This window comes from Mytilus trossulus, chromosome 6 (assembly GCF_036588685.1).
Source record: "Mytilus trossulus isolate FHL-02 chromosome 6, PNRI_Mtr1.1.1.hap1, whole genome shotgun sequence".
Classification (NCBI taxonomy): Eukaryota; Metazoa; Mollusca; class Bivalvia; order Mytilida; family Mytilidae; genus Mytilus; species Mytilus trossulus.
The window spans coordinates 36,929,175-36,981,859 of NC_086378.1; the positions used below are offsets into that span (position 1 = coordinate 36,929,175).

The window sequence follows — 52,685 nt, forward strand, 5'->3', positions numbered from 1 at the left end:
TTTACCTAAAGACATGTACCCCAGTGGTTGTAAACACTCATCATAGTACCAGACTTATAATTCAGTAAACACCAATTATAAAGTTTACAAACACATAAACAAGGAAGCATGGTCCATACCTATCTAAAAAGGTATGAATAGGCAACAAAGGAGGGGCGAAAGATACCAGAGCTACATTCAAACTAATAAATCGGAAATAAACTGATAACGCAATGGCTAAAACAAACAGACACATCATTTTAACAAGACAGTACATGGAAAACTAAAGACTAAGCAACACGAACCTAATCAAAACCTTGGAGTGATCTCAGGTGTACCGGAAGGGTGAGCAGATTCTGCTCCATATCTGTCGTGCAACAATGGACAAATCAATAACTAGTATTCAAGATAATTATGATAAGTTTGGTGATCTAAAGGACAATAATGTTATTGTACATATGCTCTTACTTCAGTGCAGTATTGTGGTAATAACAGGAATTATAACAAACTTTCTTAATAAAATTAACGGTACAAATTTTCTTGCATCAGATGCGCATTTCGATAATACATGTCTCTTTAGTGATGCTCGTAGTATCTTAAATTGTCTGTAAATATTCAGAAAAAAAGAAGTTTGAACTCTTTCACTTAGATGGATTTGGTTATCATTCTATGTTCATTTTGATCATAAACTCTTCAACTGATTCGGTTCATTCGGTTGTTAAACATTCCTGGCTTTCAAAATATGACTGAGCGTTCCTAATGAAGGTAGACCCAGAAAAGTTCCATGAATTCATGAAGTTTGTACAGTGTGTTTTTTTCAGTTTTCTAGTTGATTTTAGTATCGATACGACATCACCGATCATATTCTTTTCATGCATGGGGATTGATTCTTAAAATTGGAGTTTTTCCTTATTATGTCGTTCTTCAATCTAATAGTGCTATGGAGCTGGTATATGTGATGAGTTAAAATATGTTTACAGCTTCTTGTTGAGTTCTTTCTTTACCAATTTTTCTCTTCATTTTGAAAAAAATAATACTGTTTTTCATATTCTGGTCTATAATATTGAGTAATCTTCTATTCATGATCTGCTTACCCTTCCGGAGCACCTGAGACCACCCTAGGTTCCAGTGAGGTTCGTGTTGTTCCGTCTTTACTTTTCCATACTGCTTCTTGTGTACTATTATTTGTCTGTTTGCCTTTTTCATTTTTAGCCATGGCGTTGTCAGTTTGTTTTCGATTTATGAGTTAAACTGTTCCCCTGGTATCTTTCGCCCCTCTTCTCTAATAAATCTACGATAACTTATTATCGTCAAAATATAGAAAACATGTAAAAATATAATACATAAAATGGATGAAAGCCATCTAGTGCATTGTATATGTTATACCTTATGTTGCTTCATCCAGGTATGATAGTATATAAAAAAAAGTATATCAAAATATCGCACTTCAAGGTAAATTAAAAAAGGACGCCTGTTAAAACTGAAAATTATACTTTATCAAAGAGGGACAGTCAAACTCATAGATTGAAAATAAACTGACAACTACCGTTCCGTTAGAAAACAACTGTAATAATCTTGGTGCCGAAGTTTTTCGAAAACCTGATTTTATAGCTAGCTTAAACTTCAACTTGTATGATAGTTATCAAATGTACCAGACTTATAATTGTATACGCCGGACGAGCGTTTCGTCTTCAAAAGACTCACCAGTGACGCTTCTATCAAAATAGTTGTAAGGGCAAACAAGTTCAAAGTTGAAGAGTATTTAGACCCAAAATTGCAAAAAACTTGTGCCAAATACGACTAAGGTAATCTATGCCCGGGATAAGAAAATCATTATATTTCTAAAAATTCATACAAGAAACGAGTCTTATGGCTTAACTAATTTATAAACGTGGTATCTTTGATGAGTAACCGTATACTAACTTAATAAAATATATGTCAATTTCCATACCATTTTTACAGTTAAACGCTATATTCTATTTTTAAGTTGTAAAACTAAACATCTCAATTCACTACTGTACGTAATGTCTCCTATCGCTCATTAAGTATACAAAAGTTTAATAGTGCTTTCGACTGTTCAGCTGTGTCTTCTGAGTATGAAGAAGATACAATTGAGTATAAATTTTACATATAGAGTGGGTGTCATTTTATTACTTGATGATTTGGACACATTGTCAATTAATGATAATTAACTAATGATTTAATTTTGAAGACTCTTTAGTCAACTAACCAAAACTTTAATTGAATTGTCCGCTAATAAATTGATAAGATATTAAACAAAAGCTCTACCTCCGTAAGGCAAAGTTGACATTGAATGAATTTGGTTATTCTTTTATGCCCCTTTTCTCATATAGTGCTTCACACGTGGTAACATATCATTGTCTTTCAATCAATTGTGTATAAGTGTTACTGAAAAAGTGTCATCTAGAAAATACTTCAATCGAAATAAAATAAAGAGGTTTTTTTCTATCACTGAGTCCATACCACTACTGGTGTACTGTAAGACCTCGACGATATCATAGACTCATTTGTCTGTGCTACGGTACGGACTTGCTAGGCATAATAAATATTTGAAGGAGTTTGTTGTTTTAAACATATTTTGCTGATTTAATTTTTAACGCATAAAGGTGTTTAAACATCCTGACCTTCAATTTTTTAATGTTCCTTACCAATCTTAATCATAAGAGCGCGTCGGGAGCGATGGCTTTAAAAAGGTGTTTTAATAATTTTTAATCACTTTTAAAACATTTTTTTTTGTTCATACATTTCTGTTCCTAAATTAATATATCTCTAACGGAAGTATGTATATCGATGTTTTTCTTTTAATTTTTGCTGCGGATAGAAAATATGCAAAGAACAATGATATGGATAATAGGAACATATACTGTCACCATAACCAAGTATGATATTGTATCTTTTATCAATTAACGCACTAGTTCTCTATTCGTTTGAAGTAATACTTCTATCATTGGCCATCAGACAGTAATCCGAGACAATACGACGTTCAAATAGTGAGCTGGATGTCTTGGCCGGGTAGTCAATAAATGTTTCATCAGTTCAATCATTTCGGTCAAATGGACACATTGAGGCTATATAAAAAATGAAAACAACACTTTATTAGTTTCATACTTCCGTAGCTTTCATAAATGTTCTTTGATCGATATCTCGTACGAATTAACTCCGATACTAAGTTACTCGATGGTCGATCGAGAGGATGGACGGTACATGAAAATTTGAACTTCCATTGGAAAATGACTGAACGTTTTTATAAAATCCACCCTTAGAACAACAAACAAATGAATCTCTCGTAGTCTTTTTTATGAATTTACTTTACTTCAATTTAGAAAAAGCATAAAATTTCGACACATTCAATCAATCCCAGTTGACCGTTTGTTGATAAAAATAAAGATGCATAACCAAAGATGGTTGTGCAAGCTAATACAAATCGATCTGATAGTTTGAAATAAGGTTATTTCATAGATAATATCACCTTTAAATACAGATTTCACATTAGATTTTATCAATAAAAATACTAGAAAAATATCTCATATCTAGATCCAAAGACAGATAACTGGAATTAAGCTTATCGCAGCGTAATATAATTTTACAGAACAACGTAGATATTGCAATTTGTTCCTAGTGTCTCTCCTCAATATATGCCCCTATTAGACTGAACGTGGACTCATCTATTGGTTTTTTTCTAATTCTTCATTTTGGCCATCTAGTAACCTGACATGGAAAGATTATTCAACTATGACCAATAACTTGAGCTCTAGAACTCAAATAATGACACAACAATTTCAGTCACTAACAATTAATTTCAAAAAGAAATTTTCAAACTGTCTGGAAAGAGAATCAAGCTTGCTTGAATTAGAATTAAATAAGACGAAGAACAATCAGTTGACAAATACTAAGAGAAAAAAATATGATTGAACAGCACCGACCAATCGAAAACCCAGTGTTAATAAGGCAACATAAGTATACTGATGTTTAAATTGACAAATCAAGAAAAGAAACACAAACACAGAAAAAAGAATGACCCCCAAAAATGAGCGGAACTGGTTTTGTGTACAGTGTAAACTTCTCCTGATATATACGCACCATCCGTCAAGCGAATTTACACTCAATCAAAATGTCACAATCGGTTTTAGGACACCAACGGTTAAGGTTTATGTACCCTTCTGTAGCCATTTTTGTACGAACTTTTCAAACTTCAATTGTATCAAAACTACAGATATAACGAATAATAGAGATAGACCATTTTGTACATATTCTAAGGGGAAACTTGATGCAAAGCATTATTTTTTACTGTTCCATCGCATTTAATAGAAAAAGACTCTTTAGTCAACTAACCAAAACTTTAATTGAATTGTCCGCTAATCTTTATCACCTTGCACTGAAATGACTTGACTGTGTTTTCTATAGCAGTTTATGTAAATTTATGACCAGTGAAGCAGTCTGGTTTTATAATACAAATTGCAATTGTGTCAGAGTTTGAATGAAGTACAATATGTGGAGAGTCACTTACAGTCAACTCAATGTAGTATAGAATTCAACCCATACGTAACGCAAATAAACAATATAAACATGTTTTACTGACTAAACGTAAAAAAAATCAAATGATTATATTACTATCAATAAAGAAAAATATACGTGATAATATTGGTACAATATATGTATCGGATGTTTCAAGAGGTGTCCACCAATAAAGTAAGTAATAATTATAATCTGTTATCGCACTACATTATATTAACGTGCATATACTTGCATATATTTGCATAGCTCAGTGATATTTTGTTTGATTACTATGTCTGTCAGAGTTTTATTCTTTATATTTCTTTCTTTTGTTTTTGCTTATGCAAGGGATTGTGAAGACACCGAATTAAATAGGCACTACTGTAAAGCATCATGTGATTTAATAAGTAAGTAAATGTTAAAAAAAAGTCAACAATCAATTGTTTTGGATTTGATCCAAAATCTTACATATACTTTGATGAAACTACGAAATGATATTTTTTTTATACTAGAGTATACATACAGAATAGGTATTACAATTTAACATTAAATTGAGCTTTCACGCTTAACGATTGTCTGTAGTATTAAGAGCGACATATTTGCTTAGGTAAAAAAATAAAAATTTCGTTCACTTATGACCGTTGTTTTGCCTGTTAGTCTCGTCCAATCGTTATGCAATAGAGATGCCTATTATTTATATATGATTTATTTAAATAATTTGAGACGACGATTTTTTAAGCAAAATGGAAACAATTTTTCTTGCGTCCGTAGCGTTTTTCTGTTTACCTACATCAGGAACGCCACACAAAGCCAAATAGTTGAAACCCAATGACGTATTGTTATGCGTTTACTTTTCTACATTGGTTAGAGGTATAGGGGGAGGGTTGAGATCTCACAAACATGTTTAACCCCGCCGCATTTTTGCGCCTGTCCCAAGTCAGGAGCCTCTGGCCTTTGTTAGTCTTGTATTATTTTAATTTTAGTTTCTTGTGTACAATTTGGGAATTAGTATGGCGTTCATTATCACTGGACTAGTATATATTTGTTTAGGGGCCAGCTGAAGGACGCCTCCGGGTGCGGGAATTTCTCGCTACATTGAAGACCTGTTGGTGACCTTCTGCTGTTGTTTCTTATTTGGTCGGGTTGTTGTCTCTTTGACACATTCCCCATTTTCATTCTCAATTTTATGAGAACCGATACATTTGAAGAGCTATATGTGAAACTATTTTGGTTTCTGAATATTTTCCAAATTTATAATTGGACAATTTTATAAGGCTTTGATATAAATCGTGCCAGGACCGAAGTACCGACTTCTGAGGTGAATATACCCTTGGGGACTGATAGTACACCAGCAACGGTATTGGCGCACTGTTTTAAAATGAAAACAACTCCTTACAAGTTGCATGCATCCGAAGCGCTTTTTTAGATTTGACTTCACCATAAACACTCAAAGCCGACAGTTTGAAAGCCAATTATGTATGTATTACAAAAAAAGCTAACAAACCATAACGGATAAAGTGATAGTCAAATCCATCTAAGGTCTTTTTTTTCCTGATGGAGTTTAAACCTTAGTCTCTTAAGAGTTAAGAGCTATGAGATCATATATAATAGTACAATTTGTACTGAGATGTTTTTTTAAACCATGTCAGTACCGTGTAATGATCCCTAAACAACTGAATAAAACATTGTCATAGTGTTGACACGTAGTCATATTAAAATCAATGGTGAAACCATTTTTGTGACATTGATATCATTTTCATTTCCTTTCACTTTTTGTATGTATCTGTTAAAAGGTACATAACAGACTTATTGAAATCGGCCAATATCTTTTGTTAATCATTAAAAAGAAGATATTATATTTCATTTAACAGATAAAGTAGAGGAAGAATATGCGGCCTTCACGGCCATAACAACAAATGGAGATGCTTTACCGAATGGTCCGATAATTTACGACAAGGTTGTCACGAATGTCGGAGAAGCATACAGTGCTAGGTCCGGTATTTTCCGTGCTCCAGTTTCGGGTGTGTACAGCTTTACCTTTAGTTGATGGGATTTCATAGTAACACTGTGTATATGTCTCTTTATAAGAATAATGCTGAGATTACCAGGCTGTACACAAACGGAGGAGGCAGACACGAAGTTGCATCGAATACTGTTTACCTTAGTCCCGAGAAAGGAGATGAAGTTTATACAAAAGGAACAGAAGGAAAGAAGTTGATGGCATCTGAACCGTATAATCTGTTTTCAGGTGTTTTGATAAAGATCGGAAACTTTTAATTGAACTAAATACATTAAACTGTTAAACAAATTTCTTTTTTGCAAGTAATATTATTAAATAGAACAAAAGCACCAAGATATAAAGGTTGTACAATGCCCGATGATTTGTTTATTGTGATATTTTTCACATCAAGATATTTCAAGATTTAAAAGAATGCAGTTAAAGGGAATTCAATTGGTCGTATTTATTCTGATTCATGTGAGATTTTTGTCAATTTTAACGACGTTTATCATTAAATTTAAGAAGTTAAGAATATGGATAATTTTTGGAAATATCGTAGAACAAACTGGATTTTTAATCACAAAATGTAATAATATTTTATAAAAATGAGCAACACGACAGGTGTAGCTAGTTGAGTTGTGTGCCAACCGCACTCGAGCTAATCCTTTTTTTTTTAGTTTGTATTTCGCTACTGCTTTCTGTTTTATGTGTATTGATTTGTAAACTGTTGCTTGCCTTTTTTTAATTTTCGATTTGACCATAAAATAGTCTGGCTATTTTTCATACATTTATAACACGGAACTCAGAGCATGCAGTGTTGCCACGATGTTTCAGATGTAGGGATTGGAGTCACGCCGAAGGTAGAGCAAAAACTTTCTAACACAAATTTTCTGTTTTAACATGGTTTGGCTAAATTTGAGACGAACTCGAAGTATTTATAAATCTTTGGTGTAAGTCTTTCATTACCAGAGGTTATCTGATGGAGAAAATCTGCAAGATATAATATTAACTTTATAACAACCCAGAAACAGGTAAGCACGTATATACCAATAATATATAGAAAGTTTATACAGATTGCATAGCGAAATTTACGTTTGTTGACTCTCTCTGCGAATTTGAATTCCCCCTTCGCACTTGCGTATTGTGAATTCCCAATTTTTACGAGAATTCATGCTGAGGTAACTGCATACAGAAAACATGTCGGCAAATTATAGACTGGAAGCAAACAAATAAAAAGTAGATTTCTCCTAAATTTGGACAAAACAAAGATTTTTTTTCAGAAAAAAGTTTATGTTTATAAGTTTTATAATAAAAACTAAACATTAAGTAATAAAAACAGATGCAACAACTTGAAGTTCCATATGAATTTAAAACCAATTACAGTTATCTCCATTATAATGACACATACTGTGGATTCATTATTATTCGTTTTTATTTTAAATACGTGATAATTACACAATAAACCTCCCTTTAATATGAGGAATAATGGCAGCTTTTTAACACTTACATTCAGACACTAATATGAAATATTCATATCGTTGAGATTTGCAGGATAGGTCTTTTAAAAATGTTAATTAATCTAGTTAAGTCATCATGGTCAATTCATGGTGTTATGCTAAAGAATGAAATAACACTAAATAAATTGCGTTAGTCCGGAGCATTCACATTCGTTTGTTAATATTTTTGTATGTATACACTACAATGATAAGTTAACAATGAATAAGTCTCATGTGATTTGCATATTAGGGAATACGTTGATATAATTGGTTGAGATGACTTCCGGTAGTTGTTCTTGATTTTATTTATTTTTCGATAGAAGACGTTGACTGAACTTCTTTTCGTAACTAATGCAAACAAAATGGCGGGGATAATGACAATCCGGATCGACGTCTAAAACAAAAATTATTTTCATTTCGCGTTAATCTTTGAATTAATTAATAAACAAAAAACAATCAGGATGTAGGACGGCAAACGGAAATTTAGACTGCGATTTGGAAATGACTGGACGTGAATACGTTCTAGTCATCCAAAACGACTATAAAGATGTTTTGGTTCAGCTTTTATTTTATTACCATTTGGAAGAAACATAATAATAAGACTTTAGGGAAAATGGAAACACTAGACTTTTACACATTCAATAAATACCAGTAAGTCGTTCGTTGACCCGATACAGATTTGAAAGAACAATGTTGTACATATTGTATAAGCTCAACATATTAATAAGAAGACCTGATAGGTTCAGATAAGGTTCTGTTTCAAATCAATATTTTTAGATATCATAATAAATAAGTTATATCTATTTTAGATTCATGTTTGGTATATAGGAACAGTATCAAACTGGATTCAAAGAGAGACAACTGAAATCGAGCTTCACGGTGTTCAGTTTAAATAGTAAATATAATTCACTGAACAACGTAAAATATTGTAATTTATCCGAATATGTCTCAAAATATGCCTTTAGCAGACCGAACGTTGATTTGTATGTCGTTTTGTCAAATTTCAGACATTTGCATGAAAAGGTAGTTCTCCACTTTGGTCGTCTGGATACCTGACTTGGTAAAGGTTATTCAACAATGAGCTCTATTACTCGTAATATATTATGACACAATTTCAGTGAACATTATTTTTTTTCTCAAACCGTTTTAAAAGAGCATTAAACGTGATTCAGAATGCGGATTATTAAATGGACGAAAAACAAAAGTTTCATGATTGAAAACAACGTACCTATCGAAAAACTGATGTAAATAAGGCGACATAAATTTACTGATATTTAAATATCATAAATCGATTCAAAAAGACAAATCAAAAGAAGAAACATAAACCCCGGAAATCACATGAACTTGAGCCAAACCGGGTTTGGTTGACAGTTTTAAAAGCGTATCCTGCTATACATGCATCTCCCGCCATGCGAATTTAAACTTAATCAAATGACACAATCGGTTATAGGGCACAATCGGTTAAATTGTAGATCACAACTACACTGATATCTATAGATCTTAGACCGAGAAAACAAGTTGCAAATGAGTTAAGACACCAAAACATCGTACCTATCGACCAATTGGTGTCGGTGACATCTTGTGTTGTGTTGATTTTGGTCGGTCTTCCTCATACTCTGAGTACAAGGAGTGTATGTAAAGAACACAGTCCCGTTAGAGTGTGAATCTACGAGAGCGTATCGTGAATTATAAAACTGCATACGATAGAGTAAATGGTATGGGACTTCTGAGACACTGGAAGATGCAAATTGTTAAGTTGAAATGAAAATGTTTTTTTATAGATTTAATAGAAAATTAATAATTTCCAGTTCTATTTTTACATTTGTTTTAGCAGTTTAAAATACCTACGTTTCAACTTTCGAATGAATCCTTCAAATATGTACGAATATGAATAAAAAATATTTAGCAAACCTTTTATTACATTAATGAAGTGCATTTTAAATCTTATAAGTAAGTATGCTTTTTTTTATCACCATGCACTGGAATGACTTGATTTGTGGTTTTCTTTAGCCGTTGGTGTAAATTTGTGACCTGTGAAGCAGTCTGATTTAATGAAACAAATTGTAATTGGGTCAGAACTGTATGAGTTGGAGAGCAAGTGACAGTAGTAACGAATCAAATCAGCTGAACTGTTACGACACATTGTAAATAAACAATATAAAAAAATCATTAAAAAACATCTTTCTTTTAATGCGTGTCAGACGACATGCCTCTCATCAAACTAACATTTAAATCATTAATATATATTACTTTCCATGAAAACAAATACATGTGATGACACATTTACGGAATGTCCAAAGAAGTTTGCACCAATCAAATCATTCAGAGTGACAATCTGTTACCACATATGCATAATATAAACGTGCATTAACTTGGGTATATTTTCATAGCTCAGTGAAATTTGTTTGAACACAATGTATGTCAAATTTCTATTTTCGATCTTGATTTCCTTTAGTTTTTTTCAAGCTAGGGTTTGTGAAGTCACCAAGTTAAATGGCTGCTGCTGTGAAGTATCAAGAAATTTAAACGGTAAGTAAATAGTTCTAGTATGGCAAAACATTATTGTTTTATAGTAATTCGTACATATATTCACGTTTCAAAAAGCAGAATGATAGTTTCGCTATCAACGTTTTAGATGGATTTTTTTTATAGTGACAACCGTCTTGGAAAACTTTAATAAAAACGTGGACTTTGATGAAATAGAATTTCATAATATTTCTTCTGAAACTATTAAAGATGGACTTTAACTATAATAAGCCTATCATAATGAATATAGCGAAGTTTAAGAATGATACAATGTTCGTCTATTGAACAAAACCAAAAGGGAAAATTGGCCGGAAACATGGTATGAGTTCCAGGGAGATATTTTTTTTATTGCAAAGCAATACAAATGTCGCATTTATCTCGATCAGCAAACATATTCAACCTCTTTTTGTCTTTTCCAAAATCCTACCCTGTCCTCACTGAGAAGTGTTTTTTCTTTAAGTAATGAATGTATTACTGTTGTCTTCTTCGTAGCAACCAGTATCCCCTATCTCTTCATCTTTGAAAAAACGTTAAAATGAAATGCAGTCATTATGTTGAAATAAGGGTTTTCATGAACCTATAATTTAACAATTTAGTGACAACAGATAATTTGACCAAGTTTTCTAATTCATGGTTTTTTCCGACCAAACTTTTCATGAAAACGTTTGATTTTGATCAACTTCATGGCTTGAGTAGTGGCAAATATAGATGAAAATAAGTTGAACTTGAGTTATGTCATATACAGAGGGCAGGGATGGGGTAATTGAAAATGTAATAGTAATTTAAGTGTAATGCATTACAATTTTTCATGTAATTGAATGTAAAGTGTAATTGAGCATTTTTTTAATTACATGTAATGGTAATTTAATTAATAACATTGAAAAAAGCATGTAACGCTCATTACTTTTGAATTACATTTCAATTACATATACTTTTATGGTGTTAAAGATAAGGATTTGTGTTTAATAATATAAATTGTAAAATAATACTTGTTTTTCAAATATTGATATCACATACTTTTTAATATATGAAGTCTATAATTTATACTAAAGTTACAATGTTTATTAATATTCATTTGAGCTACAGATGTTTTTTTTTTAATAATTATCATTTAATTATAAGTTTAAAAAAATGTGAGAACCATATGCTAGTGTTCAGTTTTTAAGAAAAATCTTTTAACTAAATAGATTGATAAGTTAATCACCTTGTTAAACAAAAAAAAGTGTCAGTGTGAAAAATCTTTCTTAGACAGTTCATTTAGAATTTAAAATCACTGCACACAATCATTTTGTCAAACTAGTATACACAAAAGGATCATAGAAATAAAAATTAACAGCTGTAAAAACAAACAGCAATTAATCAGATTAAAATGTTCAGGGGCAATGCCACTGTTACATGTATTTTTATCTAATTAGCAATAGTTAAACATTAAACATACATTATTTGTACTAAAACTTATTTTCAATATTGTCACTTCACACTTTTTGATATGTTTAATGTAAAAAAAATATTTATGATTTATGTATAATATGTTTATCTATATTATGTTTATGTTTTAAAAATGACTTTATTTCTGAGATGTCAAAATACCCCTTGATGTATTGGCAAGTTAATAGGAACCAATTCCCCCGCCTTTCAATATGATGATCTTCTGATCGTAGAATTTCCATGTTCTGATAAAGCAATATCTGCCACATTAGCTCCTGTCGAAAAGCTATTTATAATATATGTCAAAGTGTTCAGACCTGAGAGATTCTGACTAAATGACAAAACATTAACATAGTTAATGATTATCAAATGCAACTCTTAAACTATGCTTACATGAATATTTTACACATACATTATTTATACATGTATAACATTGTTAAAAAATACCATGACGAAATGTAATGTGTAATTTAATTAATTACTTTAGTAAAGTAATTGTAATTTAATTAATTACATTTCAAAAAAACTGTAATGTGTAATTGATGTAATTGATAATTTTTGCAATGTAATGTGTAATTTAACTAATTACATTCCAATGTAATTGACCCAAAGTCTGACATTGTTAAAAAATACCATGACGAAATGTAATGTGTAATTTAATTAATTACTTTAGTAAAGTAATTGTAATTTAATTAATTACATTTCAAAAACACTGTAATGTGTAATTGATGTAATTGAAAATTTTTGCAATGTAATGTAATTTAACTAATTACATTCCAATGTAATTGACCCAAAGTGTCCAATACGAATACAAAACATTGAATTAAGTTCATTTGTGTTTATAATAACTGATCGGTGATAATTTTTATTAAGTCTACTGGTATGCTTACCTGTTGATTAAAAAAAATGTTATACATATTTATTTAATTCATGAAAAAAAAAGCGTACACACAAAAGATCTACCTCTTTTCAACTCCTATAAAAAGAAATCAAAAATCGAAGTGGTAACTTAACATAAAACTTTGAGTGTTTTTTACCAACAGTAACCAGAACTAATGTGGTGTGTGTCATGTGCTGACATGAACTATGACTGATATGGTCAATATCTGTAAATTTACAGTTTATAAATATCTTTCGAATCCCTAATGTTATGCCATCTAACAAAGAAGACAGCTTTAACCGAGATTTTTTAAACATTTGCAATACAATATTCGTTAATTTCGTACATGAATTGTCCTCACAGCTGAGTTTAGATTTCAGCTCTTTCGATGAACCTTGTATATTTGAAACACGCTTGTGTTATTAAAAATGCCTAAACGATTTTTCAAATCTTAACCGGAATTTCTCATTTTCAGATAAACCTCAGGACGAATTTGTGGCTTTCACGGCACTAACAACTAATAAAAATGCATTGACAAATGACCCAATAAAATATGATAATATTGTTACGAATATTGGGAAAGCGTACAGTTCTACTTCTGGTATATTCCGTGCACCAATCACCGGAATCTACAGCATTTCGTTTAGCTTAATGGGATACCATACTGACGCAATTTATGCAAACCTTTATCATAATGGCAAGGAGATAATCAGGCTATACACAAGAGGTGGTAACAGACACGAAGTCACATCACACACAGTTTTCCTCAAACTAGTTAAAGGTGATGAGGTCTGGGTACAGGGAACTGCTGGAAAGAAGTTATGGGCTTCTGAGCCGTACAACCAGTTTTCAGGGGCATTGATAAGGAGTGGAGACTTCGCGAGCTAAGATGCATGTATATTTGAAATGACTGACATTGCTCTTTGATTTTAATAAATATTTTTTTTGTTCGTATTTATGTGTTCTTGCTTATTTACATTTGCTAGTAGATGTAATGAAAAGATTGATATATCACAGTTCATGTTTAATCCCGATAACAATTCCTAGCCAGGAGCCTAATGCCTTATTCATATATAAAAAAGGAGATGTGGTATGATTGCCAATGAGACAACTCTCCACAATAGACTATGACACAGAAACTAACAACTTTATGTCACCGTACGGCCTTCATCAATGAACAAAGCCAATAACGCATAGTCAGCTATAAAAGGCCCGGAAATGACAATGTAAAACAATTTTAAGGAGAAAACTAACGGCCTTATTTATTTTCAAAAATGAACGAAAAACAAATATGTAACTCATAAACAAACGACAACTACTGAATTACAGGCTCATGACTTAGGACAGGCACAAACATACATAATGTGGCGGGGTTGAACATGTTACCGATCCTCCACCTAACCTGGGACAGTGGTATAACAGTACAACATAAGACTATAAAAATCAGTTGAAAAAGGCTTAGCTCATCAGATGGACAAAAATACGACGTGGTCGGATATTTATACATCCCAACAACAAAAATACACTAGGAACAGATCTGAGATTTATTTTCATCAAGTGTGAAAATTATTTTGTAAATAAACTTTCTTTACATTAAAATTAATCCTACATGTTAGCCCTTTTTAACAATATCTCAACTTAAACAATAGACAAAAAAGAAAGTACAACTGAAGGCTAACAACATGCATTGTTACCTGAAGAATAAGACATAGCGAATGCGTATCATGATTTTTGCGTGCTTAAAGACTCAATGAATACCTTTGTTTTGTGTTTCAAAATGGATTAAAACGGTGAAAGTGTATTCTTAATGCAAAAAACGAAGAATGTGAAGTTGTTTTTGTGATAGTGTTGTTTCAAACTGGCAGATTTTATACATATTATATTTCAAAATCAAGTTCCCCCCTTCTAGTTTGTAGTTTCTTCTTGGGTTTTATTTCTCACCAGATGAAAGAACATCTGAAGACAGGTTCACGTTGAACCATTTCGAGTGCACGAAGTCGATCTTATTTCAAATATACAATTAATATGAACAACTTAAGAGATTACAACGTGCAATCATTCTTAAAAAAATGTTGTTCATCGGAGACTGTTATTGTTTACCAAAACGGTTCCGCCTGAATATCCCTCCCCTTTCTGTTTATTTTATTTTTATGCAAGGTCGTTGTTTCGCTGTTTTTTTCGTATATTTATGTATTGGTGTCCATGGTTTATTTTTAATGTTACCGAAATATAATTTTATCTCTCAATTCTTTTTGCAAAAAAAATCTCTTTCTTGTTTTCTTTTATAACATTAAACGATCAAAACAAACAAAGTGCTAATCAGACACACGATTGATTTTTTTTTAAAATGATAACATTTGGTAACGTCTGCCTTTATTCTGCTTCCCATATTCATCGTCGTTCATAAGCTAAGTGTTGCATTGTATTTCTATTCAAGCGATAATATCACACTTGAAAAAAACAACAATTAGTAATTCAACACCGAACCCTAAAAAATATCAAAACTATTGTACTCCCCTAGTTCATGAAGCAAGTTCTAGTTTTGCACTTTGGAAAAAGGGGGGATTTAGGTTGTTAATGGTCCCTGTATTGCGGCATGATCTATCAAACGTTAAAAGCATCACTTTATTTAGGTTTTTAGTATTTTACTTGTAGCTGAAATTGATGTTAGAAAGACTAAGAGCAACACCAAAGGTCAGTTGTGGTAACCAAAGACGGACGAGGATAAATCTTTTGAAAAAAAATACACAAACGCAACAAAAACAAGACTTGCAACGACCAGTATCAAACAATTGAATTCGTGTTAAAGGACGCAACCCAAAACAAGTGAAAAATACCTGTGATATAAGTATTGGTAATGTTAGAATCAATTTGAAGAGATTTTTCTCTCAATAAACCGTTTTAATGAGTGACAAAATTATTGCATTGAAAGGTGACTTTTATAAAATGTTTTTTGGCTTATTGTCTTTTGTCCTTTTTGTATTTTTTTCCATGATGAAAACAACTGGCGAAATTGAGTTTTTTCAGTGATTGGACTGTTAGAATCAGTTAATGTTAGAATCAGTTACAATATCTTTAAGAAAGAGAAGGGCTATTATTAAGGAAATTTTGGACAATTAAAGGTAGCATAATGGTTTTTTAAATGATAGTCCAATCACTGAAAAAGAAAGGGTACAACAATAGAATGACGTCACAACAAGATTTTTAACTCTGAACGATGAGAACTAATCTTTTGTATGCACAATAAAGCTAGACTTGTACTACATTTTTTTTTATTTTGAAAGTGTATTGCCGTTCCTTCATTATACATTTTCAATATAAAAACTAATGAACTGACTGGCTTAAAGAGATATGGTCAACTCTGACTTCTCCTTTCATGTAATTTAACCAATGCTAAAGAGGTGCGTTTGAAAATAGTTTCTTTAAAGAAGGATGTTTCGGAGGTAAGTGTGACGTCAATTTCACTTTATTAGTAACAACTTTTATATTATTTATGTGTGTGTTTCTTTGTGAAAAGTCAAATCACAAAAATACTGAACTCAGAGAAAAATCTAATCAGAAAGTCCATAATCACATGGCAAAATTAAATGACAAAACCCATCAAAAGCGAATGGACAAAAACTGTCATATTCCTGACTTGGTACAGGCATTTTCAAATGTAGAAAATGGTGGATTAAACCTGGTTTTATAGCGCTAAACCTGGTAACATTGTAATAAGTGTTTGCGTTGTATTTCTGTCACGCAGTGTTGTCATTTTAACGCTATTTTTTTTTATATTGCCATATAGAATTAAAAACAAAAAAAATACAAACAACAGTACACAAACTTAATATAGAAAACTCAAATCTGAATAAAACGAACACCACCACAATCTAGAGTTGTCTCAGGTACTCGGTGATCAGTCTAATACGATAGGTATAATTTTGAGAAAAAAGGGGACGTAATGTTGTTATGAAACAGATACCGGTATTCCATAACAACCTACCATCTCGTGGTGGTGTCTGTAAATAAAGGCAACAGTAGTAAACCGCTGTTCAAATCTCGTAAATCTATGGACAAAAAACAAAATTTGGGTAACAAACTAAAACTGAGGGAAACGCATTAAATATAATAGGAGAACAACGACACAACATTAAAATGTAACACACACAGAAACGGACTAAGCATAAGACAAAATCCGATGAGAATAACAAATATTTTCGCGGGTGTAAAATTTCGCGATTTTCATTAAACAAGGTATACGAAATATTTTAGCGGTTATTATTTTGGCGGATGAAAACTTTTATTAATACCTTTGCATGTACACCTTTAATTTGGCGGAAATTATTTTGGCGATTTTCTTTTATCCGCGAAAATAAGCGAAAATGTACACCCCGCGAAAATAACCCGCTATACGGTATAACATCAAAACCAAATACATGAATTTGAGATAGAAACGTACCGTGACACGTCTTATAGTAATGTGAATTCACACTCAAATATAAGAGAAAACAAACGACACAACGGAAACATAACGTTAAAATGTCACACACACAGATACGAACTATGGTATAACAATGGCCATTTTCCTGGCTTGGTACAGGACATTTTTAAAGATAAAAATCGTGGGTTGAACCTGGTTTTATGGCATGCCAAACCTCGTACTTTAATGACAATGTTAAATATAACATTGAAATGACAATACAATATTACAGGACTACAATACAAAAATAGGAGAACGTATTGGACAAAGAAACACATGATTAGTAGATAACAAAAGGCATCAGGTTTAAAATTCAATACGCCAAAAACTCGCCTCGTCCACACAAGACTCACCAGTGACACCCAGATATAAAAGATCGAAAGTGAAAAAAAGCACTGAAGATCAAAAGTTGAAAAAGGTTGTGTCAAATACGGCTATGTGTTTATGCTTGGGATAAGAACATCCTTATTATAATATTTGTAATTGTAATATTTACGAAGGGATGCCTTCATCTTAAACACGTTTAACCCTTGGTTCATTGTGAACAGCATCCATCTATAAAGAAAATCATAATAGGAAAAACAAGCCCAAAAATATCAATGGGAGATATATGCTCCATTTCCAGACACTGCTATACTTCGTAATATGAAAAATAAGACGGCAAAGTAAAAATATTCCAAAATAAACATGTCTAAATAAGCAAGCACATTGATCACATATACAAAGTTTATGTTTAGTTGACCCTTTGATATAACAATAATAAATCTTCAAAAATAAGCATCCTTTAAATGTGCATATCGGGGCCTTTTATAGCTGACTGTGCGGTATGGGCTTTGCTCATTGTTGAAGGCCGTACGGTAACCTATAGTTGTTAATGTTTGTGTCATTTTGGTCTTTTGTGGATCGTTGCCTCATTGGCAATCATACCACATCTTCTTTTTTATATACAACATTAGTCTGACACATATCACAGTTTTTAATTTTGTCCAACTTGGTTTCACTAAGGCTTAATTTTTTTTAGAATTAATTCAAAACTGCAAAATCAAAGTCTTATAGCCTCATTTTAGGATCTTGTTACTAATTTTCAAATATGTACACAACAATTTCTGCAACAAATGTTTCTTTGAACATTAAACATTTGTTGGAAATGTCCTCCCTCAAATCTATTGTCTCTGAAACCAATGTGTAAATAAACTCATCATAGATACCAGGACTAAAATTTGTATATACGCCAGACGCGCGTTTCGTCTACAAAAGACTCATCAGTGACGCTCGAATCCCAAAAAGTTAAAAAGGCCAAAAAAAGTACGGAGTTGAAGAGCTTTGAGGACCAAAATTCCTAAAAGTGTTGCCAAATACAGCTAAGGTAATCTATGCCTGAGGTAGAAAAGCCTTAGTATTTCAAAAAATTTTAAATTTTGAAACAGTAAATTTATAGCTATAACCATATCAATGACAATTCATGTCAGCACAAAAGGTGCTGACTACTGGGCTTGTTAAATAGAAATTTTGAATAAATATTTCAACTCGTTTTTAACGTTAAATTGCCATCACATTTAACAATTCTGCATGAGTCCAGATTGTATTAACTTGTACCTTTATCAAGGAAGTTCGGACGCAAGAAATTCATTACGTGCTATTTACATCTCTAAAGGTTTATATGAACTACATATGTACAAGTAAATATTACAACAACAAAAAATTGAAGCGTAGTTAACAATTGCGTTGGAAAATACACTGGATGTTGTGGGAAACCATATACGTATTAACTAAGCTCGTTTTTCCTGCATAGTTCGATGATCAAGGACTTTACGAGTCATACTTCATATATATATATGTATACTTTATTGTTTCTGTCAAAGTTGTTGTGTGTCAATGGATATTAAATGTTCTGTATATTGAACAACATGATATCTGTGCAAGTCTGTTTGTTGGTCGTCGTAGCTTTGGTAAATGCAGATGTGTGTGAAGTGTCTAAAACAACTAGTTGTCGTTGTGAAACACAAGGTATAGTATATTTTTAATATTAAATAGACTAGAAGATAACTTTGCTCTTTCAAATTATTACCATGATAATGTCAAAGGCTGCAAAAGAATATGACAATAAAACAAATTGAATAGAATGGTATCAATTAGCAATTTTACCTGACCATATCGGGAAATAGGTATTTAGTCGGATCTTAATACGTACTTGTGATTTGTTTAAAACCGGTTTTCGATAAAAAAAAAAAATATACGAAGAAATGTCAAAATGTTCAGGACTTAATTAAATCCGTATTTCGGTAAGATTGTGCAAGCATACGATTTTTATTGCGTCTTACACTTTGAGAAGCGAATAATCTGTAACTACTTTATTCAAATATTCTGTAAAAACGTTTATTTTGAGCTATGAAAGTCAAGTGGCTCGAGAATTTTTCTGAGGAAGTTTTAAAAAGTGCAAAGAAATATGTTTACAGTGGGTTAGCTTTCATTAGTCTTCACTATCTATAGATTAACAACTTTTGGTTATATTTATAATTCAGAATCATCATTGAAGGTAGAGCACGATTGCACAGTTAATTAATTATATGGATGTGCCATTTGTATGAAAGAGTGACATTCCGTGGTATTATGTGCCAATTCGAAAAAGTTATACGAGTATTGTCTCCCCTTAACAGGTTATTTTTTTTTATTATTATGTTAAGGTTTCTGATATAATTTGGAATAATAACAAAATTAATCAATGCAATATATTTTAGTTCTTGTTATTGATGTATCAAAACAATTTATATACGAATATAATTTCATAAATTTGAAACGTTTAAAATTTTTACATACCAATATAAAGAACTGTTTATAATTTTTGAAATAGACTATGAATGAAAATCGCATTAATTATCTTCCTTTCATGATAGATTGATTGGGAAATGAGCCAGAGTTATCTCTTTGTGATCACAGAAAGGGACTGGAAAGCAAATTTTAATTGTAGCTGATTCATTGTTTAAACAATTTCCCACTATAAATGAATGTTACTATATACAAATATAAGGACTTTGTTAGCTAAATCTACGAATCTTATTAGATATTATGATTTTTTATTGCAATAGATTAATATGCTATATCATAACATGACAATAAAATAAAAAATACACACACGCAAGACCAATAAAATCAATTGCTCCCCTGTTCTCAGTTTTGAAGACTGTTAATGAATGGAGACTACATGCCTTCACTCGCTGATAAGACGTCGAATATAGAATTATAGGTGTTATGGTAATGTATCGATACCAGACAACACATAAGGACCACGCAATATATACTTGTATAGATTAGCAAGGAGTCTCTAAGCATTGACGATAGCATTAAACAAATGTGACGATATCAATCACTTAGCATGTAGTTAATGGTAAAGAAACAACCATAAATAATAAAAAAATATTTTAATGCTCTTACACTTCGTACTTTATTTGGCTAATCAAATTTTCGGGATTCGGGCGATGAATATTTTGTAGACGAAACGCGCGTCTGGTGTAAATACAAAAATTCCACCTTGGTATGGATGATGAATTCGTTTCCAACCATTCCTTTTTTTTTATATTTTTCATTTTTCTATCCGCGTTTCGTCGACAAAAGAGTAATCAATGCCAAATACACTAAGCTAATAATACTACATTGTTTGATAACAGAATATTAAGTTGATTTTATTTGTATTTACCATAACTTATCGGTGATAAAAACTATTATTAACGTATGTTTTGATTTAAAAGCTTGATTGATTGTTATGAATACCTGTTGGAATTAAAAAAAGAATATTATAAAATTATTAAAAAAAATACTCACTGACAAGCCCAAATTTTCTTCCATTTATTGATACAGTAACAGTTCAGAACTAAAAATAAATGTCCGACACTCTTTCTCAATAAGTGTCGATTTAACTAACTGTAGTCAGCACTTATGATAATTTGAACTATTCATAAAACGATAGTTATCTGTATGTTAACAGTTCATAAAATATTAATATCATTCAAATCACTTAATATAAAAAAAAGAAGATGTAGTATGATTGCCAACTAAGGTTTGTTTCCTCAATTTTTGAACTTTTGCTTTTTAATGTCCTTCATATTCTTTTACTTGATTTGACCTCTCAACTGTTGTGGTTTTTTTTATTCGAGCTCCACTGACAAGTTGTGTGTAGACGAATTACGTGTGTGTTCGTACTAAATTATTAGACTAATATCATAATGGATTTTTTGTTAGATCCTAGTAACTGAAACTGTGTTTTGATTTTCTTTTGCAGACACAATTAGAGATGAATTTGTGGCTTTTACGGCAATAGCAACGAATGGAAATGCACTGACAAATGATCCAATTAAGTATGACAATATTGTGACGAATGTTGGGAAGGGATACAGTTCTACTTCTGGTATATTCCGTGCACCAACTAACGGTATCTACAGCCTCTCATTTAGCTTAATGGGTCACAACACTAACACTATTTGGGCCCGCCTTTATCATAATGGCAAGGAGATAGTCAGACTTTACACAAAAGGTGAAACTAGACACGAAGTCACATCACAAACAGTTTACCTCAAACTCGTAAAAGGTGATGAGGTCTGGGTACAGGGAACTGCAGGAAAAATGTTATGGGCAGTCGAGCCGTACAATCAATTTTCAGGGTCATTGATAAGGAGTGGAGATTTCACGAGCTAATATTCATTTATATTCAAATTTCTGACATTGTTCTTTGATTTTAACAAAATATCATACAAATAAGAAATTCCTCTGCATTGTGGCGTTATACGTACATTTATTGATCTGCATACGACTGATTGCTTGATCGTTCATTTTATCAAGAAATGTTACATATAAACTTTAATTTCAGTTTTCGCGTTAATATGACCTAGATAGCACCATGGAGCCAAACTCTGCAACTTCCTCATTATGAGCTGACGTTAGAAAAGTGCTGGCATTCTCCTTTTCATTTTGATCTTGCCTCAATGAAAGTAATAGATTTGTACCATAATCAGTTAATCACGAGGATAGAGAGTTATTTGAAGAATCAAGCCAAAACAGACGTTACTTTCAAAAATATATTTCCATGGTCCGAAAAAATGAGAATATCTAAGTCGTGTATGAAGTTACTAGTGAAACATCCATCCATTGTGCAATATATTGAATCTGTCGATTTCGGCTTAAATTAGTAACTAACTTTTGAAAGTGATATCCTTACAACTCTATATTATTGTCTCCCTTTGAACGTTGAGAACTACGTTATAGCATGCTTATTAAAGATAGATTTGTACTACAATTTTCGGTTTCGAAAGTGTATTAATGTTCCTCCAGAATACATTAGAACCTTTAATGAAATTATTTGCTCCCAAAATCTTAACATGACATAGATAATAGTGTGTGAGAAAGACACATAAAGACGTTTGTCATTCTAAAAATCAAGGAGTTGAATGATGTAAAAAAATATGGTCACCTCTGACTTCTCTCTGGTAGTAAAACCAATGCTGCAGAGGTGCGTTTGAAAATGGTTTCTTTAAAAGTATGTTTCAGAGTTTAATGTGAAGTCCATTTTACTGAACTACAACACATTTTTGTTTAAGAGGCAAGCTGCAGCTCGCTCTAGGTGTGGGATTTTCTCACTGTGTAGACGAACTATTGGTGGTTGTGGGCTGTTGTCGTTGATGTAAGATAGTCGTTGTAATTCTGCGGTTTACATGTTGTAACGACTATTATATTATTTATTGTGCGTTTTTCTATAATGGGTGTTCTTGCGTGTATTTGTGCTGTATTTCTGTCATACAGGGTTGTCATTTGAGCGATATTTTTTTAACATTGCCATATAAGCTAGACATATGGCTAGCCATAAAACCAGGTTCTACCCACCCTTTTTACATAAAATGTCCTGTACTAAATCAGGAATATGGCAGTTGTTATGAAATAGTTCGTTTCTAAGTATGTTGACGTTTTTATTTGTTGCACTTCCGATTTCTGGTCATTCCTTTGTTTTTCTCTTAATATTGATGTGTTTCCCTCATTTACAGTTTGTAACCTGGATTTTTTTTCTTTAAATCGATTGATGACTTTTTAAAAGGTCCTTCAATGACATTTCTTGATCCTAAAATCCTAGCATGATTATCTTTTTTGTCTCAAACATCTGTTTTTTGTGATGTTTTTGTCTGTATTAAGAAGCATTTTTAACACATATACAACTTAATATATATCCCAAATTGATACGATATTCCCGCTCTTGTATTTTCTATCACGATTTCCGTGATAGAGGGTTGCTGCTCACAAGAAAGCTATTGAACCAAAAGTTCCAAATGGGGAGGTTGAAATCATCCCTTCGTAAATTTTACTGATGCCATCACGAGTTGGTTGACCGCTATGGAATAACCTTTTCACAGATATCGGATATGTTTCCTACGTCGTAACTAAAAACCCGTTCCCTTTACATGAATGTGACCTACCTAAGTAGAATATTTACCGGGTTTGTAGTAACATGAGCATTACAATGGGTGCCACATATGGAGCAGGACCTGCTTACCCTTCCAGAGCACTTGTGATCACCCCCAGTTTTTGTTGGGTTCGTGTTGCTCAGTCTTAAGTTTTCTAGGTTGTTTCTTTTGTACTATTTGTCTGTTTTTTTTTTCATTTTTAGCCATGGCGTTGTCAGTTTATTTTCGATTTATGAGTTTGATTGTCCCTCTGGTACCTCTGCCGCGCCTCTTTTAATAGTTTAGTATTTATCTTTTAAACTCATGTAACAAATGTGTTTCTTATCTAAATTAAGAGGGGCAAAAGATACCAAACGCACATTCAAACTCGAAAGTCGAAAATAAACGCTCTGGCTGAAAAAGAAAAAGGACTACACAAACTCAAATATTAAATTAAAGACTTGTTAAAACAAACACCACCAAAATCTAGGGTAGTCTCCGGTTCTCCGTGATCAGTCTTATTCGGTAGATAAAATTTTGAGAAAAAGAGGACGGACTTGTTGTTATGATTATTGTTACATATTCGTCGTCATCGTGAAACAGATATCCAATCATCAATTCGTAGTGGCGTCCGTAATATTTACGAAGGGTAACTTCAACTTCGCCATTTTGAAACCTTGGTTCCTTGTGAGTCGCATCCATCTATAAAGGAAATCATTATCGGATCATTATATACAAGCCCTTACATACCGTTTCTACTAAGAGATATATACTTCGTGTCCAAGTGCGGCTGTAATGTAAAGAAGCAATTCAAAATATTCTAAAAACGAACATCTCTTTTTGTGATGCTTTTGTCTGTATAAAAAAGTATATTGAACATATAATTGTAACAACGTAATAGTTTAGTGGGCCTTATGATTTGAAAAATAAGAAATCTTCACAATAACCGTCCTTTAAGTGTACATACAACATTAGTGTGACAGAAATCACAGGTTTGAATTGTGTCTAACATAGTTGCATTCAGGCTTCAAACTTTTCAGATTGAGTGCAAAACTAAAAAAGAAAACAGTCTATGCAACCTCATTTTGAGATATTTTTTTTATTAATTATCAAATATGTGCAAAAGCTTTAGCTTAAAAAGATGTTTTGCTACAAAATTTATTTTAAAAACCGGCCAATGTTTTAACCATTTCTCTTTTGGAAAAGTCTTTTCTCATATCTATTTTGTTAATTCGAATGTCCATAATTGTCTATTTTGACAAAATATTTCAACTGGTTTACAACAGACGAACAGTTAAGTTAAAAAAACCTCACGAAAGGTAACAAGTGTATAAAAGTGTACGCCAGACGCGCGATCCGTCTGCAAAAGAATCATCAGTGACGTTTGAACAAAATAGATAAAGGGCTAATACAATACGAATGTTAAAAAGCATCCCAAAAGTACGAATCATATGTTGATCTCTCAAAAAAAAAGAATGAAGAAGTCTCTTATGTTAATTTTGATAATATGCGTTTTCAAAGATAAACAAAATATTGTGTATGTCTGATTCAATGCGTTATATATAGTACTGTTCCACTAAGCGCTTAATTACACGCAGAGTTGTAAATGATATTTGTCCACTATAATATCAAATGAAGAACGTTGTTACGGTAGAAATAAATTGAGAAATACGAATGAGTGAAATCTTAAATTAGTTTATTGCCTCCAATTGAATTCAAAGTGTTTTTATAATAAGTTCGTTTTGCAGTTCACGTGATTGTTGTGGGTAACTGTTGTTTTCATCTTTGAAGTTTGTTAAGCGTGGTTAATAGGAAGATCAAGGTCATTTACAATTTTTGATTATATATGTGCATATGCTTCATTGTTTCCGCAAATTCTATTGTGTTGCTAGCGGATACTTCTTGTACTTTTTAACACTATGATATCTGTGCAAATATTTTTGTTGATCTTCGTAGCTGTTGTGAATGCAAATGTTCGTGGAGAGCAAAAAACAACAAGTTGCTGTGAATCAAAAGGTAGAGTATATTGATGGGGTAAATGCACGGTCAGTTAACGAGACAATGTACTAATCACCAATCGTTATTTTTTCGCGGTGTCATGTTTTTTTTTTTTTTATTTCTTGGAACTTTTTTCAACTTAATCACACTCTCGATTATTTCAAAGCATGTAAAATATATATACCTATTTAAATTGAAACAATCTTCTAAAACAATTTCTAGTAATTTAGAATCGAAGAATTTATTTAATATATCATGAAGCTTACCCCGGAACACAATGTCTCTCATACTTTTGCAGCCATCAGAGAAAAAGAATCATGTTGACTGCCAAAAATGTAGTTTATTTTAAAGTATAATCTGATTTTGCTAGTTACTTACATGGCGTCCAGTTAAGAATACACGCGAACTATTGATACTTTATAAATATTTCAGACACTGTGCATGGTTTACTTTGGAATTTGTGTATTTCTTAATTACGTGTGGGGATAATTTGGAAGTTTATATTAATTCGGCTGGAATAAATTTGGCAGCTTTTATCCCTCTACCTGCAAAAAAGTCAATTACTCAGTAAAATATTGATAGTAAGATAATTTGCAAAATTTTGAATTAGACATTATCATTTTGAGTAAAATACGTATTTTGCTAGTTACTTATCTCATTTTTCATTCTGTGGAGAGGGCTTACAAATAAACTGAATTGGATTGGGCCTGTTGCCCAATCCAATTCAGTTTATTTGAATAAAATATTGTTTTAACTAAACTAATCATTTTGATCATAAATGCTTGCGGCAAAATTTCATAACTTTCTATGAAGTTTTCACAAAGCCCCAGTCCATACTGTTCGTTACCCGCTAAAATACTATGTCCTATCATTAGTAAAGTTTTGAAAAATTCATTAAATATCTTAAAGGTTTTGTTTCTGATATTGTATTTCAATCAATGAAATGTTTTTGTTCAAGTTTCATCAAATTTTGATTGGCATTACCACTAGACTATCAAATGGCTACATTTAGATGTGGTTTTAAATCAACTTAAATTAATTTACTGTGAAATTTAATTTAAAAAAAATACATTGGGATATTTTTCATATCTACTCGCTTCAAGAGGTATAGGGCTTTTCGCTAATTCTAAATTGAAATTATTCTTTCGATTTTAACGTTAATGTATGTCTACAAGCGTTCTCTTTTATATTTATTTGTTTTATCTTTAAATAACAGGAGACTACTATTTTTATGAAGAAATGTGTATACTCGAGAACCAAAAATTTGAAACACGATTTCCATTTGAAATGACGTTATTATATTTTCTTCAATTGCCATACGAGCAGCTGCAGCAAAAGTTAATGGCAGGTTGTTCCCTTAAAATGATCAATTCCATTCTGTTTGTATTCATAAATGAGTACCTCTTAACAAAGATTTAGCAGATTCTCAGCAAAATATCTGAAATAATTATTGTTTTGTAAAAAACTCAATTTCTTTAATTCAAAATCAGCTCGATTTTCTAGTCATGTTATTAAAATAGAAACTCTCAAAGGCAAAGTTGATCTAATGTTGATTATGTTGATATTTCTAAGAATAACGGTAGATAGTTTTTTTCTTTTTTTAAATGACGCTTATGGTAAACACGATAAGGCTAAAAAAGAATTGTCATGGCGAACTCCTCTAATAAACTCAAAATAATAAGTACATTCAATTATGAAATTTTGATATCCACGTTGTTTACAAATCAATTTTCACTGGTATTTATTATCAAATACTAATATTACTAAAAATGTACGGAACTCGCCAACTCGGTAATTCCAGCTCCATATACGCACCGGACATTACCACCAGTGTTATAGGTTTCGGGCTGTTCAGTCTGAAGTTTTATATACATTGTTTGCCTTTCAACGTTTTTCTATTTTTTTGCCATTACATCTTTTTGATTAATGGATTTTTTTTTGTGATATGCATGTACATAAGCAGATGTGTCAGCTAGGTCGCCAAACACATAATATACGTGTCAGCTAGGTCGTCAAACACATAATATACGTGTCACTGGTCAAGCGTATTTGAAAAAAAAAGAGAAGTATGAATAAAGGTTACAGTAGTATACCGCTGTTCGAAAGTCATAAATCGACTGAGAGAAAACAAATCCAGGTATCAAACTAAAATCGAGGGGAACACATCAACTATAAGAGGAAAACAACGAAACAACAGAAACACTGAAATGTCACATTCATTTTGGTTGCACAAGTAAACCATTGGTATATATATTTACCTGATCCATATTCCACAATTAAGTATTTTTAACTAGATATGATTTGTCAAAAAAAAAATTGGATTAATCACCTTTTTTTCTAGAGAAATCGATGCGTATACTTTTATATGAAGGTAATGAGTCAGCAAAATAATTCTCATTCGCAAGCGTTTATGATTTTACTTCAACTTAAATCGCCATAAAGCTTTCTTGGAACAATAGAATTCAATTCACGTGTATCGCTAGCTCATACATATATCACAGTGGCATCAAAAAAGTGTTTTCAAAGGCTACGGTAATAGTTTTGGCAACATTTCCTGTCGAAATGTAAACAAAGGAATAATATTTAAACAGCATTCATCTAGAGTTTAACAAACGGTTTAAACAATTAGATTAAAATTGATTGTCACATCTCACGAACTACATCACCTATGATGTAGACAAGATGTATTTACCTGGAAGAAGAAGAAGAAGAAGAAGAAGAAGAAGAAGAAGAGCCTACAAAGAATAAAATAGAAAAAAACATTGATGGGACAGCTTTATTTTACATTTGTGTTATGTTGTTTGTATGTTTGTTTGTTTGTGTTGTTTTCTAATTGTTATTCAGTGTCTATAGAAAAATTTATGACGAAGATATAAAGTTTTACAAACATGTGTGGTAACGTGTTTTTTTTTAAATGTTGTGTAGACGAATCGCGCTTCTTGCGTTCAAAAATATAAGTATTGTACCTTTTATGAATCTTTTTTTTGGGGGGGTTTCGTTGACTTTATCTAAATTTTCCTTTTGTAGACATCAATCCAGATGAATTTGTGACTTTTACAGCAATATCATTGGATGGAACTGATTTGACAAATAACCCAATAAAGTATGACATTATTGTGACAAATGTTGGTAAAGCATACAGTTCTACTTCCGGTTTATTCTATGCTCCAATCACCGGTATTTCTAGCATCTCGTTCAGCATAATGGGACAACCTAACAACAGTATTCACACAAACCTTTATCACAATGGCAAGCAGATAATCAGGATTTATACTGCAACTAGTTGTGTTTATTTCCTAATTAAAGTAACACAGCTATATTTTGTACAATGTCAATTCCATCATGGAACACTTTTCCAACAGTCAGGGGTTCATTAAAGGATGGAAATAAGTTTGAAATCTGTATTACAATTTAGATAGCTAAGAATTTATTTATTTTAGTTGCAGTATAAAAACAATATTAGGTCAATGTCAGAAAAATATCAACTTTTTTTACTCGGCGCAAAACTAGGAAAGGGCTCGGTAGAACCTCGCCCTTCTCCAGTTTCTCAGCCTCATACAAAAAAGTTAATATTTTTCTGACATTGACCTAATATTGTATATTTACACAAAAGGTGATAATAGACACGAAGTTGCATCTCAGACAGTTTACCTCAAGCTCGTAAAAAGAGACGAAGTATTGGTGCAGGGAACTGCCGGAAGCAATTTATGGGCAACAGAGCGGTACAACCAGTTTTCTGGAGCATTGGTTAGGAGTGGAGACTTCACGAATTAAAACGTATGTATATGCGATATGTCTGACAACAATAATCATGACATTCTGTCCTAGAGGACAATGTGTCATAGGACAATGTGTCATAGGACAATGTGTCATAGGACAATGTGTCATAGGACAATGTGTCATAGGACAATATTTTGCTTTACATATAATCCTGATGATAATTTCAGCTGATTTAGTTTGGGTATGGGAATGATAATCCTTTCCACATGATTTAGTACGAGCGCTAGTAATTTCAGAACCTAAGCAACAACTAGATTGCAATCTTATGCTATGCAGATCTTTCCATCAAATAGTATGTAATCAACTAAACCGCAATACAAAAATTGAATCATTTTATGTTAGGTTAGAAAATTGGTTAAGCTTCCTGTTTTAATTGCAATGGGATATCAGAAATATCAATTCTTACGAATTGCAGATAAAGTAATCCAAATTGGTAAGGGTAAAAGCTAATGATTTTGATCATAATTCACTTTGAAAACGTCTCCTTACTTTTGCGTTGCATTTGTTTTCATTAACGCTCCTAATTTTACTGCATCAATTTTTTTTTATTTTTTTTGTTCGTTTCAAATTGACTTGTAAGTCAGTAAAAATCTCTATTTGAAGCTGCCTAATGTTCTTCAGAGCAGCTGTTACTCATATAAAGAAGTCCTTACCTTTATAATAATGCCTTACCGATTATCAAGAATTACTACTCCTACCTGGCTGTGATAATCCATTTTGTGCTAATAGAGCTTTCTTACAAATTGACGAAAGGTACGATCGAACGGAAAGGGAGCACGTATTTCATTTCCACAATAATAGTTAAAAGAGTCTTTGTTTTATCCAGTAAAACAGCATTCTTTTCTAAATCAAGTTTATTCTTCAAAAATAATAATATCGCAAATAATACACGATTTTAATATAATCAAACAGAGAAAAATAGTGTCAAATACACTTACGTCCGATACGTTACTTAGGTAAACCACTAGTACACACATTTCCGCGGGAATTTTTAAGCACGAGTTTCACGATTAACTTTTCAATGGCATTATTGAAGTACGTTAGTCTTAATTAAACGACAAGATTAATATTTATTAAATGAATGGCTATTATTTATTTTGAATTTATTGAACCATAAAACTAATTTTTGACTCTTCACATTGAATAATCCGCGAAGCGGATTATGTAAAATGTGAAGAGTCAAAAATTAGTTTTATGGTTCAATAAAATCAAAATAAATTATTGCCATTCATTATAAATAAATTTCTATAAAAAATAAGGCTCAAAGAACTTTTTATATAATTTACCTTGACACACTTGTTGACGTATGAATACACAACATCAGAATGGGCGTGTCGCCATCAAAATTGACAACATTGAAAATAAAACTAATAATTTTAACCATTCAGAAGACAGTAATTACACTAAATTTATTTATTTTTATTTTTATATAGTACACTTTCAGCAAATTGTCAAAGTGGAATATCGAGATTTGATAATAAAAAATGATGCTACAATGTTTTTAAAAAGTAATGTTGAATAAATCTAGAAAAACATATACATTGTGGATTTTATAATGACAAGTTAACAGTACACATGTTTTGAAGATAGACGCGAAGTTGACACTTATCGTCCAGTGGCTAATATTTCATGAATGTTCAAGACTATAGGCAAAACCCAATTATTCGCTAAAATATTCGTTCCATTGCTGCGGTGTATCATATATACACATTTAGGGAGGGGGGCAATGAATATTACCAGAGGAGAGGCGATGATACAAAAGTTATTAAACGAGCACCAGCATAGGATATGGCAAAGTATGAAGATCATCTTTTTTTATTCATTTTCATTTTATTATTTTGAGCGTTGCAAATTTTGAATCAAGGAAGTATTTGTGTTTTAATTTTTCTTATTTTTCTGTAAGGGAAGAAGACAATGTATTTGCTTTGACATTTTCTGGGTTTAAACAGTACAACATTGTAATATTGAAGAGAAGGGGAGGGGTCGGTTTTCAGTCTTTAAGGGGCATTTTATTCGTCTGACTACTAGACAAAATGCTAGGTGTATTTAGGATATTTTGTAGTGTTATCTCCTCCGACCTGGTGGTATCATATTTTAACCTATCGTACGTCCCGAAATTCTAGAAATTTCTCAAGAAAAGTCCAATTTAATAAGTGTCGTTGCATGTAGGATAATTGTCCGAAATTCCACGACTATTATTTAAATATGTCAAAATAAAGGATCCCTAAAAAGAGTCTTACGTATGATTCGTCAAGCATACGTACCTTTCGTCAATTTGTAAGAAAGCTCTAATAAGGCGTAAATCATTCTTTAATCAATCAATACATTTATGATTCACAAATATAAAACATCAAATCCTATAATTTCATAGGTCGAAATCACCTAGTTATATTCTAACAATAGGGCTTAGTACAATTTTCCTACTGAATCATGAAGAAAGTGATATACTAAGCATATTCCTACAAACTTAGAACATTGTAGAGAGCTCATGGTTCAAATGTGTTCTTGATTGGTTTAGATAAATAACTTCCCGTTTAGACATTTCATTTATCATTGCATTTGTCAACTATTATTAGTATCGTTAGGAATTTCCTATAATTTTAGAAATTCTAAAAAAAAAAGATAGGTACCTTATTTTGTGGATCTTTTCTGATTGCTGAATCTAATGTATTCAAATGTTTTCGAAAAAGTCGAATACATTCCATGTATCACACATTCTTGTTACCGTTGTTCCTTATACAGATATTAAAATTTTCTTCATTTTTGTGCCTCGTCGTCATTTTGAATATGTACAATACCTCAAGGTAAATAAATAAGACTCATTGGTAACCTTGTGCTGTTTTCTACTCTTTGGTCGGATTGTTGTCTTTTTGACACATTTCCAGTTTCCATTCTCTACTTTCCCTTTTTCTTCAATTTTCAGTTTTTGGTAGGTTATTAAAGCTATCTCATACAAAGTGGTTGCGTGGAGGAAATCATATATGTAGGGATTGGAGAAGAAGACGTTTCTCTGTCTAAAGAACCAAACAGTGGACTGAAATAGGAAAATATGATCATCCCTTGACTTTGCCATTTAGGCAGAACACGAGCAAAGAAATGCGTTTATAAATGGTATTTTTTACAATTACATAACAAAATGTGGTTATATAATTAAAAATAGACGACGAAAAAAACCTGAAGACAGTTTAACACAACTCTATTTTTTCCGCCTTTGTCTAAATCAATCAATATATTGAACACAAATACAACGTAATCAGAACATATTTTTGCTCCTTGAATTAAAAATTCCCACATCAATATAAATCTACAAAAAAAAAAACTTCAATTGAATGTTCATAAATCATTATTCCGATAGATATCATAATTCAAAGTTTAAATTTTGTCTTATAAAAAAGAAGATGAAGTATGATTGCCAATGAGACAACTCTACACAAGAGATCAATAAGACACAGAAATTAACAACTATAGGTCACCATACGGCCTTTAATAATGAGCTACCCATACCGCATAGTCAGCTATAAGAGGCCCCGAAATGACAAATGTTAAACAATTCAAACGAGAAAGACAACGGCCTAATTAATGTACAAAATAATAAACGAACAAAAATATAACACAGCAACAAACGACAACCACTGAATTGCAGGCTTCTGACTTGGGACAGTCACATACATACATAATGTGGCGGGGTTAAACATGTTAGCGGGATCCCAACCTTCCCCCTAACCTCGGACAGTGGTATAACAGTACAACATAAGAACGAACTATAAAAATCAGTTGAAAAAGGCTTAACTCACCAGACGGACAAAAATACAAGTGGATATTTGCCGATAGGTCACACCTTTTGTATTAAGTGCTAAAACAGCCGTAGAAGCCTCATTTTGAGATACTTTCATTAAGTACTCAAACATGAGATGAACTTTACCCAAAAAAAGTATTTTGTGTGAACTTGAAAATTTGTTTAAACACATGCTATTTTGTAAAATCCTTTTTTCGTCTTCATTTTGTCTTAAATCTATAAGTATAATTGCCATTTTAGCCAAATAATCCAATCTAATAACGGAATAGTTCCATCACAAGTTACCTTTATGCATATGTCTAGATTATATTAACGTGTTCTTTTATCAATGAAATTAACATAATTTTGAGTTCTTAGATTTAAAATTGTTGGCAGTTTAAGGGGCCAAAAAATGCTGTTATAATAGTCCTTTCTTTCTTTGATAAAAAGCACTACAAATGATTTTAAGAAAAAAACAAATTAAAACAGACAAACAATTAGATAGATTCAATAAAGCTCATTTAAGATACCAAGCGTATGTACGCTTCTCGTAAGCCCTAAACACGCTTAAAGTGCGTTGCGAACACGATTCAGATATTGATTGATAAGTTGAATGCGTCCAAAACTACTAGCATATTGGCCGCGACTTTTGCCAGGCTCAGTGTACATGGGTGTTATTCGCTGAAGATGCAACGTTAGATATTGCTACTACCACGAAAAAGAGCGTTAAGTAAATATTTGACAGGATTTATTTTTAGAAATACTGAAATAAATATTTCAAATTATACATGAAAATAAAGATTAATTCTTATATTTTCATATTATGATAGAGAAAGAATAAAAATATAATATTCATAGCCTTTGAAAGACACAGATTACCCGAAAAAACGTCTACTTAGCGTTGTCCCATGTAACAAACTCGAAACATAAAACTCGAACAATTCGCGGAATGTTCACGCAACTCTTAAAAATTTTGCATGAACATTCTATGACGTGATATTTTTCAGTATTGGTTAACATGGCTGTCTCCATTTAAAATTTGCATACATATTTTCAAAAAATATGATGTAGGGAAATGTCCTATCGGAAATTTGATTTGGAAACTTGAAACATTTCAGTTCAAAAATAAAATTTTGACAGATAATTTATTGAAATGTAAGTACCATCGTTTTACACTAAGTGTAAGCTCCCAAAATTCGAACTGAAAAATAAATTGAGCTTCATATTCAATACAAAACAATAAATTTGCAATGTCTTGCAGAAATGTCCAAGTTAAACTTTCATGCCTTCACAAAATGTTTACGGCCAAAAAAACAGAGATTTGATTTTGTAAAAATTATTTTTCGGTTTTGATAACTATACCAATAAAAAGTACTTTTAACGTTGAAGTTGGTACACCAAATAGCATTAAGATTACAGGGTTATCTATAAAAAAAATACGGATTAATGAAAATGTCTTGCAAGTTTGTCCGTTATCATAATTTGACGTCGCCACAAGCGTCATGACGGCATTAACTGCATTCGCGTGTTTCTTCCTCCACCAAATATAAATGTCCTGCTTTCAACAAAACGAAATGATGCACACATTACAAAAATACACATCTATAAGACAATCAAAAGTAAGAAAACTTCAGTATCATAACTATAAGCTATTGTATGTCACTGCCTGAATAAAATCCTACTCGGGTTGAATATATAATTGTATAATGCAGCAATATTCCTCCAAAAACACGTAATTACTAGCAGTAAAATTGAATATTCTATTTTAATTATAAAACTAATAAATTTATATTGACTTGGATTCTCACTGCATTTATACTTGTGTGTTATATTTTTGTATTTACCCAAAAAGAAAAGCAGGGAGAATTAGATAGTGCACCTTTCCAATTTAGCGTCATTTTTCTGTTACACTAACTGGTAGCAATATCTGACGTTGCGTCTGATGTGCGACGCCGGTGCAACGTTAGAATAGTGTATTTAAGACATTATAAGTAGCATTGTGCTCAGATCAAGACGGCATTTGAAGAATAAAATACATTTATGTTTGGTCTTGCTAACGTGGCCAATTTGAAAAAAAATCAAAATCAAAGAGCATTGCAGTCCAAAAATCCGAAAAGTTTGTTGACTACAGCTAAAGTAATCTGTTCCTGTGATAGAAAATGATTAAGATTTCAAAAAAAAGTGGTCTTCTGTGCTTCGACCCAATGGTTGTTTAAACAAACTGGTAAAAGATACCTGGCTATTGTTATGTTCGCGCGTTAGGTAAACAAAAGACCCGCCAGTGACGCTCAAAACACATACATTAAAAGGTCAAATAATATTAACTGTATGCCTACACTCAATATCAAATAACTGGTTATGTAAAGGAATATTAACCAATAGCGTTTTCATCAAGAAATGATTTAAATGATCCGTCTATGACATCGAGTAGCATTTAGTATGAAACTATATTCCAATAGATTTTTTGGAACAAATAATGACTTATTTCTTAAGGAAGACACGTCATTATCCAAACACTTAAAACACTTTATATCATCAGGTAATAAGTCATTATGCTACAGTATTTCTATATGAATTCATCATTAAAGTCTCTTAACAGATATCGTGAATGGAAATAAGCTGAGTCTGCATATTTACAGATGCATGGATGCAAATAATGGTTAAATATATAAAGTACAAAAGTACCAATATAAGAGAACTGGCAATTACCGAAGGCCAGTTGGAAGTCAATTTACACCTTCTGCATAAATCAAGTTTCCCACACTAAAATATCATACAGAGAATTAGTGTTAAGACCTCATTAACACGCATAACATTGTGTAATGCCTAAATAAGTATCGACAGGATACCGGATACGCGAATGTCAATGCTCATTACTTAATAAGAACACATATGTAGTTGTGTTCTATATATAGATAACAACTCAATGTTACTTAAGTACCGATAAAAACAATAAAAAAAGATCTTCCTCGTACACATGTAAACATGATATCAGTATATGCCTTTTATAAGTGAGACATAAAACCAGGTTCAACCCACCATGTATTCTTCAAATGTCCGTTAACAAGTCAGTTGTTATAAATTAGTCCGTTTATTGTCCATGGACAAAAAACAAAATCGGGATAACAAACTAAAACCGAGGGAAACGCATTAAATATAAGAGGAGAACAACGACGCAACACACACAGAAACGGACCAAGCATCAGACAAAATACCACGAGAATAACAAATATAACATCAAAACCAAATACATGAATTTGGGATAGACAAGTACCGTGCCACGTCTTATCTTAATATCTCAAAAATAAGAAAAAACAAACGACACAACATTAAAATGCAACACACACAGAAACGAACAATAATATAACAATGGCCATCTTCCTGACTTGGTACAGGACATTTTTGAAGGGGAATAAAAATGGTGGGTTGAACCTGGTTTTGTGGCATGCCAAACCTCGCACTTTAATGGCAAACTTAAATATAACATTGAAATGACAACATAATATTACAGGACTACAATACAATAAATAGGAGAACATATTAGACAAAGAAAAACATGATTTTTGATAACAAAAAGCATCAGGTTTAAAATTCAATACGCCAAAAACCCGCCTAGTCCACACAAGACTCACCAGTGACGCCCAGATATAAAAGATCGAAAGTGAAAAAAGTAAAAAGTTGTACAGCACTGAAGATCAAAAGTTGAAAAGGTTGTGCCAAATACGGCATTGTTTTTATGCCCGGGATCAGAAAATTCTTATTATATAGAACAATACATGCTATAGCAAACAGTAAATGTTATCAAAAGAATATGAAACAGATATACATAATGAAACTGAAGTGTTAACTAATTATAGAAAACTAAACCCAAATAAATAAGGCTAAGTCCAACACAGAATAGACACACCCGAATCAGTACAGGCGTCAACGCAATTAAAAAAAATGACGTCACATACGATGGCGAAAAGGCACAAACGTTATGTCACATATGAATTTATGAAATTTAGAAACAGCATGACGTCACATATGAAAAACTTTAATTAAAAGTAAGATAGAATTAGGATTGATTTAAGATTATATTAGAATAAATACTGATATTACATTTAAACAGAATGCATATTGCAATACTTATTAATAGCAATTAACTGTAATATATATATGTCCAGTTTGTTATGAATCCAACTTCAAACGTAAATAATCGTACAAAATTAAATATAATTAATAAAGGCGGTGATTAATTTTTCTATCCGTAACACCTAAATATAATAAAAAGACGTCAACACATTTGACAAAATCCGATGAGATTTGAAATTTATAAAAGTGTTCTATAAAATGAAAAATGTATATGAAATTAAGATTTACTATTTCGATCGTGTCTAGTCATTTATATTTCTGCTCTTGATGATCATTTTAGCTGTTTACAGTATTTTTCTATCTTATATAGTATTCGAGATAACTCAGGTAGCTATAAAAATGCGTAAATTGGGTACAGCCGCCAGTAAAGACATACAAAATGAAAACAACATTGTATATATTCATGTGTCTAGGGTATAATTCATTGGTGATGAACACGTTGAATGATGATTTCAGACCAATAAAATGTTTAGCTTAAGATGAGCTTTTTTTTATCGGTACCAGTAATAGTTTTCTAGAGAAAAAATAGGATTTGACATTTGTCCTATTTGAAGCCAATCGACAATTTTGCCTGTTGGACATACAAACACCGAATCATTTCTTTTAAACTAAATATCTTTGCCATATGGTTTCAAAGGAAAAAGATTTAAACAACATTAAACGTACACAAAAAGTGATGGCAATACACATAGCTGGCACTGACCCTCGTTCATAGGAGACCTTAGTATAAAACACAAAAAAACGCCAAACAAGTTGCAAAGGAACACTTGCACATTTAATTTACAGTATGGTCTTAGATTTTGTCAAAACATCACATATTTATGTCATATGAAAACTTCTCAAATATGTTATATCAAAGCAATTTTCAAAAATAGATAAAAAAAAAAAATATTGTAAATATCAATATAACCCACAATAAAATCAAATAAAGATATTTGGTTCTGACCGAAAGAATACAATCAATGTATTATGATTAGTTTACTTGGCTAATGAAGTACCAATGAAATGTTCTTAGAAGTACATATTTCTTACCACCAATAAAACATTTCATTATATCGAGCGTAAACGACTTTTTTTAATTAATCATCAATGATCCACTTTTTACATTTTGTGGATATAACATCAAAAATACTTTTTTTTGTTGGTAAATCATCGTACAAACACAAGCTGAACGAAACAGTATCAAAGAAAACAATTGTGATCGATTCCGTCACTTAATGTTTTAAAGGTTCTTAAACATTATCCGTTTGAATTAACTCCAGATTGGTATTTGCTGTATTTAACTTGCTTCTTGTATGTATGGTTATCTCTGGATATACTCGTTGCGCATGAATTTGTGCACAAGGCTTTCCCGTCAATAAACCTAGTAGATCTTTCCGAAACTTAGCATCGGATACAAAATAAATAACCGGATTTGACATTGTACTCAATACGACAAAGACATTCTTGGTAACGTGTGTACCAGATGCAGTATGACGTGTATCATCTAATCCCAATATTTCCTGTAAAATAAAATGACAGTGTTATGTTGAAGAAATTTTAGCTAAGTTGAAAATATAAGTATATTCATGAGAATTTACTTTAACATATTATGTCGGGTTTTTTTTTGTTCACATATTGTTTACAATATATCGGAAATTAATGCGACTATAATACAATGGAGACTTTAAACTCGCTATAAAACAGGTTCAATACACCATTTTCTATACAATAAAATGCCAGGACTTTCTTTATTGAATTTTTCTAGGCGTTCGGTATTATTGTTGGAGTATCACCTTTCAAATCATGATACATGTAATGTCAATGAATGTTTTCTGAAATGTTTTTTTTTGGAAACGACTGTATCAAAATACCATCTTTAAAAAACAATTAATCTGATTATCATTTATTGGTACAACTTTCTTTTTAACATAATTCATTATCTTCAGACTATAAACAATCGATAGTTTGTACTTATCTTGTTCTCATTTTTATAAATGCAGATTTCCAATAAAAAGTTTAAAGACCACATTTCCATTTCCTTTTCTTTTTTTTGATTTTTTTCAAAACAAGTTTATCACGAATATAGCCCATTCACTTACCGGTTCTTTTAAGAATCATTTCTTCCGGCTTTTAAAACTTTAGTACGTAGAAAGTAATTACTAAAAGGATCAAATGGAGTTATCTTTATTCAATTTAAGAAAATCAAAATGTTTATTGTTCGTGATACTGTTATAATACAGTGAAAAGGTTTAAAACCAAATATTTTCATTAGAAGGTTGATGGTAAAGGTGTTTGATTATTTTTTTGTAATATAAGAAAATATTGTTTCAATCTTAATATAAATTTTTCATTTTTTACTACAATATTAGGTCAATGCTAGGACTTTTTTTTTGTATGAAGCTCAGAAACTGGGAAATGGCGAGGTTCTATCGAGCCCTTCCCCAATTTTGCGCCGAGTACAAAAAAAAGCTTATCTTTCTATGCCATTGACCTTATATTGTTTTTATACTGAAACGTAAATTGATACATTGATAGCTTTTTAAATTCTTAAACAAATGTCAAACATATTTTCACCCCTTAATGGACCCCTGATTGTGAAGAACGTTTTCCATGATGAAATTGACATTATACAAAGTATAGCTATATTACTATGTTTAGGAAATAAACACAACTAGTTGCAATACAAATATATTTTCATTCTGTACCTGGTCTCGCTCCCTTTGAATAGATATCATCCCAATTTTTTGTTTGTTACAAAAATACCGAATTAGACTTATTACCATGCTTGTACTAACACGAGCAACTCCACGGATGCCATTGGTGCAAACAAATCTGCCTACCGTTCCGAATTACTTGAGATATCCCAAGCTTTTAGTAGGATTTGTGTTTCTCAGTGGTAAGTTTTAAACGTTTTGTTTTGTGTACGATTGTTCGTCTATTTGTCTTTTTTTTCTTTATCCATGGCGTTGGCAGTCATTTTCTCCTCATGAGTAAGAAAGTCTCGTTGGTATTTTGTGCCGCTTTTTAATATTTTTTTGTCCCACCTTTATCGTTTTACGAATTTAATATCGTCATGTTTTACTTATAAATGAGTGCTTCTTTCTATGATGTGATGTTACTCTTTGTTTCAGGTGGGGTGAAGGTGTGCGCCTTTTTAAATGTTTAAATCTACTGCATGTGTTTGCACCTGTCCTATATTAGGAACCTGATGTTCAGTGGTTGCCGTTTGCTGATGTGGTTCATAAGTGTTTCTCGTTTTTTTTTTATATAGATTAGACCGTTGATTTTCCTGTATGATTCACATTAGTCATTTTGTGGTCTTTAATAGCTTGCTGTTCGGTGTGAGCCAACGCACTGTGTTTACCTATAATGGTTTACTTTTAAAAATGTTAATTGGATGAAGAGTTGTCTCATTGGCACTCATATCACATCTTCTAATATCTATTTACATAGTATGTAGTCACTAAATTCAAATGTTGTACAATTGCTTCAAGACGCGGGACGGGGGGGGGGGCACTATAAATCTGAACTCAAAATTATGTTCCGTACTAAGGTGAGCGATTTATTTTCTGTTTAGAACATCTGTTAGTGTGGGGTTTATGGAACATACATTATAGCTTTGGACATTTCATTGGTTGACGTACACGAGTAAACAAGGCAAGGACAAATAATCTGTATTTATAAACGTTGCAGCAGTTCATTGGTCATCATTGATATAATCCTATAAAATGTATAAAAATCATCGGGTTTATTGAACAACTTGCCATCGAAGCAACTCGACAATTTTTTTTATATGTATGATACAAACAAACATGTCGTTAACAGATATAGGAAGATATGGTGTGAGTGCCAATGAGATAACTCTCCATCCAAGTAAACGTGTGAAAGCTCTCTCACAGGCAAACAACCAATAACTTTAGTATGTTTAAAACTTACCTGTAAAACAGCATTTTGTTTGACATTTAGTTATGCACTTAATGAGGACAAAATACAGGTATTCTTCATAATTGTTATACCAATTTTAAGGGATATTAAGATGGATTCGGTAAATTCAAAATGGAAAGTGCCTAATCTAATGGCAAAATCAACAGCTCAAATATAATAAACAAATGAATAACAAATGTCAAATTCCGCACTTGGTACAGGCATTTTCAAAGTGATTGAGATTTTCAACCAACTATAAAACCAGATTTTATCTACCGTTTTATACATAAGGAAATGTCTGTACTAAGTCAGGAATATGACAATTGATTTGCTCTTGTTTGGTGTGATTTAGCTTTTGGATTTGCCATTTGTTAAAGGACTTTCGTTAGAGTTTGGATTTTTGTTATTTTAATTTATTTTAGATGGAACCAACTGTTTAAGTTTGTTTCATTTTTGTTGTTGGGGGAGAGGGTAGCTCACTTTTCTCTATTAAATTACGTATACTGCTGTTTTTCGTAATTTTTTGTTTTTTGCTAATTTTTACATATCTCCAAGTGTCTATCGTCTTTTCTTCAAAGTTCAATGATTTGTGTCAATACAGTGTTTTCTTTTATTATTTTTATTATTTTTTATGATTTTGTTTTACTCAATTTGTTCAAGATAGAAAACAAATCTGCTAGTTTCAAAATTTGTTCATCAGCAATAAAGTTAATGCAAATTGATGTGTAACTGTGCAGAAACATATACATAATATAATGTCTCATTGGAGTTGTACAAGTTGTTCCAGTTTACCTTTTGACTGTTCTGGAATTGCATGAAAACATTGCATAGGGAATTAAAAATTGAAACTTTGAGTAGATTGAAAATAAATGGACGGTATTTTGGTTCAAATGACTAGATGTTGTATAATTTTTGTTATTAAATATGTCTATTTAATAAGTTTCATACCTCTATGCCAAACAGAACAAAATATGGCGACCAGAACAAAGCAAACACCACTGTAATTGTGATGAGAAGTCTCACAATTTTCATTCTTTTCTGTAGAACTTGACTTTCCCTCCCAGCTACAGTTTTACCAGCCTTCCAAACAAAGATCATTATTTTGACATAGCTTATCGTAATAAGAATCAAAGGAACGACATAAGAAAGTACGATAACAATGGCAGCATACACCGTCTCAAAATGTTCAATGATGTCATGTGAGCCGCAGGATGTTATGTTGTACTTCTCTTCATACTTCCGGTAAACACTATACTCGTACAGTTGGGGTGAACTTACAGTTACGCTCCAAATCCATAACACTGTGATGATGTATAGTGCCTGTTTTGGTAACAGTTTGCGGTTTCTAATTATCTCTCTGAATCTGTCTACAGCAATGGCCACCATGGTTGATATCGATGACGATATTGTAAGAAGCGGGATAAACATAATCATTTTACATACCGGATCACCTGTACAAAAAAAAAACGCTAAATCAATGGCAAGTATTGTTGTAAGCATGTTATTTGTTACAAATACTGTGAGAACATTATAATGTTAATCCTTCAGTTAGAAAAATATTCAAATACAAACAAGAATATGTGTTGATAAAACGACATGTCTCACTCGCTCGCTATGTCTGTGTAAATCGTGAATTAAGGGTAAAAATTGTTATTTGGCATATGATTTTAAATTTCACCTCACAATTCAAAATATTTCAGTTGAGAAAACAAACATTTTAACTTTAGAATATAATTCAAATTTCATAACATAACAAACGTGTGTAATCAGTTTTCAGTAAATGTGACCCCATCTTTCCTGGTTAACTACAAACTACAATAACCTTCATTTTAAATCTAAATCGAGACTCCCTAAGTACAAGCGAGCTAATGGACTTTTGAACAAAAGGATCTCAAATATCAGAAAACATATTTTTGCTTGACTACTTGTTCAAACAACAGAGCAAAATAAACGTTTGTCAGAAGCTGAAATTGATACAAAGCTGCTATATATCTTGAAACGATTTATTGTTATAACATTAGATTATTATATTTAATCATTTACTTACTAGTATATGATTCATTTAACGAGTCTACTGTAGTTTTGAACCCTGTATGCTAACATTGCCCGTGTGAAATTTTAAAATTGTTTGTATAAACGTTGAACGACAAAAATATGTGACGTATAAAAAATATTCTGACGTCAGACACGCGAAGTAATGCATGTGTTTGGAGATAGAAGTTTTTTTTTTGTTCTGTTAAATTGTTCCCTTTTAAAATTGTATCACGATAATGACTGCTGTACCCATATTTTGACTATTTCTTTTATTATGTCTGTTTAGTTCACGCATCATTGTAAATATAACGGATTTTGACGAGACTGTCAACAAAGTGAGAGGTTTAGCGTTATAAAACCAAGTTTATCCACCGTTTTCTACATTTGAAAATGCCTGTACCAAGTCAGGAATATGACAGTTCTTGTCCATTCGTTTTTTATGTGTTTTATCATTTGATTTTGCCATGTAGTTAGGGACTTTCCGATTTGATTTTCCTCTGAGTTCGGTATTTTTGTGATTTCTTTTTTTTTTCATTAGGTAGATTGACAACGAAAGATAGAAAAGTAATATTGCACATGTATTTTTATAAGTATCTAAAAAACGTAATATTTTATGGAATAATTTTAACAACAAATAAAGAGAATATCGGTTTTACTTTAGGCAATAACAATAAAATAATTATAGCATTTTAGAATTTTTTAATTAAACCTTTCCAAACATTGTGTATTTGATTTGTTCCATCATTACTATAAAACTTTCCAGTGGAAACATAAAAAAAATGTGGTATGATTGTCTAAGAGATAACACTCTACAAGAGACAAATAATGCAGAAATTAACAGCTCAGAACAAGTTTCTTTACATTCTTTCATCACGGGTTTTCCGTACATTTGTAATGTGCGATGGTCGAAGTTTTAAGGTTTATGACCCCTTCTGTAGCCATTTTTGTACGAGTTTTCAAACTTCGATTGTATCAAAACTACAGATACAATGAATGATATAGATAGGCCATTTAGTATATATAACAAGGGGAAATTTGATGGAAAGCATAATTATTTTCTGTTTCATTGCATTTACTAGAAAAAGAGTACTTTGTGGCAAATAAACCAAGATTTTTATAGAAAATCCACAGCCTTTAATAAAGAGATTTTCGTTATGGAATTTGAAACATAGATTACACAATCATCTTCAATATGATTTGCTTGTGTTCATTTTCTACAAAATGTTGTAACCAACCTGTAAATTCCAAAAGACGTACCTTGTGCTGAGTCACTAAAGTCGAGCGCACCCTAAAAGTTGTACTTGATTTGGTCTATATTTTTATTTGTTTTAACCAGTAGCTACCATCAATAAACTTGTTTTTAGGAAATCAATGATAGCACTGCATGCAATAATCCTATATCTATCAGTCATAAAATTGCAAAATATGAGAGTACAAAGATAAAGGCTGTGGATTTTCTATAACATTTCCACGTGTTTAGCATTGAATCAACACAAGGGTACATAATCCTTAACCAGATGTCTTGGATTGAGGTCATGCATATTAAATAAAATCGACAAATTTAAGAGTTGAAGACAATTAATTGATAGTAGTACACTCCATCAGATTTTGATAAGATAGGCAATTTCTTTTCCACGAAAGTCCATATACACTTGTTTCATATTGAAACTTAACCATTTATTAAAATGGTATGAAAATATTCAACATTTTTTTTTAAATTTGAAGTATCTTATGATTCTAAACTTTAACCATCCAAAGTCTTGAAAATACATGTAGTAAAACAAAAACAAACAGGGATTATTGTCTGCAATCAAAGAATTATTTCATCTTACAGAAGACAAAAAGACAATCACCTGAGGCATCTGACAAGATTATAAATGTGTGGCGAGGTTTAATTAGTGTTGTGAGTGGTAAATCATTCCCCCTTTTATTTGTCGAGAAGTTGGCTACAGAAATCTACAAACAAAAAATGTGATATACCAAGGTGGCATTCAAATATCAAAGGTATAAAAAACGAAAAGGTCATGAAAAAATACGAAAAATGACGATAAGACAATCATGTTCACAAAAAATTACAAAGAAAAAAAACAAAAAAAACCTTCAGATTGTGCAAAATGACCGCTACCCAAATTCAGCAGTGAATTGCTGCATTCCTACTGTACATCTAAAATGTTGATCATGGAAGTACAAACAAGGTGGTAAGTCTCATACGATAATGTCACAGTTGCGGAAAACAGGACGGAATTATGGACATGACAATTAGATCATACATGCTGTCTTAGACCATCATTTCACTAAACTATAATACCGGTATAGTACAACGTCTTCTTAGTTATACAGTTGCTAAGGAACACAATTGTATTTTCGAACTGTCTCATGAATTTATTTTTTCAATGATTGTATATATTTATGAACTTTTATATATATATGAATATTAATAATATATTGAATTCTAGTTTATTTTCCCCGATAAAAGTTCAATACCAATCAGTGAAACAGCTTTATGTATATAATAATAGTTTTAGGACCCAAGAACTCATTATTTCAAGGTTTCAATCAGTGGTTAATCTCTTTTTCAATTACTCTGGTTGCAAATAGTGAGAAATATTATTTTTCTATTTCCTCTATAATAAAATGTTGTTGTTTTTATCTGAAAAATCTTGCACTATCTCAGATTAACATTGCATTAACGATTCAATTGGTATTATTATTTTTAATCTGGTTTATCAAACCAAATAATAAATACTGGTAAGCATATGATATCGATCAAAGGGTAAAAGTAATAACATTTTAGATATTTGATATAAAAAAGGCAGCAGTTTATTAAAAGGTCGTCTTTCGTTAAAATCTTGTTTGAACTGCAGTTTTAATCCAAAAGAATTGGTTTTTTTTTCCATTTCAATCTAAAAACAAAAATTCGCATATTTTAAGATTTCATATAACGACACTATATCTATTAAAATAAATTTTATTTGAGGTGGTTTTAGTAGGTTTTCTCTAATGTGTTGTTTACACAAATATTGCTTTTCTTTTATGAATGAAAAACCATTTCGCTGCTAGATGTTCTCTTCAATGATATAAAGGTGATTGAGATATCTATTTGTAAGTTTATCTTACAAAAAGCAAGAATGTGTCCATAGTTTGAGGATACCACACTCTCAATATCATTTTCTATCTTCATTGGACTGTAAAATTGAAATAAAAATTGTAATTTGGCATAACAGTTAGAAAGATCATATCATAGGGAACATGTGAGTTAGGTTTTAAAAGTTGATTGTACTTCAACTTCATCAAATAAAATTGGGAGAGGAAATGGGGAATGTGTCAAATTGACAACAACCTGACCAGAGAGTAGACAACAGCTGAAGGCCACCAATGGGTCTTCAATGTAGCGAGAAATTCCCAAGACCAAATACTGTAACCTATTTATTTTTTTCACTTTGTACTTGTTTGGATTTATAAATATCATGATATGAGCGTCACTGATGAGTCTAATGTAGACGAAACGCGCGTCTGGCGTACTAAATTATAATCCTGGTACCTTTGATGACTATTTAAACCTTAACAGGCACAGACGGACGAACGGACGAACGAACAGACGCACAGACCGAAAAACTATGCAAAATAGTCATACATAACAGATTGATCCGGTCAAACACATATCTTTCGACATGAACAAATTATCGAGGAAAAAATATTGTACAAAATTTCAAAATTGACTTCTGCTTGAAACCTGTAGTCTTGAAAAACAAAAAGAGGAAGGTATTAGTAAAGGCGACCAAGATATTCTCATAAAAAGGGACAGAAAGACAAATTTGCAAAGGAATTAACGTTTTTATAAGATCAGTAGGGCGAGTCTTGAGGTTGCACTTTGTAAAAACAGCTGTTTTTTTCAGACCACGCCTCATTTGGGGAAAATATTCATAGAAAACTAATTTGGTGTACATACTGGTTCCTAGTTATGCTCTCTGTGTTCCATTTCATAGAGACATATCTTGAGAATGTTACCAGTAAATATGCATGTGCATAATGATTACATTGAAATATGTAGTAACCCTTCATTTGAGGTAGGGGTAGTTAAGAAAATTTGTGTTAGTTTAAACTCTGAAATGTTCAGGGCATATAAACGTTGATAATATGCCGCACAGCCTTATATTTTGACCTTTGAAAAAAATGTAGTGCATTTGAACTTTCAATTCTATGATTTTTTTTAAACTTCTTACGAAAAGGGATACAGTTTTAGCCGTAAAAGTAGTTTATGGGAAATTGCATTGGTAATATTAACAGAAATGTAACCTTGAGTCTTTACCATTCTCTATGAGAATGAGAAATGAACCTATTTATCAGATCAGTGGAACGAGTCTTGAGTGTTTATCCTTTTCTTTGCGAATGAGGAAAATTTGTGGGAAGTGTATGTCTTTATTTTACGTTTAATATCTAATCACGAAAAAGGTATACTCAAAAATATTGTTCTGAAACAACTTTATTTAAATGTCTATCGTTAAGTGTGTTGCTTCTTCTCTTCACGACATATATGTGGTTATATAAGCGAAAAGCCTTAAACATTTCTTTTTATTGTGCAAATTGTATTATTTGGATTGACTCAGTAAGGAACTAATAATTACCAGCATATACTGAAGATATCACAGATCATTCACTAGACAGAAAATTAAAAAAAAACCAACACAAATCTATTTTTGTTTGCAGTTGATATTTCTGGTCAAATAAAAGACGACGAAAATCTACGTTTTTTTCACTGGACATCTTTACTTCAGAAAAATACTGAAAGATCTATGACTGAGTCGTCAAGATGTCCCCAAATAAATGTCTTAAGTTGTTACCACCATTGTTTCAGTAAACGACGACCTTCAAAAATACTTATGATAGATTATATTCAACCACCGTTGTTAACTAGTCATAGATCCGTGAACATTCTTTTGCGAAATCTTCAATAACAGTCTTACCAATTCTGCAGTAATATCAAAACTGTTAATTTGTCTATGACTTTTTGCATTTTCCGCGCTTCATACAAAGTGTATTTCGGTCAACGCTTTCACACCCCTATAAATTCACCAAAAAAACCTCATTCATTTCTTTAATGTAATTAGTATCAAATATTTCATTCCTATTTATCACGTTTGATTTAATACGTTTTTACACGAATGTGTACAAATTAAACTATTTATGTTAATCGGTTCAATTATATATAAACTAACTTAAACCGTAATGAAGTGTTAGCTTATCCCAGGCATAGATTACCTAAACTGTATTTGGCAAAACTTTTTGGAATTTTGGGTCCTCAATGCTCTTCAGCTTTGTTCTTCTATGGCTTTATAACTATTTTGATCAGAGCTTCACTGATGAGTCTTATGTAGACGAATAAAGCGTCTTGCATGATAATAATTAAGAAGATGAAAAGAGGGACGAAAGTCATCAAAGGGACAGTCAAACTCATAAATCTAAAACAAACTGACAACGCCATGGCTAAAAATGAACAAAAGACAAACAGACAAACAGACAAACAGTGGTATACATGACACAACATAGAAAACTAAAGAATAAACAACACGAACGTTGTATAAACGACGTTCAACTATCTGAATATATAAAGTATCATTGAGTCTCAGATCATTTAACAACAAAAAAACAACTAATTCAGAATGTAATATTTGCAATTAAGGATAGCATTCAATATTTTAAAAGAAGTAGAATAAATAATGCTTGCAAATTACAAAGTTTACTATATTAAGGCAATAGTATTATACCGCTGTTCAATAGTCATAAATCGATATATAATTGAAATAAAACTTTCTTCTATACACTGAACTAAACTTCTTTTAATGATCAAATATTGCTTTTGAATACTAATTATTAATAGCACTCAGTATGTGGATTCGTTAACTGTCAACAAAATGTATTGACAAACATACCGCAATCCAAGGCAAAATCAAAAAGGGAAAAGTCAATAGAACACGACAATATCAAACGTAAGACTCCATCATAATCTAACAGAAAGGTCGTAAAAGTTCAAAGTATTAAACAGTGAAGTGGCATCTTATTTCTGTTGTTGTAGTATATTCTTTGTATAAGCATATTCTCAAGTAAAGGCTTGAAAGCAGTGCAAGAAACATATTTGTGGAATTACAACTTGAACTGTTTCTGAACGACTAATTTGATACCCCGAAACTGAATTTCCATAACAATTTATAGTTTGCGTTCCTTTCAAACCAAATTTCTCATGTCTTACAAAGTTAATAGTGGGGAAATGAAAATTTGAAAGTTAAGTGCCACATATAGATTATAACTGTTCTGTGTGATTGTGCTGATGTAAAAAGAAGAACTGTAAATTCCAAATATCACATAAACAATATTCATGAAAACATTGTTTCTTCATTGTAATGACAGAAATTAGATGGTGTATTTATTTGTCACTGACAGTCGAATGAAAGTGTAAATCCTGATAATTTATCTAATCTTAGTACATATACACTCTGAATGCTATACACATGCTAGCTTGAGCTTTGTCGTATTTGTAAGCTTGACATAAATAAGAATCTGTTGATCTTAATTAACTTTATCAGAGTTATTAGCACGCTAAATCAAAATAAATTGAGTTTTTGGTGGGGTTCGCTTTGCTTTTTCTTTTGTTTTTGTATGTTGTATCATGTATACTATTGTTCGTCTCTTTGTCTTTTTAATTTTTAGCCATGGCATTGTCAGTTTCTTTTCGATTTTTTGGTTTGACTGTCTCTCTGGTGGTATCTTCCGTCCCTTTTTTTGTGGAGGAGTTAAAAAAAAAGCTACCATGCCCACAATTAGGTTCGCCTGTCAGGTTCACATAAGTTATCATATGAGATCGAAAGACATCAAAACGATGGCCGCACATATAAAAAAACAGATATTAAGAGCAAAATAGCTGTCCCAAATATAGTTATGACTTTATATGCCCTGCTGGAAATACATGAAAATTTCGAATGATTCACCTTTTTGATAAGTAAATGTATGAAATATGACACTGCATGTCCAACACTTAGATAAAACGGGGAATGATGTCTACCAGCAGTTGGTTCGACATAGTAGTGGCATGACTTATATACCTAAATTATTATTTGTGTTTCGCAAAAAACATGAAACCCTCATTCATAATGAAAAAAAAATGACAAAGTTCAAAGTAATTGGGGTTTTAGGTCACATTCCTAAAACGTGCTATTTCTGAAAATCCATGTAGCGGCGTTTGTTAATCATTTTAACGAACAGGCGGGACTTGCTATGTGTCTTAACATTTCGTGTTTTATAATGCTTTTTCAAAGTTTAATTAACGATTATACACAATAGCACTTATATTAAAACTATCTAAAGGGAAAATTAGTTCCAAAAAATGAGGAAATTTTCAAAATGTTATAACAATCTTTCAAAATTCATTTTTGCAGAATTTTTACGTATCCTGTCTCGCTATATTTGGAGTTCGTGTGATTCCTTCGTTTTTTGTTTTTTTTTAGCTTTAATTGTCTCTCCTTATCAGTTTACGGCAATTTGACCTGGGTATACAAGTATCGTCTTAGATAACCACACATTGAAAATTGATCATCTTTCAAATTCAATGTAATGTGAGAAGAGAATTTGACGTGTTCGTGTCCTAATTGGGGTCATTTGCATAGAAATATGTTTGCCCATTTTTATACTAAATATTCTAAGTTTATCATTTTTCTTAAATGCACCAAACCTGCGTTCAAATTAAGCAACATGAATGTTTACCCTTACGTAAAGCAGACGAACAAAAATTAAGTATATATTAAAGGCTGTTTTATAAAAATATTGTTCCATATAAATTTGAGAATGGAAATGGGGAATGTGTCAAAGAGACAACAACCCGACCAAAGAAAAAACACAACAGCAGAAGGTCACCAACAGGTCTTTAATGTAGCGAGAAATTCCCGCACCCGGAGGCGTCCTTCAGTTGGCCCATAAACAAATATATCTAGTTCAGTGATAATAAACGCCATACTAATTTCCAAATTGTACACAAGAAACCAAAATTAAAATAACACAAGACTAACAAAGGCCAGAGGCTTCTGACTTGGGACAGGCGCAAAAATGCGGCGGGGTTTAACATGTTTGTGAGATCTCAACCCTCCCCCTCTACCTCTAGCCAATGTAGAAAAGTAAACGCATAACAATACGCACATTAAAATTCAGTTCAAGAGAAGTCTGAGTCTGATGTCAGAAGATGTAACCAAAGAAAATAAACAAAATGACAATAATACATAAATAACAACAGACTACTAGCAGTTAACTGACATGCCAGCTCCAGACTTCAATAAAACTGACTGAAAGATTATGATTTTATCATATGAAAGTTTTCTTCATAAAAAATGAGAAGAGAAGGCAAGAAAAGAAAGCATTTTATAATCATCAAAATGTTTTCTTCAAACAAGTCAAGGATTGCTTAAATAGGATTTATCAAATAAAAATCTGTATGGAAAGTTGATATCCTTAGTATGAAATAGGGAAATCATGATAAAATATCGCATTATCTGTATGGAAAGATGATTTCATTAGTTTGAAATAAATAAGGACATCAAAATGAAAATATCGTAGTTCTTTTCTTCGAAGAAGATATGTATATCAAATTATGTCAACTATTCCGTCAAAATGTACTACCAGAAATAAACTTTTTTTCATGTTTTACAAAGAAAATAGTAATAAGCGAACTACCATAAAGCAAAATATTCTGAAAAAACTTACAAAATAATTCATAAATTTAGATCAATATTTTTTGCCTCATTTATTTTTTCTGTTGTTGGCACATCTGTCATTACATACAGATTGATACACTCACAGATAAAGATTTTATAGGATTCTCATAGGATTTTGTCTAATGCTTAGTCCGTTTCTGTGGATGTTACATTTTAATAGTTGTGTCGTTGTACTCCTCTTATATTTAATGCGTTTCACTCAGTTTTAGTTTGTTACCCCGATTTTGTTTTTTGTCAATGGATTTATGAGTTTTGAACAGCGGTATACTACTGTTGCCTTTATTTACGGTCTCAAAAGAGGGGTGGATAATCGAAGAAATAAATCGATTGCAATGCGAAAAAAACTGTAACCCGAAGAAAACGGAAAAGTTCTTAAAATTTTATGATACGATTTTGTGCGAAAGTAATATAACATAAATAAGAAATGTCAATCTTTAAAGACTCTTCCAGGCGCAAAATTTTCATAACTTCATTGTTACATGGTCATATCGGGGCCTTTTATAGCTGACTATGCGGTATGGGCTTTGCACATTGTTGAAGGTCGTACGGTGACCTATAGTTGTTAATGTCTTTGTCATTTGGTCTCTTGTGGACA

General features: G+C 31.7%; 3 protein-coding genes and 1 pseudogene across 3 annotated transcripts; all 4 read left to right on the forward strand.

The window, feature by feature from the left end:
* The first annotated feature begins 4,771 nt into the window (after positions 1-4,771).
* On the forward strand, positions 4,772-6,840 carry LOC134723410 (complement C1q tumor necrosis factor-related protein 3-like; annotated as a pseudogene).
* A 3,554-nt stretch (positions 6,841-10,394) lies between these two features.
* Positions 10,395-13,764, forward strand: LOC134723411 (complement C1q tumor necrosis factor-related protein 3-like). Its single transcript, XM_063587026.1, has 2 exons — positions 10,395-10,518; positions 13,299-13,764. Exons 1-2 carry the CDS (start codon positions 10,404-10,406, stop codon positions 13,709-13,711), a joined length of 528 nt encoding a protein of 175 aa, XP_063443096.1. The 5' UTR covers positions 10,395-10,403; the 3' UTR covers positions 13,712-13,764.
* Positions 13,765-19,124: 5,360 nt separating this feature from the next.
* Positions 19,125-21,989, forward strand: LOC134723412 (complement C1q tumor necrosis factor-related protein 3-like). Its single transcript, XM_063587028.1, has 2 exons — positions 19,125-19,292; positions 21,562-21,989. The coding sequence occupies exons 1-2, from the start codon at positions 19,172-19,174 to the stop codon at positions 21,972-21,974; spliced, it is 534 nt and encodes a 177-aa protein (XP_063443098.1). The 5' UTR covers positions 19,125-19,171; the 3' UTR covers positions 21,975-21,989.
* Positions 21,990-22,797: 808 nt separating this feature from the next.
* On the forward strand, positions 22,798-29,479 carry LOC134722694 (uncharacterized). Its single transcript, XM_063586315.1, has 4 exons — positions 22,798-22,812; positions 25,600-25,723; positions 28,733-28,971; positions 29,306-29,479. The coding sequence occupies exons 1-4, from the start codon at positions 22,798-22,800 to the stop codon at positions 29,477-29,479; spliced, it is 552 nt and encodes a 183-aa protein (XP_063442385.1).
* Positions 29,480-52,685: the final 23,206 nt, after the last annotated feature.

Excerpts from the sequence above, each read along its gene's own strand:
- LOC134723411 (XM_063587026.1), top strand. The coding sequence starts at position 10,404 with ATGTATGTCAAATTTCTATTTTCGATCTTGATTTCCTTTAGTTTTTTT. Across the intron at positions 10,519-13,298 it reads AGTATCAAGAAATTTAAACG|ATAAACCTCAGGACGAATTT; the intron begins GTAAGTAAATAG and ends TCTCATTTTCAG.
- LOC134723412 (XM_063587028.1), top strand. The coding sequence starts at position 19,172 with ATGTTCTGTATATTGAACAACATGATATCTGTGCAAGTCTGTTTGTTG. Across the intron at positions 19,293-21,561 it reads TTGTCGTTGTGAAACACAAG|ACACAATTAGAGATGAATTT; the intron begins GTATAGTATATT and ends TTTCTTTTGCAG.
- LOC134722694 (XM_063586315.1), top strand. Across the intron at positions 25,724-28,732 it reads AAGTTGCTGTGAATCAAAAG|ACATCAATCCAGATGAATTT; the intron begins GTAGAGTATATT and ends TTCCTTTTGTAG. Across the intron at positions 28,972-29,305 it reads ATGGCAAGCAGATAATCAGG|ATTTACACAAAAGGTGATAA; the intron begins ATTTATACTGCA and ends CTAATATTGTAT.